This window comes from Sorex araneus, chromosome 2, assembly GCF_027595985.1.
Source record: "Sorex araneus isolate mSorAra2 chromosome 2, mSorAra2.pri, whole genome shotgun sequence".
NCBI classification, from domain to species: domain Eukaryota; kingdom Metazoa; phylum Chordata; class Mammalia; order Eulipotyphla; family Soricidae; genus Sorex; species Sorex araneus.
In genome coordinates, this window is record NC_073303.1 from 244,091,921 (window position 1) to 244,159,062 (window position 67,142).

General features: G+C 62.5%; 4 protein-coding genes across 4 annotated transcripts in view; all 4 read right to left on the bottom strand.

The window, feature by feature from the left end:
• Positions 1–1,550: 1,550 nt before the first annotated feature.
• ATP8B3 (ATPase phospholipid transporting 8B3) lies at positions 1,551–26,233 on the bottom strand. The gene is made up of 28 exons (XM_055124704.1): positions 26,145–26,233; positions 25,151–25,209; positions 24,198–24,289; positions 23,272–23,385; positions 22,150–22,248; positions 21,842–21,903; positions 21,171–21,243; positions 21,009–21,079; positions 20,244–20,326; positions 19,428–19,586; positions 19,236–19,247; positions 18,352–18,440; positions 16,492–16,682; positions 16,141–16,353; positions 13,681–13,868; positions 11,276–11,464; positions 11,076–11,188; positions 10,669–10,833; positions 10,467–10,578; positions 9,726–9,801; positions 9,367–9,493; positions 8,708–9,080; positions 7,933–8,156; positions 7,102–7,185; positions 5,539–5,772; positions 5,266–5,404; positions 4,735–4,862; positions 1,551–2,345 (listed from the first exon to the last, which is right to left on the bottom strand). The coding sequence occupies exons 1-28, from the start codon at positions 26,231–26,233 to the stop codon at positions 1,551–1,553; spliced, it is 4,353 nt and encodes a 1,450-aa protein (XP_054980679.1).
• Positions 26,234–28,279: 2,046 nt separating this feature from the next.
• REXO1 (RNA exonuclease 1 homolog) lies at positions 28,280–43,626 on the bottom strand. Its single transcript, XM_055127878.1, has 16 exons — positions 43,345–43,626; positions 35,449–37,121; positions 34,758–34,862; positions 34,007–34,235; positions 32,588–32,751; positions 31,933–32,064; positions 31,482–31,605; positions 30,966–31,079; positions 30,724–30,861; positions 30,528–30,641; positions 30,332–30,405; positions 30,005–30,115; positions 29,632–29,747; positions 29,397–29,535; positions 29,020–29,140; positions 28,280–28,943 (listed from the first exon to the last, which is right to left on the bottom strand). Exons 1-16 carry the CDS (start codon positions 43,499–43,501, stop codon positions 28,855–28,857), a joined length of 3,600 nt encoding a protein of 1,199 aa, XP_054983853.1. The 5' UTR covers positions 43,502–43,626; the 3' UTR covers positions 28,280–28,854.
• A 3,155-nt stretch (positions 43,627–46,781) lies between these two features.
• Positions 46,782–54,796, bottom strand: KLF16 (KLF transcription factor 16). Its single transcript, XM_055126255.1, has 2 exons — positions 54,104–54,796; positions 46,782–48,891 (listed from the first exon to the last, which is right to left on the bottom strand). Exons 1-2 carry the CDS (start codon positions 54,552–54,554, stop codon positions 48,590–48,592), a joined length of 753 nt encoding a protein of 250 aa, XP_054982230.1. The 5' UTR covers positions 54,555–54,796; the 3' UTR covers positions 46,782–48,589.
• An 11,867-nt stretch (positions 54,797–66,663) lies between these two features.
• The window catches only part of ABHD17A (abhydrolase domain containing 17A, depalmitoylase), a 6,196-nt gene continuing 5,717 nt past the window's right edge, over positions 66,664–67,142 (bottom strand). The window contains exon 5 of the mRNA XM_055126256.1: positions 66,664–67,142. This exon is cut by the window's right edge and continues 37 nt beyond it. Coding sequence (XP_054982231.1) covers positions 66,954–67,142 — 189 coding nt within the window. The 3' untranslated portion in view covers positions 66,664–66,953.

The window sequence follows — 67,142 nt, forward strand, 5'->3', positions numbered from 1 at the left end:
TGCTGAGCTTCTTTTATTTATTCTGATATTGTGCTCAGGGCTGACTCCTGGTTCTGTGCTCAGGGCTGACTCCTGGTGGGGCTGCGGGGTGGGGTGGGGAACACCCTACAGGGATTGAACCTGGGTCAGCCGCGTGCCAGGTTAGTGCCCTCCCTGCTGTCCTGTGGCTCCGGCCTGGGGTGCTGACCTTGTGGGACCCTGCGTCTGTTGGGGGCTTCCCCCGCCCAGTGCTTTATCCTAGAATCTAGAATGTGAGGTGCTTTATTTGAGGGGGGAAACAGGGCATGCCTGGAGGGGTGACAGCGGGGCCACCACTCATGGAAGCAGGGGGGACGTAGGGGCTGCTCAGTTTTTTCTCTCTGGAGCAATAAAGCTGCACCCACATTTTTTTTTTTTTGTCACTCCCCCTGTGATTCGAAGGAGAGAAAATAGGGGGAGGGAAAAACACAAATCCAAAACCTTTACTTGCAATTCCCAGATATGGCCACTAGAGTGCTCCCTCCCTCCCTCTCTCTGTCTCTCCCATCGCCCCTCCACCTTCAATGATCTTATTTTGGGCCACACACGGCTGTGCTCAGGGCTTACTCCTGGCTCTGTCCTCAGGGATCCCTCCTAGTGGCCTTGGGGGGGAGGAGGAGGAGGGGGGCCATATGGGGTGCCAGGGATTGAACTTGGGTGGGCCGCCTGCAAGGAAGTGCCCGCCCTCTCTCTTGGCTCTTGGGCAACACCCGGCGATGCTCAGAGCTGACTCCTGCCAGGGATCATTCTGGGCAGGGCTGCGGGAAACATACATCGTGTCGGGGATCAAACCCGGGTTGGCCGCATGCAAGGTCCCTGCGGGGACACCCCCTCCTTTTTAAAATTTTATTTATTTATTTATTTTTGCTTTTTGGGTCACACGCAGCGATGCTCAGGGGTTACTCCTGGATTTACACTCAGGAATTACTCCTGGCGGTGCTTGGGGGAACCATATGGGATGCCGAGGATCGAACCCGGGTCGGCCGCGTGCAAGGCAAATGCCCTACCCGCTGTGCTATCGCTCCGGCCCCCCTCCTTTTTTTTTTTTTTTTCTTTTTGGGTCACACCCAGCGATGCTCAGGGGTTACTCCTGGCTCTGCACTCAGGAATTACTCCTGGCAGTGCTTGGGGGACCATATGGGATGCCGAGGATCGAACCCGGGTCGGCCGCGTGCAAGGCAAATGCCCTACCCGCTGTGTTATCGCTCCGGCCCCCCTCCTTTTTTTTTTTTTTTCTTTTTGGGTCACACCCAGCGATGCTCAGGGGTTACTCCTGGCTTTGCACTCAGGAATTACTCCTGGCCCCCTCCTTTTTTTAAAAACTTAATTTCATGCGACTTTACAAAGAGAAATAAAGGCAGAGGGAGTCTCCGGGAGCGCTGGGGGCCAGGAAGAACCCTGCTTTATTAGAAAAAGAAAAAGGTCTGCAATACCTGCCTGGAGTGGCCAGAGGCCTGGGGCTTGCTGGTGGACACTGGCCAAACCTGGGCAGCCGCGTCCACTCTGCAGGCACGGGAGGCCCCTGGCGTTCCTCAGGTGGAAGGTGCCTGCACGGGTGACCTGGGTGAGGGCGGACCCTCGGCGGGGGCTGGCGCCAGCTCTTGCCCGATGCCTGCTGCCCCCGTCTCTGGTGGTAACGCGACGGGGACGACCAGCTCTTTCTTGGAGGGCTTCCGCGCCCCCAGGAAGGGCCAGTAGGACTTCCAAAGGGGCACCTTCCTCGTGGACACTGTCGGCTCACCAGACAGATGGGGCTGGCTCTGGAAGCGCCCCAGGCGGCTCTCGGGGACGGGGGCGGTGGCGGTGGGGCCCCGATCCTCCCAGGACGCTGCCCGCTCCCCCCTCTTGGAGGAGGACTGCGGCGGGTGCTCCCGCAGCCCCAGCTGGCTCTCCTGCGCGGCCGCCGGCGACTCCAGGAAGGAGCCGGAGGACGAGTACTCGGGGCTGGAGGTTGGCTTTCCCGTGGCCGTGGCCAGGGACGACGTGCCTTCCGGACGCGAGCCTGGTTGGGGGGTGGGCTGGGGGTCCTCGCAGGACCCCCGGCTCCGGTGCGTGCGGTGCCCGCTCGTCTCCTGGGGCGATGCCTCCCGGGGGCTCCCGTAGGAGCCCTGCAGGCTGAAGGACTGCTGGTCCTCGGACTTGAGATCGGTGAGGAGGTCGCTGTGGGTGCCCAGGGACCTGCGCAGAATCGTGCCCTGCGTGATGAGGTTGGCGAAGCCCTCCAGGTGGGAAAAGGCGTAGCTGGAGCGCCGGGTGTGCGAGTCCCGCTGCAGGTACGGCGTGGCGTTCACCGGCATCTTGGCCGGGGCCTCCGCGACGTCCTCCTCCTCCTGCGGAGTCAGGGGCCACAGAACAACCTGTCACCTGTTGCTACCTCGCAGTGGGGGCCAACGGGCAGGGTTGGGTGGGGTCTGGGTCGCAGAGAGGATGCTGGGGTGCTGGGCAGCACGCCATGGCCAGGACCAGCCTATCAGAGCCCTTCCCTGAGATCCCATTCTGGAACCAGCCAATCAAATTCCTTGCCTGGGAGTCCACTCTGGACCAGCCAATCAGAGTTCTTCTCTGAGATTCAATTCTAGAGCCAGCCAATCCCAGTCCTCTCCTTGGACTCAACTCTGAACCAACCAATCACAGTCCTTCCGTGGGGATCTTAGTAGAGTCCTTCCTTGAGACTCTAATGCCCTGTGCACCCATTGGTGGCTCATCCAGGAAGTGGGTCTGGGTAGCCATGTGTCCAGTTTTGGGTAGGAAATAGCAGATCTGTAGTCATATGTGGGTTCAGCTCAATTCCCCTGGGTTGTAGGGCACACTCCAGCTGCAACTCACCCACGGAGGTTCTGGCTATGCAGTCCATCAGGCCTGCTCTTTCTTTTACTACCATACTATCGTTGTTGGAAGACTACTCCTGGGCCAGTGCTCAAAGACCATGCAGCACCAGGAATCAAACCAGGGCTCAGACATGCTAAAAACTCCTTCCTGTTGAACCACCTCTGCTGCCCCCCCTTTTTTTTTTCTTTGTTTTATTTCTTTGTTTTGGAGACACACCCAGTGGTGCTCAGGGATCACACATAGTGATGCTTAACAGGACTATATACGGTGCTGTAGATTCAACCATGGTCGCCACATGCAAGGCCTTAACCCCTATACTATCCAGCCCACATCTCATTTTATTTGTTTTGTTTTGGGGTCGCACCCAACAATACTCAGGGATTGCCCCTAACTCTGCACTCAGGAACCACTCCTGGTGGTGCTTGGGGGACCAAATGGGATGTCAGGGATCGATCCCGGGTTGGTTGCATGCAAGGCAAACGCCTTACCCCTGCACTATCTCTCCGGGCCCCCATTTTACCATCTTAATCACAGCCAAGTACACTCCTGGGTCAGCGGCATGAAGCCTATTCTGTTCACAAAGTCCTGAGACCCTCCCCACCCTCATTCTCCTCGGGATGGAGCGACAATACCGTGGGGAGGGCACTTGCTTCGCCCACAGCAGACCCAGATTCAATCCCTGGCATCCCAAATGGTCCCCTGAACCCCACTAAGAGTAATTCCTAAGCACAGAGCACAAGAGTCATCCCTGAGTACTGCTGGGTATGGCCCAACCGCCTGCCCCCCCAAAGTAAAAACATTATTGACCCCACTTGAAGCACTGTCACCCCTACTCCCCCAGCCCACCCTCCATTTACTCAGTGTGTCTCTCTGCGGGGGCCACCTCTAGGGGCCTCCTAGGAGGAAGATGTCCCCAGGATGTGTCCCTGTGTAACAGACTCCCCTTTCCCCTCATTGTAGCTGGCGTCAGCGTGTCCCTCCTCCCTAGGCCTGCTGTGGGTCAGCACACGAGTCGGCTCACGTCCATTGGTGAATGAAAACTATCCCCTCCTATCCGGGGCCTCAGAGATGCGAAATATGCCCAGTCCCCAATTCCCCCTTTGATCATAAACCATCCTTAACCATCCCTAGGTTATTTGCCCGTTTGGGGGGGAGCGGGGATGGGGTGGGGGGGACATCAGCAGTGCTCAGGGCTTATTCCTGGCCTACTCAGGAATCATTCCTGGAAGTATCTGGGACGGGGAGAGGGGAGGGGGAGAAGGGCAGGCGGGCAGCATCTTATAGGGTGCAGGAAATTGAGCCCAGGTCATGCATGGCAAACGCCTGCTATACTAACGCTCTGGCCCTGTTTCTGCCTTAAATCATTTAAGGTGGAAGTGTAAAGGGCAGGAAACAGACACTGGTGTTTTGGGGGGGAGGCACTGGGGTGCATGTCTGGGTCACCACGGAGATTCCTGCTCCCCCCGTGGGCTGTGGCTGATTGGGGTCTCCAGGTCGTGTAGGGGTCAGGAGTGGGAGATGGCCTCACATTTCTTGATTTGGGGCCACAGCTGGCGGTGCCCGGGCCTTACTCCTGGCTCTGTGCTAGGGATCCCTCCTGGGGAAGCTCAGGGGAGCCTCTGGGGTGCTGGGGATCAAACCTGGGTTAGCCACATGCAAGGCCAGAGCCCACCCCGCTGGCCTACTGCTCCAGGCCTCTTTTTTTTTTTTTTGCTTTTTGGGTCACACCTGGTGGTGCACAGGGGTTACTCCTGGCTCATGCACTCAGGAATCACTCCTGGCGTTGCTCAGGGGACCATATGGGATGCTGGGAATCGAACCCGGGTCTGTCACGTGCAAGGCAAACGCCATACCCGCTGTGCTATCGCTCCAGCCCTCAGACCTCACCTTTTTGAGAGGCTTCTTGATTGTTTTGCAAAGAAAGCGGAAGGCCAGGACTGGAATCGTATTCAGCGACACGTTCATGAGAATGACCAGCAGGAGGAAGGGCTGGCTCAGCACGAGCTGGTCAGCATCTAAGGACACGCAGGGTCACGGCTCGTTAGCTGTGGGGCCTCTCCAGGGCCTACTGGGCACCCCTTTCCTCCCCACTTCTCTTGCAGGCCCCCCAATACCCAAGCATTCTCGGGTCCTCCCCCTCCACCATGCTCCGCCCTCCATCAAGCCCCGCCCAGCCAGGCTCATTCTCTATCAAGCACCGCCCCCAACCCAACCCTACCCTCATCAAGCCCCGCCCCAAGCAAGCCTCATCCTCCATCGAGCCCCGCCCCCGTGGCTGCTGAAAGGGTCAGCCAGATGCTTGGGGACCATCTGGGATGCTGGGAATCGAACCCGGGCCGGCTGCGTGCAAGGCAAATGCCCTTACCCGCTGTGCTATCGCTCCAGCCCCTCCCCATCCTTTTAGTTGGGGGTTCTCACCTAGAAACGGGAAGGTCTTGGGGGAGAGTTTGAAGTAGGCATAGCTCTGGTAGTTTTGTGTGATGACGAAGTAGGCTAACAGGCTGATGACGATGGCCAGCACGGCCAGGAAGGTCCAGTACGTAATGATAATGATGACCTGCATAGGAAAGAGACAGGTTTCAGTCACCCCAACCCCTCCCCGGACGCCCAGGGTAGGGTCTGGGCACGGGGCTCGGAAGGAGTGGGGGAGGGGAGGGCGGGCGGGGGGTGGCGGGGGAAGAGGGTGGCTACCTCCACCGTGATGGTCAGCAGGCAAGACAGCGCGACGACCACGGCGAATGACTGGTAGTCGTTGAGGCCCGGGAGCCCGTGACTGCTGGCCCAGAATGTCACAAAGAAATTGACCAGCGAGGTGACCGTGCCGTGCGCGACGGCTCGCAGGAACACCCAGTAGTTGAACAGTTGGTCCTTCTGGCCCAAGGTGTAGAGCTGGGGCAGCTGCAGACTCTCTTCTGCGCTCACGTCCTGGGGGCGGGGGCGGAGGCTCTTGGATGCCCGTGGGGGGTGGGGGGAGCGGCAGCCCCAGGGGTGGACCCAAAAGAAGCAGGGGGAGGTGAAGCATTTAGCGCAGGGAGAGGCCCAGGGCGCTCCTCGCCTTTTGCACTGGACCAATCGTACTTCAGCCAACCCCCTGCGGTCCTGCCGGGCACCGCTAGGGGTCACTTCTGAGCAGAGCGGCAGGAATAGCCCTTGAGCTCTAGAGGGTGTGTCCCCACCCACCGCAACCCCAACCAGAGAGAAAGGCGAGGGGAGGGGAAAGAAGGGGGGAAGAGAGAGAGCCAGAGTGCCATGCCAGGTGTTAAGTCCATACAAGACCCCAGCAGGGCTGGAGTGATAGCAGAGTGGGGAGGGAGTTTGCCTTGCACGCGACCGACCAGTGTTCGATTCCCAGCATCCCATACGGTCCCCGAGCACCGCCAGGAGTCATTCCTGAGTACATGAGCCAGGGGTAACCCCTGAGCATCGCCGGGTGTAACCCAAAAAGCCAAAAAAAAAAAAAAAAAGACCCCAGCAGAACCACATCCCAGTACTGCTGGCATTAAACCTCTGACCTTGGAGCCACAGTGATAGGACAGTGGCGACGGCCAGGAGGGCATTTGCCTCCCACGCCACCAACCCGGGTTCTATCTCCAGCATGAGGCCCCAAACCCCGTCTCATGCACTCAGGAGTTTCTCCTGGTGGTGCTCGGGGGACCCTATGGGATGCTGGGAATCAAACCCGGGTTGGCCGTGTGCAAGAGAAATGCCCTCCCCGCTGTGCTATGGCTCTAGCCCGCCCCCTCTTCTCTTTTTAAATAACGGGAAATGATAAAATTCTACTTCTCCGGCCATACCAGTCACACTGCACATGCTCCTGCCTTAGCCATACCTGGGGGGCTCACCAGTGCTGAACGTACCTGAGCTGCCAGCATGAGTCATGATCATCATCTGGAATATTCTAAGGACACCCTCCCCCGACACACACACACACACACACACACACACACACACACACATACGAGCAGTCCTGATTACTTAGTCAGGCTCCCCCGGGCACTGCTGGTGGGAGTTGGGGACTCTTCCGAATCAAGCTCCCCATCACTGCTCCCCGGGTTGTAGGCAAAGGAAGCAGCCTTGGGGTAGGGAATGGGGTATCCCACCAAGGCCAGAGGGCTGGCCCATGGACCCCAAGGATCAGGCTGGGCACTGGCAAGACGGGACTGAGAAAAAGTGATTTGCCGGAAGCCCATAAAAGAGCTTTCCCCCAGGACAGCGGGGCAGGGGCGGGGGGGTTGGGGGCCGTGGGGAGCGTACCTGCTCAAACAGCCCAATGTAGAGAACTGGGAGGGTGCTGTAAATCAGGTTGAAGAGCGCCAGGAACCAGCCCTCGTACAGCGGCTGAGGGGCACGAGAAGGGGACATCCCCTCAGACAGCGCCCTGCGGGCACACACCCACCCCAGCAAGCTTGAGCCTGAAACCTTCTTCAAAAGTGAACAGAGGGGGCTGGGGCAATAGCACAGCGGGTAGGGCGTTTGCCTTGCATGCGGCCAACCCGGGTCCGATTCCCAGCATCTCATAGGGTCTCCCAGCACTGCCAGGAGGAATTCCTGAGTGCGGAGCCTGGAGTAACCCCTGAGCATAGCTGGGTGTGACCCAAAAATCAAAAAATAAATAAAATAAAATAATAATAAAAATGATTAGGCAGAAGGCCAGAGAAATAGTATAGGGATTAAGATGCCTAGTTTGAGTGCCAGTGAGGTAGTCAGGAGGGTAGGGCGCTTGGCTTGCATCTGAGTCTATCCCTGGCATCCTCGCACCGCGGGGGGTGGTCTTCATCTACAAGACCACCGCCAGGAGTATGGGTACAGAGCCAGGATTAACCTCAGGGCATCGCCAGGTGTGGAAAAATTGAAAAAGATGCTTGCCTGGAGAGCCAGCGATGCACATGGACCCTCAAACACCGCCAGGGGTCACTCCTGAGCACAGAGCCAGGACTAGCTCCTGAGCATCTGCGCTGTGGGTTCCTGCGCAACCTCGCCCAGACTGCACGCGCCAGGTGATGACGGGTAAGACCCTCCCCTCACGGTCCTGGGCGCGGGGCCATGGACGGGAGGGACAGAGAGGGGCACGCCCCGGTCCCCCACCTGAGTGGTGAAGCCATTGTAGCAGGCAAACCAGATCTGGACCATCATGCTGGCCGTGGTCTTGTAGATGAAGTAGCGCAGGAACTTGCAAATGCGCATGTAGGACCAGCGGCCGTGCACCAGCAGCAGGCGCCGGAGGTAGGAGAACTGGGCCAGCGAGAAGTCACTACTGTGAACCGCCTGCAGGCCCTCAGGTCCTGCCAGCCCCACACCAATGTCCGCAGCTGCAGGGGCACACGCACAAGGCGTTCATCAGGGGTCCACCTCCGTCGCCCGCCCCCGGCCCCACTATTATTAATGACATCTTCCCAGCCCGGGCTGGAGTGACAGCACAGCGGGTAGGGCGCTTGCCTTGCAAGCGGCCGACTCGGGTTCGGTTCCTCCGCCCCTCTCGGAGAGCCCAGCAAGCTACCGAGAGTATCTTGCCCCCACGGCAGAGCCTGGCAAGCTCCCCGTGGCGTATCCAATAGGCCAAACACAGTAACAAGTCTCACAATGGAGACGTTACTGGTGCCCGCTCGAGCTAATAGATGACAGTGATTCAGTGATCTTCCAGCCCAGACCCGGCACATTTGAACACATCACCCAGTCCCCACCTCGTCACGCCCCGCCCACTTTCCAGGAGGTGGCCCCGCCCCTTCGGGTCACACAAACCCACCCCAGCAGCCGCACCCACTCATCATGTTGTTCCGCCCTTGGCCACGCCCCACCTCACCTCACCCTTCCTGGCCCCGCCCACTCGATCGCCCCGCCCAGGCCACGCCTCTACACCCACTCTTGATCATGTTGACGTCATTGGCACCGTCGCCCACGGCCAGGGTCACCACTTTCTGGTACTTCTTGACCAGCGACACGATCATAGCCTTCTGCTTGGGGGTCACGCGGCAGCAGATGACAGCCTGGCACTGGGAGGCCAGGTCCACGAAGGCCTGCTCATGCTGTACCTCCAGGTTCTGGATGGACTGGTTCCTGGCCATCAGCCCAGTGCTCCGCAGCGGGATCTCGAGGGCCTGCCAGAGCATGGACAGCCGCCACTGATGCATCAAGTTGTCCCTCCTGTGCTCCGACTCCTGCCAGCAATCCAGGCCATCCACCGTGCTGGGGGATGGGGCCCCCGGCTCCCTGCGCAAGGACGTGAGTAGCTGGTCCTGGCGGTGGTAAGCGAGGAGGTAGGTATCTACCCGTTTCTCTTTCCTCTGAACGACCCCCCTTCCCAAACCAAGCAATCTTCCCCCCTAGGCTGTGCCTGACCCATTGCCTCGCTTGCTCCTGCCCCGTTCGTGGCGGAGCACTGCAGGCCACTGGCCCCGGGTTTTTCCCACGCCCTGGGCACTACGCTTTGGGTATAAGGGCACCCGTCCATCCCACTGCCAGCCTAGGGCAACTCCCAGCTCCTGCCCACATACCGGTCACGCTGCCCGCTGACCCACTGACCAGAAAGTCCCCTGTGATAACCATGGCCACTTTGAAATGCTTGCTGAACATCTTGGGGAGGCGGCACCACGGTTTCTTCCTCAGAAAGTGGGTGCTGGAGTTTTCCCAGAAGGCCTCCAGGATGCGGCTGTGCAAAGGAAGTGGACGATCCCCGGCCCCCAGGCTAGGGGTCAGCCATGCCTTCCTCCCTCCGCCCACGCCTGCGAGGTCTTACTTCCTCGGAACCCTTGGGTCTTTAAGTGGAAAGGAACTGGGACAGCAGGAGTCTGGGTTTCTGGTACACGGCAAACGCCTCCCCTCCAGCATCAGGGTTCTGGGTGCCCACCCCATCCGCATCCCCACCCATGCACCCTTCTTACTTTATCTCCATCGGCTCCAGAATGAGCATGCTCTCCGAAAGCAGCCCGCAGGCAAAGGCGATGTTCACTGCTGTCTCTGCAAATGAGCCAGGGCTCACCACCTATGGCGGGTTCTGTCTGTGGGCCAGGTCCCACCCCCTAAATGCAGTGATTGGCTCTGAGGAGAGCACGTGGTCCAGGCTGGCCAATAAGATCCAGCCTTTGGGGCCAAAGTCATAACAGCGGGGAAGGCATTTTCCTTGCACGAGGCCGACCTGGGCTCAATCCCCAGCATCCCGTAGGGTCTCCCGAGCACTGCCAGGAGTAACTTCTGAGTGCAGAACCAGGAGTAATTCCTGAGCATCGCCGGGTGTTACCCAAAAAAGGTCCCTTCTGCTTTCCTGCTTATCCGCAAGGCTAAGAGGCTCTTGGGGCCGGTGTGACAAGTACAGCAGGTAAGGTGCTTGCCTTGCAAGTGGCCGACCCTGGTTCGATCCCTGGCATCCCAGAGGGACTCCCGGAGTGATCTCTGAGCACAGGTTGGCCCTGAGCAATGCTGACTCTGGGCCCCCCAAAAGCACTAACATTAAAAAAAAAAATCAAATAATACACAATCACTTCAGTGTCTTCTGCATCTGAGGACAAAAGTCCCAAACTGTCCCTGGGACCTTGAGGTAGACCTGAGTAGGGGCGGGAGCTCTGATACCTGTCAGGAACCCCTGCCCTCCTCTCCGTGCTGGGAGCAGCCGCCCTGGGACCCACCTTGCTTATCCCCCGTGAGTACCCACACTTTGATGTTCGCGTCCTTGAGACACTGGATGGTCTCGGGGACCTGGTCCTGGAGTCTGTCTTCGATCGCTGTGACTCCCAGAAGCTGGGTGAGGAGGAGCACAGTGAGCAAACCCCTGAGGTCCTCAGGGCTCAGGCCCCCAGGGCGCCATGCCCGCCCCTCCCCCAGGTCCACCTGAAGGTTCTGCTCCATCTCCTCGTAAACCTGTTGCAATGCCTGGATGCGGTTCTGTAGCAGGATGCTGGCTTCCTGGTGGCGCTGGTGCCACTGCTGGAAGCTATTCTCGTCCACTTTCTTGAAAGCCAGGCACAGCGTCCGCAGGGTCTGCCGGGCAAAGGACTGGGGCCCCGGCATCCCCGTCACCCCTCTGCTGCCTCCTCTCTGCCCTTTCCCTCCCCTCCACCACCAACACCTGGACATGCTCCCTGAACCGCTGGATTTGTGCCTAGATTTGCATAGTGCACAAACCTGCTCAACTGCACCTGGCCACTGGACCTGTGCCTCCAACCATTTCTCCTGAAACTCTCCCATCCGGTGCCCCTCTCCCCGTCCCTGAGCAATATTCTCCCGCAGCTACTCACCGCCAACACCTCCTCCGTGTTCCACTCTACAGTGCTCTTTATCTGCAACCGCTCAAATATGACGATGTCTGCGCCTTTGGTATAGAGGTAGATGTCGCCCTCGGGGTTTCGGACTGTGGGGGGCAGGGGAGAAAGGCTCAGCTTCCCACGCCTGTCTCTCCACCCAGGGCTGGGCACAGGGAGGGGGGATGGATGCTCACCCAGCACCGACATCCGCTTCCGTGCGCTATTGAAGTCCATCATGGCCAGGACCCGGTAGACCCGCTCTTTCCCCATCTCCAGCACCGTGATGCTGTCCTGGCTGCGCGCTTTGAACACGTAGCCGAAATTTCGGGCCGCCGTCACCAGCGCCTCCTCGTCAGGGGACGCTGCCTGATACACCAGCTGGTCTGCAGCAAGGACAGGTGGGGAGAGGGGCGCGACGGGCTGCAGAGCCCAAATCTAGCGCTAGGGGGCGCTCAGCCGATTTTACGAGGAGGACAGTGTGATGCAAGCTGGGCTCAGGGCTAAAGGAAGCGGGGAGCGGGAATGGCTCAAAAAGGGGTTCAACGCATACTCGAGGGACTGGCTTTGATCCCTAATACTGCTGTTTTGGGCCCCAACACCAAAAGTATAAAATAAAGGAAATTGGCGCTAGGATCCAGCTACAGGTTCCCCTGAATAGGTCTCCACAGTCAGGGCCAATAAAGATAGATGGGCGGGGCCAAAGAATTAGCCTGACCTAGACACGTCCCTAGCCAGAGCCAATAAACATTGGTAGGCGGGGCCATAAACTAATCCTATAGGGGGATATGTTCCCCTCCACCTTGGGGCCAATAAGAAATGGTGGGTGACAACAACTTGTGGCCAAGTTTACCAAGATTCAACCAAAAGTTAGGTATGTGGGGGGCTGGAGCCATAACAGCGGGTAGGGCATTTGCCTTGCACGCACCCGACCCCGGTTCGATTCCCAGCATCCCATATGGTCCCCCGAGCACCACCAGGGGTAATTCCTGAGTGTGTGAGCCAGGAGTCACAGTCACCTGTGCATCACCGGGTGTGACCCAAAAAGCGGAAAAAAAAAAAGTTAGGTATGTGGGAGACACACCCACAAACTACCTCCGGCTCAGCTATATAAGCTCATTTATTGGCCTTATTTCAGTGACCCATAAATCTCAAAAGAGATCCAAGGATGCAGTTAGGGCCTGTAGCGTAGAGGTAGATGGAAACCCATGACTGAGCGCCCCAGGCTTGCCTAGATCAGGACTTGGTGTCTTCCCCCAGGTCCCCAGTTTTCCAGTAGCTTGGCAGTCACACCCACAAACTGCCCCTGGCCCCATGTAATCTCATCAATAGCCCAAACCCAGAGACTATAAACTAAAGCTCCCAGAAGAGAGTGCCACAGAGTGCCCTGACCCCGAGCCAGGCTGTCTACACCAGCGCACCTTGGAGGGGGGCTGCTTGAGTTTCCCTCCCTGCCCCAAGCAGAACCCCGGCAGCAGAAAACCTTCAGAACCCAACCACCGCCATGCCCAAGGCCACTCTCCACATACTTGGAGGAGTCTCATCCAAGAGGCATAAATCTCACCCAAAATGGGATGAACTTCACCAGAGTGGACCGGCAGGAAAACCCAAATATGTGGGAACCCGTGACTGAGAATTCCAAGCCCACTTGGATGGGGACTGGGCCTCCTCCCCCCAGGTCCCCAGTTCTCCAGAAGCTTGGCAGTCACACCTACAAACTGCCCCTGGTGCCATGTAATCTCATCAATGGCCAAGACCCAGAGACTATCAACTAAAGCTCCCGGAAGAGAATGACACAGAATTTCCTGGACATTACATTCTATCCATAACAAGAAATACAAAGCAAATCGTCTAACATTGCCTTTTCAGCAGGTTTGAGTGGTGGTGAGACTGGTGTCAAAATATCAAATGTAACCAAAGTAGAGAGTATGGGGAATATTGTCTGCCACACAAGCAGGGGAAGAATTGGAAGGGGGGGAAATATTGGGGATTTTGGTTGTAGAAAGTGTGCACTGGTGAAGGGATGGGTGTTTGATGATTATATGACCAAAGTTCAAACATGAAAGCTTTTTAGCCATATCTCACGGTGAATCAAAAAAAGGGGAGGAAATAATAAAGTTAACATTCAGAATAGAATAAAATAAAAAGTAATGTGGCATTCATGCCCAATTTAATCAGCTTAATCAATAGTTGAATAAATAGCAGTACTCCTACATTATTTGAAAAAAAAAGAAATAGTGGGAGGGACTAGAGAGAATCTGACCTGAATGCAGTCTCTAGTCCGGGCCAATTAGGACAAATGGGCGGGGACTAGGCTGGTTTAGACACCCCCGTCATAGCCAGAGCCAAAAATAGAGGGGCGGGGTCATTAGCAAATCTGGCAGGGGCCAATAAGAAAAGTGGGCGGGACCAGAAGGGCCTGGTCACACCCCTAGCCAGGACCAATAAAAAATGTGGGCGGGGCCAGGGAGATACGCCTCAGGGCTGAATCCAGTCCCCGTGTTACAGGGTCCGGAATTACCTTCCAAGCATCAAATGGGACTTGGGGCCTCTGTGGTCGCGGTGTGGGGCTGGGGGTGGGGGCGTCCTAAGTGAAACTTACTGTTCTTTTCTTGAACCATCACCGTATGGCAGATGGCCAGGAGCCTCCAGAACTCCACCACCATGCTGTCCTCCTGACTGCGCACGATCCTTAGGAGCTCCGAGTTGTAGTAGCGCAGTTTCCCATCGGCATGCGTGTTCCAGCTGTAGGGGTTCTGAGGAGTAGTGGGGCGGTGGGGGGGAGGCTGCCTCTGGCTAGGCTGATGCCCACCCCCCGCCCATTCCTTCCTGCAGTGATAGGGTGGTGGATGGGGGGGAGGGGGGCACAAACCTGAAGCGAGGTGGTGTCCTCAGGGCCTGGAGAAAAGAATCTACCTTCAGAATTCAGCTCCTCAGGAAGCCCACTCGGGGGTCTGCGGACTGTGCTTGACTGCCCCCCACGCAAGCATCGCACTTTGCAGAGCATAGCTAGATACAACACCAGTGACACCCAGCCCGGGATCTCAGAGTCTCTGCACTAAGAAATGAAAGGCAGGGGCTGGAGCGATAGCATAGGGGGGAGGGCGTTTGCCTTGCACGCGGTGGACCTGGGTTCGATTCCCAGCATCCCATAGGGTCCCCAGAGCACAGTCAGGAGTAATTCCTGACAAAGCCAGGAGTAACCACTAAGCATCCCCGGGTGTGACCCCACCCCCCAAAAAAAAGGCTTGGAGCCTGGAGTGATAGCATACTGGGTAGGGCGTGTTTCTGGGTTCGATTCCCAGCATCCCATATGGTCCCCTGAGCACTGCCAGGAGTAATTTCCGAGTGTAGAGCCAGGAGTAAGCCCTGAACATCATTGGGTGATACCCAAAAAGAAAAAAAAAAAAGAAGGCTTCCCTGGTTCGATTCCCAGCATCCCATAGGGTCCCCTGAGCACCGCCAGGGGTAATTCCTGAGTGCAGAGCCAGGAGAAAAAAAAAAGGCTTGGTCACCTCTGGTGAGGGGTGGTCCAGAAGGGCAACAGGAATGAGACCCCAGGTGTGGGGACTGGGATAGGGATTTTGTGTGACCTCCTGTGCTTTTTTTTTCTTTTCTTTCTTTTTTTTTTTTTTTTTTTTTGCTTTTTAGGTCACACCCGACCATGCTCCAGCCTCTCCTGTGCTCTTTGAGGGACAGGGACACTTTTTTTGATTTTGGGACACACCCTGTGGTGTTCAGAGGCTCTTCCTGACTCAGGGCACAGGCGATCCTACAGGGTGTGGGAGATCAAGTCCGATCACTGAGTCAGGAGGAAGCCCTGAGCACCACCAGGTGTGGCCCCAAAACAAAACAAGACCCAACACAACACAAAACAAAACAAAACAGAAGAAGGCCCAAGAGAAAATACAGCGGGGAGGGACGGCCCTGGTCTTGCGTGCAGCTGCTCAGGTTGGATCCCTGAGCACAGAGCCAGGAGTTAGCTCTGAGCACTCCCAAGGTGTGGACCAAAATCAAAATATAAAAAAAACAAACAAACAGGCTCGCTTATGCGGCCCGAGCCCCTGTGCTGCTTGCGCCCACGTGGCCGAACACATGTGTCGCCTGCAGACGGTTCACCTGCCTGGCTTTTGTGAAGCAGACCCCAGTGATCACTGAGCACCACAGACTTCCCCTGAGCACTGCCAGAGGTACTATGGGCACAGAGCCAGAAGTACCTTCTGAGCTCCGTTGGGTCTGACCTACCCCCTCACCAAACGCTCTGAGCGCCAGAGAAAATTCAGTGGGTTAAAGCGTTTGCATGTGGGGCCAGAGTGACAGTCCAGCAGCGGGGAGGGCGTTTGCCTTGCACGCGGCAGATCCAGGTTCGATCCCCGGCATCCCATAGGGTCACTCCCTGAGCACTGCCAGGAGTGATTCCTGAATGCATGAGACAGGAGTAACCCTTGAGCATCGCTGGGTGGGACCCAAAAAAGCAATAAAATAAAATAAAGTGCTTGCCTGTGGCTGACCTAAGCTCAAACCCAACCCAAGTACCCCTTAAGGCCCAAGAGTGACCTCTGAGTGCAGAGCTAGAAATCAGCCCTGAGCACTGCTGATTGTCACCCCCAAACAAACCAACAAATGAACAAAAAAAGCCCTGAAATTCAAAGGCCAGCATGGAGGGCTAGAGCAAGAGCACTGCAGGAAGAGCTTTTGCCTTGCCCACGGCCGACCTGAGTTCCATCTCCAGCATCCCATAGGAGCCCCTGATCCCGGCCAGCAGTGACCCCTGAGTGCAGAGCCAGGAGGGGCCCCCCTCCCCCCCCCGAGCATTACCCAGTGTGGCTCAAAAACAAGCAAGCAAGTCAACATCCGTCAGCCAAAAGCAGGGTGCCCCCACGGGAGACCGTTTCCTGGGACAGCTTGCCAGAGACTGCCAGGAGGAGGCCCTGATGGTTCCTCCTAGAAATGGCTGAGCCCCCCTCCCCCCACAACCCCCGCCCCCTGCTCCCCAGTCCCTGAGTTTGGGTTCCGGTTTCAGGGCGAGGGAGGAGGAGCGGGTCGCAGGGTCCCGCGGCACCCACCATAGACGGTGCCCTGTATGCAGCAGCGGTTGAAGGTCATGATGTTCTGCGTGAGAGTGCCCGTCTTGTCGGAGAAGACATACTGCACTTGGCCCAGGTGGTCGCTGAGGCTGGTGCTGCGGGCATTGGCGGGCATGTCCCGGGGCTCGTAGTACATTTCCGAGTCCCAGTTGATGAAGATGCTGTTACCCAGGTAGATGAATTCGGCTCTGCCGAGGGTGCAGAGGTGGCTGGTCAACCCAGACGTTGTCGTTGTCACCCGGGGCCCCGGGGGAGGGGGTGGGGTGAGAGGGTGGGGAGGGCAGTGGAGGAGGGTGGGGGAGAAGAGGGGAGGGGCGGGCACCCACAAGGCAAACATGGCCATGGGCACCATGACACTCAGCAGGATCAGAAAGGCCCAGAAGAAGAGGAAGCACTCGGCCGCCACGCTGTAGGGGTGAAGGCGGGAGAGGTAGAGGTGCTTCTCCTTGAACTCGTGGACCATGCGGTAGAAGCCGAAAGTCAGCAGCCCCGAAATCAGCACCAGGAAGACAAAGATCTGGAGAGGAGGGGCGGGGAGGGGGGAGTGAGAGGGGGATGCCACGGAGTCAACAGAAACCTGCACCCCTCTCCCCTTCTCCCCCCACCTCGGATCCTGGCTCTCCCGTGCTGGGCTCGGGGAGAGCAGGCGGGGTGGGGGTGGGGGTCCGAGTGAGTGTTGGCCTGCTTTGGGGGTGCCACCCAGCATCCCACTGGGGGCACTGGGGGACCGGATGAGTCTTCGTGGGTCTGACGGACCGGAGCGATGGTCCAACAGTGAGGGCGCTGGCCTTGCACAGGGTCGACCTGGGTTCGATCCCCGGCACCCCATGTGGTTCCTGGAGCCCTGCCAGGAGTGATCCCTGAGCACCAAGGCATGAGTCAGCCCTGAGCATGGCTAGGTGTGGACCCCCTCCCCCCAATAAAATAATCACGATGGGGCCAGGGGGAGGTGGCCAGAGCCAACCAGGTGTGCTGGAGCCCCGGGTGCTGGCTCTTGCCTCACTCAGTGCCCCAAGCACTGCCAGTAGCGATGCCTGAGCACTGAACCAGGAGTAGCACCCAAGAGCACAGGATGTGGCTACAAAACGGAGAAGGTTGGTTGAGTCTAAAAACAAAATAAAAAAGTGACAGCCGGGGGGCTGGAGCGATAGCACAGCAGGGAGGGCGTTTGCCTTGCATGTGGTTGACCCGGGTTCGATCCCCGGCATCCCATAGGGTCCCCCGAGCACTGCCAGGAGTCATTCCTGAGTGCATGAGCCAGGAGTAACCCCTGTGCATCGCCGGGTGTGACCCAAAAAGAAAAAAGCAAAAAAAGAGACAGCTGGCAGGGAAGGCGTCTGGAAGGGAGAGTGCATGTGACAGTCCTGTGTCAGACCCTTACTTGGGTTCCTGGAGGCACCCCGACTCTCCACTGCCCTCTCCTGCCTAAATAAAAGCATTACAGTGTGTGACTCCCTCGACCCAAAAGGAAAGATTTGGACTGGAGACGAGATGGGGTTCGGTGGGTTTGTGAACACTTTGAACACTTTATGTCATCTGTACCTTTGGAAAGCATCAAAGTAGATTATAAGGGGGGCCGGAGCCATAGTACGGCGGGTAGGGCGTTTGCCTTGCACGCGGCCAACCCGGGTTTGATTCCCAACACCCCATATGGTTCCCTGGGCACCGCCAGGAATAATTCCAGAGTGCAGAGCCAGGAGTAACCCCTGTGCATTGACGGATGCGACCAAAAAAGCCAAAAAAAAAAAAAGTAGATTATAAATTCTTTTTTTTTTTCTAAAAACTTTAAAAAGGGGGTGGGGCTGGAGCCACAGTAAGGTGGGTTGGGTGTTTGCTTTGCTCAGAGCTGATCTGGGTTCAATTCCTGGTTCCCTGAGCACCGTTAGGAGGGATCCCTGAGCACAGAGCCAGGAGCCAGCCCTGAGCACTGCCAGGTGTGGTGCCAAACACACACACACCAAAAAAAAAAAGAAAGAAAGAAAGAAAGAAAGAAAGAAAGAAAGAAAGAAAGAAAGAAAGAAAGAAAGAAAGAAAGAAAGAAAGAAAGAAAAAGAAAACAACATTAAGGAGAGACTCCGGTGAAGGTGCCGGGTTCAAGTTTCCGGGATCTGAGGGATTTGCCCCGGCCTGCGCCTGTGGAGGGGCCCCAAGCCCCTCCCTGGTGGGGCTCTGGAAGCCTCACTCACCCAGCCCACCATCTGGTTCATGAGACGGTCGATCTTGGTTCTCTTCAGACAGACCTTGCCACAGTTCCGCATGATCTTTGTGTCAAAGCCTGCGGGGTGCGCGGGGAAGGATCCACCTCGCCAGCCTCGGCCCAGCCCCCCGTCCCCCACCCCCCACCCAGGGATCCCCTTACCCGTCAACCCACCAAGCACCCGCCAGCCGCCCTTCCGCCCACCTCTCTGCCGGCCAATATGCCTCCCCCCTCCCCCACCACGCAGACCCACCCTTCTGCTCATCCTCCTGACTGCCCACCCACCACGCCGCTTCAGAGCCACCCACCCACCCACTGACCCGTCCATCCACCCGCGATCAGCCCTGCCGTTCCACTCACCTACACGCACTCACCGGCTCATGCAGGGATCATTCACCCACCCACCAATCCCCTCCCCATCGGACTCACCCCTCCACCTGCCCAGCCTCCCCACCCCACCCACCCATCCTTCCGTCCCTTCATCTACCCATGAAACTAAGCACCCACCCACCTACTCACCCACCCACCCACCCACCTACTCATCCATCCACCCACCCACCCACCCACCCACCCACTCACCCACCTACTCATCCATCCACCCCCCCCACCCACCTACTCACTCATCCACCCACCCACCCATCCATCCACCTACTCACCCACCCACCCATCAACCCACCCATCCAACTACCACCTACCCATCCACCTACCCACTCATCCATCTACCTATCCATCCATCACCCATCCACCCACCCCACCCACCCATCCATCCATTCACCCACCTACTCATCCATCCATCCATCCACCCATCCATCCACCCACTCACCCACCCATTCACCCACCCATCCATCCACCCACCATCCACCCACCCAACACCCACCCACCCATCTGCTCACCTGCCCGTTCACACACAAGTACCCCCTCTTCCAGCCCAAAGGTTGCTGACCCGGTAGGTCCACTTCTACAGTCTTAGGACCCGGGCTTCAGAGAGCCCAAGCCAGCGGCCCTGTGTCTGCCCAGGCTGGCTTTGCAGCCTTGTCCAGGACCCCGGGGTGCCAGGGGCCGTACCCGCGTAGATGACCATTCCATAGCAGGTGTCGGTGTTCCGGATCCTGCTGCCCCGAAGCAGGATGTTACCACTGTCCAGGGGGTACTTCTTGCCCGTCCATTCCAGGCAGCCCACGAAGTGGTGCATGCGGCTATTGGGCTCCTGGCACACCACCTTGCCTGGGAGGAGCAACAAGCTCAGCAGGAACCAAGCTCAGACGGATGCCAACCCCCTCCGACACTCATGGGCCAGGCTGGCCCAGACTCCCTGCCCTCGGCACCAGCCCCCCCACCTGGTAGCCTTCTTTGAGTGGTTCCTTCCTGGGCCACTTCCAGCCTCAGGGCCTTTGCACGTGCTCTTCCTACAACACCACCTCAGGGAAGCCCATTCTGATGCTCCAGCTAGATTAGCCCTACCCAGCCCTTCCAAAGTCCCCTCCCTTTTGTTTTGTTTGCTGGTTTGCTTGAGGGGAGGTGGAGGGGCACACCCTGCAGTCAGGAGCTATTCCTGCTTCTGTGCTCAGGAGTGACCCGAGATGGTAATCACCACCAGGGCCCGAACCAAGGCCCACCACTGGCAAGACAAGTCCCTTCACTCTGAGCTGTCTCTCAAATACAAGGTTTGACCCGCGGCACTGCCTGGTCCCCTAAGCGCTGATGTCTGGGGGTGACGGCCCCCCCCCAAAAAAAAACACCTCTGCAGACCTGCAGCACCTTTTGTCGATGGCTAGAGCACAAAGCCCACTTAGCACCCTGCCTGAGGATGGGGGAGGGGTGCAGACGCCCTGCCTCACCCCTGCACTGCTGGCTCAGACCCGGAGGCCTGGGGGTTCTCACCTTGGAAAGCCGCCATCTTCCTGACGCAGGTGAGTTCATGGTGTGTGATCTTGGGCGCTTGCCGGAACTTCAGGTTGGTCTCCCTGAGGCAGAGAAGAAGGGTGGGGATCACCCTCCCGCCCCGTGCAGGGTCACTCAGACCTTGGCACCAGGGGGCGGGAGCCCCAGGACAGCGGGGAGGGCGCTGGTCTTGCACGCAGTGGACCAAGGTTCAACCCCCGGTACCCCATAGGGTTCTGAGCTCACCAATAGTGATCCCTAAACACAGGAGTGACACCCCCCACCCCCGACCCCCAGCATAGAACAAACAAACAGAACAAGAGAGCACGGAGCCCAGAATGCACGCCCACAGACTATCAGGGACTTGGACTCAGAGAGGGTAAGGAGCTTGTCCAAGGACACACAGCACTGGCAAAAGAAATTGAGACCAAACCCTTCACTTTTTGTGGAATGGAGAGGGAAGGAGCCTAACCCGGCGGTGGTCAGGGGCCGTAAGGGATGCTGGGGATCGAACCCAGGTTGGGGCAGGAAAGGGAAACGCCCTCCTCTCTGTTCTATGCTCAGGACCCCAAACCCTCCACTCTCTCTCTCTCTCTCTTTTTTTTTTTATTATGGGCCACACCGGGTGATGCTCAGGGCTGACTCGAGGCCCTGCGCTCAAAGACCAAAGCGCCTGCCCGCTGTCCTGTCCCGTGGCTCCGGGACAAAGGCCAGGAGCAGAGGCGTGGGGTGGGACCTGCCCTCGGGGCGGGGGTCCGTGCTCACCCGTCGATGTCTGCGGTCTCCACGTAGCACAAGCTGCTGGGCTCGGAGCTGGACAGGAGGAGCAGGTCGGCCTGGGCGGGGCGGGGCGAGGGGCGGGGACGGTCGCTGCGGGGGCCCGGCCCGGCCACGTGCTGCCCCCCGCCCCCAGGCCCGCTGACCCACCGGGACGATGCTATCTTTCTGCAGGCAGATCACGTCCCCCACACAAATGTCCTCCCACCTTCTCCAGAAGAACCTGCGGAGCCCGGGGAGAGAGCGCGGGAGCGGGGGGCTGCGGGGGGCTGCGGGGGGCCGCCCGCGCCTCGTCGCGTCCGAAACCCTTTTCGCACCGGGCAGTTACCCCGCAGCGCCGCCAGAGGTCGCTCCTGAGCACCGGGCGCCAGGACCCGCCGCGCCCCCCACCCCCCGTCCCACAACGGGGGTGGGGGCGGGGGGCGGGGCGGGAAAAGGGGTTCCCCTCCCGCAAGAGTGTGGATGTGATGTGAGAAACCGGGCTGGGGGCTCGGTCTTGGCGAGAAGTGGGGTGAGGGGGCCCATGCAGGGCGCCCTCCTACCCTCCAGACCCAGATCAGCGCGGCTCAGTATCATTTATCCATTTTTTTGGGGGGGTGCTGACTCCTGACTCTGAGCTCAGGGAGCACTCCCGATGGTGCTGGAGGGGGCTCTGTGGGCTACCGGGGAATCGAACCCGAGCCAACAGCCTGCAAAGCGAGCGCCCTCCCCGCTGCACCATCGCTCTGGCTTCCCCACCCTGCTAGACGGACCGTTAGAACGTACCGCCCCCCCCCCACACACACACACATCCCCTGCACCCCGGATGCTCCCGCCCTCACCTCTTCCCCATCAGGACCTTGCAGGGCCTTTTGTTGATGATCTTGTCGCTCTTGTGCCTCCTCTGGGTGGACAGGGGTCGAGTCAGAGAGGAGGCGCACCCCACCGTGAGCCCCCACCCCACCAAGCTGGGTGGGGGGCGTGGCTTGTGGGCGTGCACGTGCCCAGGGAGTGGTGGGGGGGACCATCTGGTGGGACTGGCTGAGAAAGGAGGGGCCCATGTGCCACCCGATGTGGCCCGCTACTCTCCTCCCTCTGCCGCGGGGTCTCTGAGGAATACCCCCACTCCCCCGCCCCCGACCCCACTTACGATGTCATCCACCAGGTCCCTGGCAGCTCGGAGGAGCAGGAGAAGAACAAGGGGGATGAAGAGTGCGAACCAAGGCAGTGTGGAAATTTCTGGAAAGGACTGGCGAGGGGTAGGGGGTGGGGGTGGGTTTCCCGGTCACTGCCCGTCACTCGCTGTCGGCACTCTGCGCCAGCTTCCTTGCCGCCACCTCCAGGGTGCCCTCCCTGCTACCCCCGTCTCTCCTCCACCACCCCTTCTTGTTTGCGGCCACACCCCCAGCACATGGTTTCCTGCCAGCCACCTCCACCAACCCGAGGGCCGTCGGGTCACGGCCTAAGTAGGTGCTCAATGAACACTGCCTGGCTCCCTGGATAAAAGCCCCACCTTTCCTGGGCTGGAGAGACAGGGCAGTTGGGAGGGCGCTGGCCTGGAGCGCCAACTGACCTGGGTTCGATGCCCTGACACACACCCCCGGGGGAGTGATCCCTGAGCACTGAGACAGGAGGAGGAAGCCCTGAGCACTGCTGGGTGTGTGTGGCCCAAAACAAAACAAAAAAAGTAGGGCTAGAGCGAAAGCATAGCGGGGAGGGCGTTTGCCTTGCACGCAGCCAACCCAGGTTTGATTCCCAGCATCCCACAGGGTCCCCTGAGCACCGCCAGGGGTAATTCCTGAGTTCATGAGCCAGGAGTAACCCCTGTGCATCACCGGGTGTGACCCAAACAGAAAAAAAAAAAAAAAGCAAAAAAAAAAAAAAAACGAAAAGCAAAAAAGTGAATTTCTCTCTCCTTGGGACTGAAATGGTGTGTGTGTGTGTGTGTGTGTGTGTGTGTGTGTGTGTGTGCGCGCGCGCACGTGCGCGCACGTGGGCGGGGGGGGGAATGTGTTTCTAGAAACCTGTTGAGAGAGCTTGGTCATGCAGGCTTTGGAGGGGGCACGCAGGTCCCCCCAAATCTGCTCTACACCCCGCTGTCTTCCTCCTTGGTTGGTGGGGTGAGCTGGGGGCCTTGACTGCCCCCCAAAATGGGCTGTGACCCCCTGGGCCCTTTGTCCCTTTCTCACTCAACACACTGGAGGGAGCTATCTGGATTGAGGGGGAGGCCGGGAAGCGGGGGGGGGGGCGCGGCTGGGGGAGGGGTCCCCACCTGGAGGATGATGACGAACAGGAAGTAGAGGTTGGACAGGCGCTGGAACTGCTCGAACAGGTTGAGGGGCAGGAAGGAGAAGGCGTTGTACTTGGCCGTGCGGATGACGTTGGTCTGCAAGGAGGGAGCCGGAGGGCTCGAGGGGGGCGCCCGCTGAATGCAGCCCTGTGGGGAGGGGGGCTGGGGCGACTCCCGGGCCCTGGACGTGACATGGTGGGACCCTGCTGGTGGGGGAGGGGACCCCGTGAGGAAAGACCGGGGGTGGACTGACTTTTGCTGACCGAGCCCATGCCCCAAAGGCAGGCCCTGACCGGAATGTCCAGGGGCCCTGCAGAACGCAAGGTCTTGGGGGGCACTGATGGAGCACCAGCAGAAGGCAGGCCCTCGGCAGCACGTCCCAAGGGCCTGCTGAATACAAGGCCGTACCAGCCGGTATGGAGCACCTGCTGAATACTGTATCGGCATCTATCGGGTGCTTGCTGAAGGCAAGACCTTACCACATCTACGTACACCTACAATAGGCGAGGACCCCCAGGACTGAGCTGTGAGCTCTGGTGCCAGGGAACTGGGCAGACTGAGTGGATAACGCTGCAGCCTAATTCATTTCACTGGGGACGGGGCTGGAGCAGGGGCCCTGGGGCAGGGCGTGAGCGGGCTGGCACGGGTGCCAATGGTATTCTGAGAAGCTGCAGGGGCGAGAGTTTGTGCCATGGCGGCGGGGGGTGGGCGGTCGGCCTACCTTGTTTTTTTTTTTTTTTTGGGTCCCACCTGGAGATGCACAGGGGTTACTCCCTGGCTCATGCACTCAGGAATGACTCCTGGCAGTGCTCGGGGGGGGGACCGTATGGGATGCTGGGAACTGAACCCGGGCCGGCGGCACACAAGGCAAACGCCCTGCCCGCCGTGCTATCGCTCCAGCCCCTTACCTTGTATTTCTGCCGCTGCCAGCACAGGAAGACTTTCTCCTTGAACTGGCAGTTGTAGGCGCGGCTGTTGGCCTTGACTTCCCAGGTGAACGCTGCAGCACAGGCAGCGTTGGGGCATCCGGCCCGAGAGCAGACGCAGACTAACAAGGCCCCCGGGGGCTGCCTCTCGGGGCCCCAGGCTCCCAGGCACAGGAGCCCTGTAAACAAACAGCAGCACCCCTCGGCCGCACACACAGTCGGCACGCAGGGGTCGCTCCCGAGCCCACCACCCTCGCCTGGCCCTTGCCTGTCTCACAGAGGGACAAGGTGGGCGCCCCCCACCCCCCCAAGGGCCAGCCTGGGAAGTGCCAGTATTTCAGAGCCCAAACCCCCAAATTCAGAGTCCAAGAGGCGGGTCAAGCTTTCCTAAAGGGCTATAGATAACCTGTCAGCACCCCCCCTTGCTGGAACTGTGGGACATTCTTGGGGACCCCAATCACCCCCGATCTCAGCAGCAGTTGCTTATTACTTTGGGAGGAGGTTATGTTGTGGGTTTGGGGGTTACTCAGGGCTGACTCCTGAAGGTACTCAAGGATGACTCCTGGCTTTGTGCTCAGGGCTGACTCCTGGCTCTGTGCTCAGGGCTGACTCCTGGCTCCTTGCCCGGGGCTGACTCCCGATTCCGTGCTCAGCTGACTCCTGGCTCCTTGCTCGGGGCTAACTCCTGACTCTGTGCTCAGGGCTGACTCTTGGCTCCTTGCTCGGGGCTGACTCCCAACTCTGTGCTCAGGGTTGACTCCTGACTCTGTGCTCAGGGTTCACTCCTGGCTGTGCTCAGGGGACTTTCAGGGGTCCTGGGGGTCAAACCTAGGCCGGCCACGTGCCTGGCAAGTGCCCTCTCCCCACTGGTCACTACAGATTCTGGAAGGCCCCTCTGCCCACCTCGCCCCCGGCGGGGCCCCTCGGGCTAGTACCTGAGTTCTTGTCCTCTTCAAACTCTTCTTGAAACGCCAAATTGCTCATGTTGACCGGGCTGAAGAGAGTGGGGCGAGGGACAGAGTGACCTTGGTTCTCCCCCATGAGGCCTCGGTCTCTCGGAAAAGTCACCTCGGGGTGGGCGTGGGGGGCCGGGGAGGGGGCTCCAAGGACCCGATGGGAAGATCTGCAGGCACGAGCCCCCGAGTTGAGTCCTGAGCACTGCTGGGCCCCGAGCATCGCTGGATGGAAGCCCTGAGCTCTGGGTCCGGGTCCGCCCGCGGGGCTCAGTGCCTTGAGGTTGGCCCCCGGGGGCCCCAGCCCTGCTGGAGAGACTCCCCCCGAAACTTAAACCAAACTTGGGGTTGGAGTGACGGGACGGCAGGCGGGACACTTGCTTTGCACGTGGCCGAGGCGGGGTGTGACTCCCAGCACCCACAGGGTTCTCTGAGCCCCGCCAGGAGTGAGCCCCGAGCGAGCACAGAGTCGGGGAGTCAGACTTGGGCACCGCCAGGTGTGGCCCCGAACCCGGACAAGAACAACAAAACCAAATCCATTGAAATCAGATGCTACTTCCGCCCTCCGCCTCTTGCTCCCGGCTGGCCCCCCAGTTCTCCCCAAGGCCCCCCCCATCGGTGCTGTGTCTCAGGTGCCGTCGCCCCTCTCGCTCAGCATCAGGGGACCCTCCCCCACTCCCCCCTAGGTTCCCCTACCTGGCGTGCGGGCCCCCAGCGAGACTCAGTCCAGGTCTGCCCCAGGCGCTGCTCTGACCCCAGGTCTGCAGTGAGGGCTTAGGTGGCCAGGGGAACCGCAAGCCGCTCCCCCCAGCAGGGGAGGGGAGATGGCACCCAGATACCGCACCTCCCGCTGAGTCGCAGCCCCAGGCCAGGCAGAGGCTGCCCCAAGCCCTGAAAACCTGCCTCCAGCCTACTCCCTCCAGCTCCAGCACCCCCCTGTGCCCCACCCCCCATCGCCTGGCCAGCCTTTCCTCACCGTTCCGGTCGCACCTTATACTTGTCAGAGCGCCCAGAATTCCTGGGGTGCCGCCTCCGAGCCTCCCCATTGCCAGGGGTACCCCCCATCTCGGTTTCCATCCCCCTGTCTCTCCCTCGCTCCTTTCCCTGGCCGGACTAGCTGCTCACTGGAAGCTGTTCTTCATCAGGCCTGAGGCGTCCGGGTCCCCCGGGGCGACCGCCTGGCTCCCCGCCAGCGCGTCAGCTCCCAGGAGCCTGAGCCGGGGCCTGTGCCCATTCGCCATATGGCAAAAGTGAGGCGGGAGGTTGCAGGAGTGATTCAGCGGGGCTCGAGGCGGGGGATGCACCGAGGGTCTAAGTGCATTCTACTTTTTCCAGTGGTGCAGGTGGGGACGCTCCTTATGCGAGCTCCCTCCTCTCTTACAAGCCCAGCTCACCACAGCCTCCGACACCCGGCAGGAGCCCCCGACACCCCAGTCGAGAACTTCCAAGGGCGGCCCCTCCACTAGCGCGGAGGAGACCTTCCGCCCACGGGCGCGGCCCAGAGAGTGTGCGCGGGTGCTCGGGGACACACAGCCCCGGCACGCAGCCGCTCACCTGCGCGGGGCCGGCGGAGCGGGGACAGGCTGTGTGCTGGTCGCCAAGGCGGCGGACCTGGTGGAAAAGCGGCAAGCCTGGTGCCAACGGGTCTAAAACGGGATCGAAACGGGCGGCACGGGCGCGGGGCTTGGGGCGGAGCCGAAGTCTGGGGGCGGGGCTAGAACCTGCCGGACGGGGGTCTGTGGGAGGGGTCTGGGAAAGAGGGCGGGGTTATGATAATGAACATAGGGAGCGACGAATCAGAGCAAAATGTAGACCGAGGGGCGGAGTGCAGAGGAGAGAAGGGGCCAGGCCAGGAAGGACGGCAGGGGGCGGGGCCAGAGCAGGAGGTGGACCTAGAGGAGGGGCGGGTCCATGATGATTGACAGCGGAAGGGGCGGGGATCAGGGTAGGACGTGAACAGAGAATCGGGGTCTAGGAGAGGTGCCGGGCAGAGGGGCGTGGCTAGGGGCGTGACCAGAATGGCAGAAGGGGCGGGGCCAGGTCAGAAGGTGGCCCGGGAGAGGGGGCGTGGCTAGAGGGCGGGGTACGAAGGAGCGAGCGGGAACAAGAAAGTGGACCGGGACACAGGGTCTAGCGCAGGGGCTGAAGCCGAAGAGCTGGACCGTGGGGCTGGGCCAGGGCGGGGGGATTGCCAAGGGGGCGGGACAGACACAGCGGAGTTGAGGGGTGGAGCAGGGTTGACGGGCCTGTTCACAGCACGATAGGGAAGAGCGCGGTGGTTGGGCAGGATAGTGTGTGGAGCGAGCGCTGTCCAGGCGAGTCCAGCCTTGCAGAGGCTCAGGCCTGCGGCTGGCCATTGGTCAGAAAGCGGAGCCCTGGGGCTGGGCTGTGGCTCAGCGGCAGAGCACGTGACTTCGCAAGTGTGAGGGTCTGGGTCCAACCCAGGCACCAAAGAGAGCGAGGTCCCGTTTGGTTTTCAGAGGGTCAGGGCCTTGGCTGTTCGGGGTGCGGGGCGGGGCCTGGACAGAGGTCTGATGAAAGAGCTGGAGGCGTGGCTTTGCAGACCAGAGACCAGGTAGAAGGGAGCGACTGGGCTTGCAGGAAAAGAGTGTCATGGGGCTAGTGCGGAGGCTGGACCAGAGGGACTTCACACTTCCTGTGTTTGGACTCTGGGTGCTGCTGCGGGGCAGGAGCCACGTATACACAGAAATATGTGTGTGTGTGTGTGTGTGTGTCTGGGCTTGCATTAGAGGCTCGCGGGCCCCATGTGCCACAGCAACCCCTGAGGCACTCCGGCCAGCCATGCAGGGACAAGCGCCCACTTCAAAGCTGCACAGGCTCTGGGCCCGCTTGGGAACACTGTGTCTCTGCGGGCTCCAGGTGAGCAGGCACTGGGGCAGCTGTCCCCCAGGTCCAGTCGGGGTGACCTCAAGAGGCGACCTGGACACATCACCAGAACCCGAAACTGAGGCCAAGAGCCACTGGAGTGGACGGCGCTCACCTCGTAGCGGCTGGCCTCTGTTCCACCCCCGGCACTGTGTGGGTCCCCTTAGCAGAGGCAGGAGTGAGCCCCCCCAAAACCGAAAAGAACCCAAAGCCAGGAGCCAGATGTAAAATTCATACAAACATTTATTCAGTCCCTGCCAGGGAGAGGGAAGGGGCCAGGGTGGGGGGCCTTGGCTCACCTGAGGAGCGGAGGCGGCCGGCTCCCACGGCCCACATCTAGGCGGGGCTAGAACTACTAAGGGGGGATTCTGGGCGATTCCCAGCCCCCACGGTCGTTTGTGGGAATGAGGGGCGGACACGACACAGAACTAGGGTCTGGTGCCACGGAGGAAGGGGAAGACAACTTAGCAAGTTATCAGGTTTAAATTAAAAATAATAAAAAGAACAATACAAAAGAATGAAAGAGGACCCCCGTTCCAAGCCCCCCACCTGTGATGCACGTCCCCCCCATACCACCACAGAGAGAAGCTGGCGGCCGCACTGCTGGGGGTCGGGGTGGGGTGGGGGGAGGCCAGCAGGAGTCTCGGGGTGGGGTGGGGGTGGTGCCTGCTCGTCCTGTGCTCTCGGCCCCGTGTCCTGCGGGGCGACGCGGACAGGGCTAGCTCTCGAGATTTATTGCACTGTTTTGGAGGCGGGCGGGCAGGGTGGCGGGGTAGGGGGGAGGGCGGCGCAGGGGGGGGTCACCGCTTGGTCTTGGCATCTTCGCGGATCTTCCAGACCACCAGGTGCATGCAGGCGCTGGCATCCTCGCTGGAACTGTGCCCGTCCACTGCTCGGGGAGGGACTCGGTCAGGCCGGGGCTCCCCTGTGGTCCCACCCTCCCCCTGCCGTGCCCCCAGACTCACCATTGTCCTGGATGATCTGTTTGAGGTAGTCAGCCATCAGATTCCGCAGGGAGCGCTTGTAGGGCAGGCCCAGGCGGTGTGGGAAGAGCACGGACGTGTCCACCACGGTGCTATGGATGACCTGCAAGGGCCATGGAGGGTCAGCCCACAGGGCAGGGCCAAGGCTCAGGCCCTCCAGGCTGTGGGATACTTTTTTTTTTTTTGGCTTTTTGGGTCACACCCGGCGATGCTCAGGGGTGACTCCTGGCTCTGCACTCAGGAATGACTCCTGGCGGTGCTCAGGGGACTCTCTGGGATGCTGGGAATCAAACCTGGGTCGGCTGCGTGCAAGGCAAACGCCCCCCCCACCCGCTGTGCTCCAGCCCCCAGAGACACACCTTTAAGGCCAGCAGGTCACTCTCCAGGCTGTGTCCGATGAGGATGGTGTCGGAGCTAAACATGCTCAGCAGGACGGCCTGCACGTCGCGGAGCGAGGTGCTCGTATCGGCGAGGTCGGCCTCCGTCACCCCTGAGAACCTGCAGGGTGGCGGGGGGGAGGGGCGCGGGCCTTAGCGGGGCAGGGCGGGGGGCGGGGCGGGTCGGGGCATGGGGCGCCTGCGCACGCGCACACACCGCGTGTTGTAGTCCACAATCTCGTTGTCAGGCCTGACGAAGGTGTCGTACACCACCTGCATGTCGGTGTCCACCACGGTGACGCGCGTCAGCTCCAGGCCGTAGGTCGTGTAGGACTGTGGGCACGGAACCCCCCCCCGGCGCCCCCGCCAGCGTGAGGCGGGCTGGGGAGGGCGAGGCCGCCAGGCAGCGGGAATGGGGGGATGCTGTCTGGGGTGCCCTCCCCGCTGTACGGCCGCTAGCCGGTTTCTACAGAACCCTGGGGGATGGAACTGGGGGCAGCCGTGCACACGGCAAGCGCCGACCCGGCCTGCATCTGCTCTCTCCTGCACCCCAGGCCCGCACCAGTTCAGGGGGTGGGGGGGGTGCGCACCATCTCACAGTCCAGGGCGTAGATCCCCGGGTGCGCCCCCTCGGCGAGCTCCTTGTCGAAGGTCTTCACGAACCCCTCCAGGTTTTCCTTCCTGCCGTCCTGCACGTGTTGCTGGGGGTGGGGGGGGCGGGAGGGGGGTGTCCCTGAGTCGGGGGGGGGGGGGGGGGGCCTGACTCAACCCCAACGCCAACACCCCGGGGGCAGCTCCGTCGGGCCCAGGGACCCCTCCCCCCTCCCGCAGGGCCCCAGCCCAGGATGCGGGGCTGCAGAGAGACAGGGATGCGACTCCCAGGGGGGTCAGTGCCGGAGGGGCAGGGCGGGCGCTACCTTGGCCACCTGACAGCCGGTGGAGCCCACGGCGCCCGAGCAGCACATGTACTGGTTCTCCCAGCCGCCGGCCACTGCAGGAGGGGGCGTGTCAGCCGGGACCTCACGCCCCCACCTTGCCGGGGCGGGAGTTGCAGCCACCCCCCATCCCCCACCCCCCCCTGCCCCGCCCCGCCCAGGAGCCAGCCCCGCCTACCCCGGTTCCGCCGCAGCCGCCCCCAGTGGTACACGCACTCCTCCTGGCGCACGCAGCGGCCCGACGGCAGCACCAGGTACTCGGCCCCGCAGCGGCAGCAGATCCTGCATGAGGCTGGGGGGGGGGGGCGCCGGGCTGCTGAGTGGCCGCCCCTACCCGGCCCACCGCCCCCCCACGCCCCGCGCCCCCCACTCACAGTCCTTGGGCTTCTTCTCCTCGGCCGTGAAGAGGACGGCGCCGCCGGGCCGCTCAGGGTGCGGGAAGGGGAAGCCGTTCTCCTGCAGCTGGCCCTCGCTCAGCAGGTAGTCCTTGAGGCGGCCGTACAGGGCGACGCCTGCGGGCGGGCGACAGGCCCCGGGTGGCTCAGGTCCCACCCCCCAATCCCCCCGGGACTCCCCGTGCCCCTGCCCCACGGCCCCCCTCTCCCCAGAGACTCACCTTTGAGGTCCCCCACGCGGGGGCTGCTGGGCCGGCTGAGCGAGAAGCTGGTCTTGGCAGCCAACTTGCCGCCCAACACCACCTCGTGGGACACCAACCTCCGGCTGCTGGGCTCTGCGGCGGGACGGTCTCGTGTGACCAGAAGTGCCCCCCCCACCCGCTCCCAGGCCTGGGGTGGTGGCCAAAAATCCTCCCCCCACCCCTTTCCTCAATACAGAGGTGCGAGGGGAGAGCCCAGCTTAATGCGTCTGGGGAGCGGGAGAAGGGGGCACCCCCAGACCTAATGCAGGCGGGCGGCGGGTGGCCACTCCGCAGTGGCCGGTTCATTAGCGGGCTGGCGCGGGAGGGGGGAGGAGCCGCTAAAAGCGAGAAGGGGCTGCGTGCCCAGAAGACTTGTCTGCGGTCCTCCAGCACCCATTGCTGCAAAAAGGCAGCAGCGGGATCTGCCTCCCGCCCCCCCGCCCCCCCCCCGCAACAGCCTCCCCCTGTCCCGGCCCCCCTCTCCCGCAAACTCACTGGTGATGCCGGGCCCGGCGCTGGGGACCAGGCCGCGCAGTTTCTTGAGTGTGTTCACGGCCACGTTCAGGTAGATGTTCTTGCTGGGGCTGCGGTCAAAGGCCGCCTTCTCCTCATTCAGCGCCTGCAGCCGGCACGGTTTCAGCCCTGCGGGGCCACCCCTCACACACACCCCCACCCTGCCTCCAAACACACACACACACACACACACACACACACACACACACACACACACACACTCTGCCTCCACACACACACACACACACACCCTGCCTCCTCCAAACACCCCCCACACATACCCCCACCCTACCTCCAAACACACCCCCCCACCATACCTACACACACACGCACCCAATCCTACCTACACCCCCCCACCCTACCTCCAAACACACCCCCCCACACACACACACCCATACTTCCAAACACACACACACAAACTACCCCCCCCCACCTTCTCGATGGCCTCCTGGCTGGAGGGGCAGAATTTGAGGCACTCCTCGATGAACAGGTTGAGGTATCGCTGGCGGATGACGGTGGGGACTTTGCCCCCGAATTCTTTGGGGATAACGGGCTTCTTTAGACTCTGCAGGGGAGGCAGACAGAGCCCGGGGTGGCCCATGGGCTGGGGAACGGGCACGGGCACCACAATGGGCAGCACGACGTAGATGGGCACGGGCAGCAGGGCCTGCATGGCTGCGGGCAGCTGTCAGCCGAAGCCTGGGAGGCCAAGTGAGCTGAAGCCGCTCCTCGGCCCCTTTCTTATCCCCCAGGCGGGCCAGGGAGGGGCAGGGTGGGACGCGGCTAGGGAGGGTCTGACAGGTTAGAGCTGGGGGCTGGCTGCACACAAGGCCGGGTGTGCCCTGGCCCGCAGGGCTCCGTGCCCGGGGGCTGTAAACAAAGCTCCCGGCACCGGGCATCCCCAAGTGGGCTGGACCTGCCCAGAGAGTTACCTGTGTCCGGCAGCTGGACAGTGGGGGGGGCTACCTTCACAAAGGTACCTGCGGAGGGGACAGCCTCGAGAGAGGGGCTCGCTGGGGGGGGAAGGACGAACCAGGATGCACGAGGCTCCCTGGCCGGAACAGTGGCAGCGGGGGGCAGCCGGGTACCTGAAGAGATGGGCTGTGAGCGACGCGTTTGGGGGTGACGGTGCTGGTCGTCTTGGATGCCATCCCCGACAGCGTGCGCGTCTTCAGGGGCTGCCCACCCAGCTCGGGCCCATTGGGGGGCTGGCTGCTGCTGGCCGCCAGGGTCCTCTTGGCACCTGCGGGGGCTGGCGGGGGGGCGTCGGGGGCGTGAGCGCAGGAGGAGAGCGCCCCCATGACGGAGCTGCAGAGCACCAGGCAGCCGCGGCCCTTGAGCAGGAGCAGGACGTGCATGTCCGAGCACAGGGGGAAGGGCCGGGGGCGGGAGCGCGGGCTGTGGAAGGACATTAGGTTCTATCCGCTTTGCCGCGAGGCCATGGAGGGGGCGCGAACACACGGGGCACCGGAGGCCGGCTCAGGCCACGTGGCCGCGGGGGTGGTCGGGCGAGTGGCGGAGCACGGGGGGAGCCTCTGCCGCATGTTCTGGCCCCCGACTCCGAGGCATTGGCGTCTGCGGGAGGTCAGGTCCTGGCTCCGGGGCTGAGGACCTGAGGTCTGGGGTGCCCCGGGTCTGGCCATTGTGACCAGCTGCCAGAGCGCCCGTGTGCGCGGCCCCTGTGTTCTGACACTCTCTTTGATGAGGTCACAACGGGCGGGGTGGGGGGCATCACTGCTGGCTCGTTTCTGGGGCAGGGGCAACGAGTGGGGGGGCTTCGGCCCAGAGAGCAGGTTAACTGGTTTCTTCAGGTGAGCAGGCAAGACATGGGGGGAGAGGGGGGGTTCCGCCTTGATTCTACAAGCATGTGTGTGCAGTGGGGGGCCGGCTTGGGGTGGGAACGTGCGTTCCCAAAGGAACCCGAAACCACTCCGGGGGCTCAGGACTCCACGTGACTCCAGTGTTCTGTTGTTTGTCTGTCTTGTGGCCACACCCTGCAGTGCTCAGGGCCGACTCCAGGCTCTGTGCTCAGGGATCACTCCTGGCAGTGCTGGGGCGGGTGGGGGGACCCTATGAGGTGCTGGGGATCAAACCTGGGGCAGCCTCATGCCAGGCAACTAGCCCGTGACTCAGATTTGCTCCCCCCTCCACCCCGACTTCCACTGACCCACACAGCATTGCCTGGGGTCTGGGGGGTGGACGTGCTGGCCTGCAAATGGCCCGAGGCACGGGTCAGACTGTGCTGGGCGATCGGGTGGGCAGGAAGCCCCCGGTGGTCCGTGGAAACCCTCCATGCTGCACCTCTGGTCTTCACCTGAAGGCAGGCTAGGAGCCACCCTCATGGGACAGCCCAGCCTGGCAGGGTCAGGGCTGACAGAGGCCCGTGAGGGACAGTTCTGAGACCCAGTGTGTGTGTTGGGGGGGAGGGGGGGCGGGGGAGAGACAGGCTGGACTCAGCAGCTGCAGAGGCAGCCGCCCCCTCCCCCCCAGCCCTCCCTTCTCCTCACCTGCAGCCAGGCGGGGGTTGGGCACGTGAGCTATTCTCCGCTTCTCGCCGGGTGCCGAGATGTGCACAGAGGAGGAAGAGGAGGAGGAGGAGGACGAGGACGAAGGCTTCTGGGCGGAAAGCAGCCACCGGGCCGAGTCCTGCTGGGCCTGCTGGGCTCGCCGGTAGCACACTTCCTGGGCGCTGGGGGGCCGGGCAGGAGGCGCCGGGACCCTCCTTGAGGGCTCCACCTGCAGCACGAGAAACACCAGGGCCCAAGGTGTCATCCTGAGGGCGTGGGGTGCAGTGGGGCACCCCGCCTCCCGCCTTCTTCCAGCTCGTGCGTGCTCCGCTGGCGGCCAGCGAGGTACAGAGACCCCCAAGCCCAGGCCCTGCCTCCAGCCAGGCCCCGGGGGGCCCCAGGCCGCTGCAGGCCCGTTCCCCATGGCCGGGCCCCTTCCCCTCTGCAGGGAAGCACCCCTTTGCTTCGCTCCCCCACCCCTGGGGCTCAAACAATGGACGCCCTGTCCAAGGTGCTCAGGCCGGCCAGCTATGCGCCCCGGGAGGACGCCCAGCTCAGAGAGGTGTGGTCGAGGCCAAGGCCACCCTGCCGGGGGGAGGGGCCACAGGCCCAGGGCTGCAGGGCTGCACCTCGGGGCGGCGACTGGCTGGACACTGGACACGGGGATGTGGGGAAGGAGGGGGGAGAAGGCGGGGGGGGGTTGGAGGGGGACAATGGGGGAGGTGTGACGGGCTGTCCGGCCGCCCCTTACCTCCTTCCCCTGCTTGGTCAGGTGCGAAACCCTTCTCTTCTGCCCCGGGAAGAGCGTGGTCAGGCCCGCCTGGCCCTTGTCCTCAGTCTTATCTTCCTTGGGGGGCTGAAAGACGGTGCAAACCCTCAGCCAGGCCCCCCCCCAGCCAACCCCCCAGCCCTGGCACTGGGTGCCCCAGCCTCCCTCCAGGGCCTGCCCGTGGTGAAGCCCGGGGCAGTGCCTGATCCCCGCCTCCCTCCCACGGGCAGGGCTGCTCGGAGGGAGGGGGACAACGGGAGCCGGACCCTGGCAAGGGCCCCGAGGCCAGCCAGGGTGGGGCTGGGGGGCACCCAGGAGCCCGTGACCCCCCACCAGAACTAAGGGTTGGGGTGGGGGGGCGCTGACGCACTTGCTCCCTCTGGTGGCTAGACGGGGAGGAGAACCCAGACGGCAGGTTTCGGGGTGAACTGGGAGGGAGGCAGAGAGAGAAAAGCAAGGGGGGCCAGGGAGGGGAGAGGGGGAAGAGGAGGCAGGGGAGCAGGGGGACGGCGGGCGCCCGGTACCCCTTAGCCAGTCGGTCAGAAGTTGCCAGAAGCTGCGCAGGGCCCCGCCGGGTCCTCTTTCTGGACGGGCAGCGGGTGGGCGGCCGCCCGCCGTGGGTTCCGGGGCGGCCGAGGCTGGGGCGCGGGGTGCGGCGGCCGGGCGCCCTCACCTGCCGGGCCAGCCGGCCCCTGTCCTGGGTCTTGACGCGAGTGGACTCGGTGAAGATGCGCAGACACTCCTCCATGGGGTCCGAGTCAAAGTCCACCTCCTTCTCCAGGGCGGCGTAGTCCACGGCCACGGAGGCCGCACCCGCCCCCGGGGAGGGGGAGGAGGAGGAGGAGGAGGAGGAGGGAGGGGGGGAGGCCAGACTGGAGGTGCAGGCGGGAGGCGGGGAGACCTTGAGGCGCTTGGGCGGCCCCCACTCCCTGCTGCTGTCCGAGTCTGAGTCGGAGCTGGAGCTGAGGCTGGGGAGGGCGGGCGCCCGAGGGGGGCGGGCAGGGGGCGCCTCGTCCTCACTCTCATCCCCGAAAAGCTCCGCGTGGCTCAGGGCGCGCCTCTTCAGCTTGGGGGCATTGCGGGCGGCCCCCTCGTCCAGGGAGCGGGTCTTGCGCTCTGCCAACTTCCCCACCCAGGCCTTCCCGCCACCGCCGCCGCCACTGGGCCGGTCCTGGGGGCCAGCCCGGGGACCCCCGTTGGTGGGGCTGGGCTGCGGCCTCTCAGGCTGGGCCTTCCCTGAGCCGGCCCCGGGGCTGGCCGCGGACGGCTTCCTCTTGGTGCCCGCTGCAGGCCGGGGTCCGCTGGCCTGCAGGCCTCTCTTGTCCGTGCGCACCTTCTCGGGGCGCCCTGCGGGTGGGGTGCCCTTGGCCCTGTCCTTTTTGGCGACGCCATCCTTGTCCTTGTGGCTCTTCTTCTTGGGCTTCCCCTCCTTGGGGTCACGGTGCTCCTGGGAGGCGGGGCCAGGGGGTGTGGGCTTGGTGCCGGGGGGCTGGCCCAGGTCCCCCCCGTCGCACTGCACGGCCGTCTCCCTGGTCAGCCGCAGCGCCCCCTCATCGGGCTCCTGGTGGCCCTCCTTGGAGGCTGGCCTCTGGGGACTCCGGCTCCCCGTGGTGGGGGCAGCAGCCTGGTCTCTGGGGGGACTGGCGGGGGCCCCAGGCGCCTCGCTCTCCTCGTCGTCGTCGGAGTCGGAGAAACGGGCCTCGCAGCCGGCAAAGGGGTCACAGGGCTTGCCCGGGGCGGGCGTGTAGGGCTCACTGGGTCGGGAGCCCCGGGGCCGCTTGGCCGAGGGCTCGTCACTGGCCCCGGCCCTGCTCCTGCTAAGCAGCCGGGCGGAGAAGTTGGACAGCGGGTCGTACTCCAGGTCCGTGGACGGCTTGGAGTCATCCAGCACGTACTTGCCGCTGGGCACCGGCCGGGCGCGCCGGGGCTGGCTCAGCGCCTTGGGGATGTACTCCAGGGCGCCGCCGCCGCTGGCCCCGGGGCCCAGCGAGTACTTGCTGCCACCGGCCTCGACGGGGGCCAGCGGGGTGGGCTGGTAGGTGGCGTCGGGGGGCCCTGCGCCGCAGCGGCCGGGGCTGTAGTCGAAAGCGAGCGAGAAGGTGCCGTCGTCCAGGCCGGCGGGGCCCGGGGCGTCAGGCGCAGCGCCCTGCTCGCGGGCCGTGTCCAGCAGCTCCTGGTAGCGCCGCTGCTCCAGCTCCACCTCAGAGCGCACGGCCTCGATAGCCTGGTTGACCAGCTCCAGCTCCAGCTCGCCGGCGCGCGGCTCGTCCCCGCGGCCCAGGGCGCCATTCTCCCGAGGCGTGGGGGGCTTGGGCAGCTCGGGGTTGTAGGGGTCGTAGCCCAGCCCTGCAAGGAAGAGGGGGGGGATGGCATGAGCCCGGGGCCTCTGCCCGGCATGGCTTCCGGGTGGGCAGCGGGCGCCCGGGCTGACGCTGCGGGGTGGTCTGTGGCTGAGTGGGGTTGGGGGCCACACGTCACACCCGGGCCACCTGCATGCCAACCTGAGCTCCAGGGCCTTCCCCACCCAGGCCCCTCACCACACCCCTCGAGGAAAAGGGCGTCGGGGCAGAAGGAGGCTGCAGGAGGGAGGGCACTTGCTCGGCATGTGGCCGACCTACACTCCAGGTCCCCCGATGCAGGCGTGGCCCCCAAACCCTAACAAGGGGTCTCCAGGTGGAGGGTCTGTGGAGGGTACTGGCTGGCGGGGCTGGTTTTATCTAGCAAGGAAGTGCTGGGGGTGCCCCAGGGGCTGGCCACAGCATCTCACCCACCCCCTGTCGGGGAACCCCAGTGTGGCGAGTGCCTACCTGGGTCAGCCCAGAGACCCCCAGCAGCAGGATGGAGCCCCCCAACCGCAAAGAGGGAGCATCTCAGCCCTGCCCAGACACGTCACCCTCAGGGCACCCGCAGAGCAGGTGTCCATGGGAGGGAGCGGGGTACGGGCCCCCTGCCCCCTGCCTGTGTGGGCTGCTCCTCAGGAAGCGGGGGATGGATGGACCAACGGGATCTCACCTCCCAGAGGTCTCGGGTCAGAGGTCAGGGGAAGGGATGTCCTGGAAGGCTGACTGACCCCTGCCTGGCGATCCAGCTGGCTGGCAGGAAGTGGGGGGCTCCTCAAGGTGGTGGGGCCTGCACTGAAGGGGCTCAGGTCCCCCAGCCTAACCCCCACCCACACCCGCCGGAGCTCGGCAGCCCCATGGGCCCCTGTCCTGGGGTTCAGGGCCTTTTGCAGGCAGGTCTGTGGGACCCGCAGGTGAGGGAAGGTGCTGGGCCCTGGAGGAGGGCCCCCCCAAACTACCCAGCAGCTGCTCAACAATGGCGGGGTGGGGGGCTGTCCCTGGGGGGTGTTCATCATATGTACCCCCAGTCCCAGGGATTAGTGGGGCCTGGGGCTGCACCAGGCCAGTGTGCATGTGGTAAACAAGTGAACCGAGCTTTTGTTTGGCTTCTTTAATCTTTCCCCTCGAGAGGGGCTGGTCTGTGCGGGAAGAGCCCTAACTGGCCCGGTGGAGACACCAGAGCAGTTCCCGAGCCCCGCACCGGGGCTACAGGGGGCCCCTCTCCCTCCTGACAAGGGGATGCAAGCCCCCCAGGGGCCCTAACTAGCGGGCGTCCTGCCCCACCCCCCAGGCTGCCCCCCTCAACACCCCATCACCCCTGCGTTCCCATGGACGGGTCTCGCCTGCCCCCACATGCTCTGCTCAAGGTCCCCAGCGATAAGCTCAGGCTACAGTGCTCCCCCCTCCCCACTGTGGCCTGATAAAGCCTCTGCTGGGCTGCGCTCACCGGTCACAGCCCACTGACCCCCGTGCTTGCCAGGCGTGGGCCGCGGGGACACCAGGTGCCAGTGTCCCTGCTGGCCCGATAAGCCGGAACACAAGCGGCTCGCCCCGGCCCTGGCCCGGAGTGGGGGGGCTGCAGGTGGGGAGTGCAAGAACATTGTGTCTTGTTCTGGGCTCTGGGGGAAGGGTCTGGGCCACAGCACAGTGCTCAGGGGGTGCCACGGGGTGCGGGGGGGGTCAGATCCCATTGGCCAAGGCAAGTGCCTCTCCCACCCGCCCACCGGTTCTGCCGGCTGGCAAGAACACTCTGACTCGGGGGTAGTGATGACCTCCTGGCACGGACTAACTCGAGGCCCGAGGGGGGTGCCCTGGCTGCCTGCGTCTCCCGTGCTGGGGGCTCTGCAGGAAGGGGCGTCTGGGCGGCACCCCAAACCCCACCCCAGAATCTAGAGGTCCCCTGTGCAGGGTAGGGGCCCTGGGGGAGACTGGGAGGGGGTTCAGGCAAGCCCCGCAGAGGCAGCCCAAGGCTCCAGAGGTGACAAAGGGCCCCCCCGGACTGCACCCACCCCCAATCAGCCTCGGCATCTGCTCCCTGCCCCTCCCTGCCTCTGTGCAGAAGGGGACAGTGGACACGAGCACTGAAGGCGGGTGGGTGGGGGCAGCAGAGGGGACACTGGCCACCAAACCTGAGTCCCACGGCTCTGCCGTCCCCCAGCAGGCCTGGGGAGGAGAGCACCCCTAAGAAAGAGCCATACAGCAGGGAGCGCGGAGCATTGGTGCTTTATTAGGGGCCAACAAGCGGTGACACAGAGTGGCCAGGGCCAAGTTCACGTGCGGGTTCTGTCCTCCGATGCCCACCAGCAGCGCCCCAGCCCCCGCCATCCCTGGGACACCCCTCCCAGTGCGGGGGCTCCTGGGGACTGCAGGGGACAAGGGACAGGACAGAGCCCTGCCCCGAAGAGCACAGTGCAGGGCGCTCTCATGCTCACCCACGGCCCGCTGGCAAGCACCTCCTAATCCCGCAGGGCCCCGGGTGCCCACCGGCCTGGGCAGCCTGGCACACAGTTGGGTGCCGGGTGTCTAGGACACACATGGCTGGGGCAGGGTGCACCGCACCCGTCTGCCCCCCAAGGTGTCACAGACAGAGCTGGGCAGAGCTGATCCCCAAGGCCAGACCAGGCCGCCCACTATGGCCAGGGTCACACGGGAAGAAATCCAGGCCCGGATGGGGGGCTCCATGGCGGGCACTCGGGCACCCCACTGAGCTCTTCTAGGCCACAACAGGGCGGCTGGCCTCCAGGCCAGAGGCCGAGAGGAGAAGGTCTGTCCGCTTACAGGAGGGCTCAGCCTCCCTATTCCAATGTACCAAGCCACAAGAGTCCAAGGGGGTGGGGACCCGGATATCGCCTAGTGTCCCCAGAGGGGAGGATGGCACAGGAGAGGTCCCTGCCGACCACCCAGGAAAGAAGCCCTTGCTGGTCTTGGGTCTCGCTCCTGGTGTGTAAGGGTCCGAGGGGGAGAGCGAGAGGAGAGAGAGAGAGAGAGAGAGAGAGAGAGAGAGAGAGAGAGAGAGAGAGAGAGAGAGAGAGAGGAGAACACAGAGAGGGAGGGAGGGAGGAGGAGAGAAGGAAGAGAGAGAGGGAGGAGAGCAGAGAGGAGGGAGGGGAACAGCGGGGAAGGTGCTGGCTTTGCACACAGCTGGCCAGGTCCGATCCCCAGCACTGTCTAGTCCCGAGCCCAGTCAGGAGTGCGCCCTGACCTTAGTAGGGTGTGACCCCTCCAAAAAAGACCACTGCCAGGGCTGGAGCAATAGCACAGCGGGTAGGGCATTTGCCTTGCACCGACCCGGGTTCGATTCCCAGCATCCCATAGGGTCCCCTGAGCACTGCCAGGAGTAATTCCTGAGTGCAGAGCCAGGAGTAACCCCTGAGCATCACCGGGTGTGACCCAAAAATAAAAAAAACCACTGCCCTAAACTACCCCAGGGGCCCCTAAGTGTGGGGACCACCAACCAGAGAACCCTATTAAGGTGGGGCTGGCTGCCCAGCCCGGAAACCAAGGGCAGAGGGCTCTGCTGTCGACTGGGAGCAGGGAGGGGCTCAAGAAGTGGAGCACAGGGGCTGGAGCGATAGCACAGCGGGTAGGGCGTTTGCCTTGCATGCGGCAGACCTGGGTTCGATCCCCAGCATCCCACATGGTTCCCCCCAGCACCGCCAGGAGTAATTCCTAGTGCAGAGCCAGGAATAAACCCTGAGCATTGCTGGGAGTGACCCAAAAAGCAAAAAAAAAAAAAAAAAAATTAAAAAGAAGTGGATCACACACCTGGCACGAGGAAGCCGGGGACTGGGCGGCCTGGGCAGCCTGGGATGGACCCCCAGGCCCAGGAGGAGCCGAGAGTGGGGGGCCTCTCCCCAGTGGAGCCCCAACTGGGAAAGCCGCAGACCCCGCCCCTCAGCAGCCTGGTGAACCTGAACAATGGAACAATAGGTCACCCGCAAGGGCGAGGGAGGGCTGAGGGAGACTTCCTGAGGAGCCCTGCAGAGCTGCAGGTCTGCCCCCGGGGAAGGGGGTGTGCAGGCTCAGGGGTCCAGCCAGTACCTGTGCTTGTGAGGGGGGCGGCACAGAAAAAGGTCAGGATGAGAGGCATCTCCCAGGAGGGCCCAGAGGGAGGACTTAAGGCTGTGAGACGCTGGAGGGGGATCCAGCCTGAAGCCCAGTGGAACCCCGCTCGCCAGACACGGCGAGGGGTTCGCATGGTGCAGGGGCCCCAGAGCTCCCTGAAGAACCCGGCTGGTGCCCACACGGCCTCCCCTGGGGACAGACCACCTGGATGCCCGCCTGCCTCCAGACCCCAGCCACCCAGATCTGCCCATGCAGGGTCTCTCTTGCCCCCCAGGGCCATGGACAAGGCCTGCGCTAGTGTGTGCTGCTACCTGGGCACCAGCACCTGTGCCTGGAGGTGGGGAGCCCTGCCCCCCAGCGGGACCCCCCCCCCCCCCGCAGCTTGGGACAAGTGGCCCGGCTTGAAGTGTGGCAGCCTCTGAGCCAGAGAGGAATCTAGGCTTGTCACGACCTCAAGTGGGGGGGAGGGGAGAGCTGAGGGATGGGGGTGCCTTGGCCTGGCGAGCTCCCCTGGAGGAAGATGGGAGTCAGGGCGAGCAGGTGGGGGACCCTCTCATTCTTCCCACCACAAAAAGAAAACGCACCCTGGGGGAGTGGTGCAGCCAATTCAGGGCCAGTCCTCGGCTCCCAAGGAATGAATCCTGAGCACTGAGCCTCGAGTCACCTGGAGGGCCACCGGGTGTGTCTAGACTCCCCATACCCCCCAGATATACCCCTCAAATAAAAAGCACTGACAGGAGAAGCTGGCAGGCACAGTCGCCCTTTCTTTGGAAAACAAAGCAGACAGGACCTTCCCACTAAACCTGGCCTGCCCCCCACAAAGAATCGGGGTATCAGCTGACTGCCAGTGAGACCTGACAACAGGTGAGAGGGGCTGGCAGAGCGGGGGTCCCTGCAGGCGCCCACGAGTCAGGTGGCACAACGTCCCCAGGAACCCAGAGCCCCCCGCCCCCAGGAGCTGCCCGCGGCTGCCCATCCGCGCAGAGCCCCGGGGTTATTAGAAGCCAGCCGCCGCCCTCTGGCTGGCTGCTCGCTCCCCCCAGTGGTCACGGCGCAGGGGTGCAGGTGGGGGCTGCCCCAGCAAAGGTCCCTCTTCCTCCTGTCCCAAGAAGTCCAGCGGGCAAGGACAGGCTGCTTTTGTTGTTGCGGGGCCACGCCCCGCTGTGCCCTGCGATTACTCAGGAGTCACTCCTGGCAGACTCCGGGGACCCTGCTGGGGGGCCAGGGATTGAACCTGGGAAACAGGGCGCAAGGCCTACTGCACCGTCCAGCCCTCCTCTTTTGTTTGAGGATGGGGGGGGGGGGGTGTTAGACTCACATCTGGTGATACACGGGGGTTCTGCGTGTTTCAGAACAGAACTGATTGTTGCTCCAGCTGTGCGTGGGCAAAGGGGGGGTGGGGCGGGTGCAGGTCTTCTGAAGGGGGGCATTTGGGACAAGCAGGCTAGGGAGGTGGCTCCGGGGCTGGGCACCTCCCGAGTAGAGGCCCGGCAAACAGTAACAAAAATAACCAGGGTTCTGAGAAATGTCTCCCCCCCGGGCCCCCGTGCACTGGGGGGCGGCGCGGAGAGGCTGGAGGAGCCCGGTGGCACGGGAGGGGCGGTCCTGCGGGCAGAGCCTCCCCCCCGGCGGTGACACCACCGCGAACGCCTTCCCCGCCCCGGTGCTCCACGTCCCGGCAGCCCACACCTCCTCCGGGCGGCCCGGCCTGACAGTCTCCGCAGCTCTCCCCGCCCTCGGCCGCCGGGAGGCCCCCAGGTGCCCACCCAGCGCCCGCAACGCACAAGCGGCGGCTCCCCGACCCCGCCCAGTTCCCTCGCCCACCCCACCAACAGAGAAGGGGTGCAGGGAGAAAGCGGGATGCGAGCGGAGGAGAATCGACCCTCCCCCCTCCCCCCCGAGGAACGCGGGCAGCCGGGGGGTGGGGGTGGGGTGGGGTTGCCCACGCGCGGGCGCCGCGGCCCCTCCTTGTTTACGGTTCCGCTCGCTCCGTGGAAACGGCGGCGCCCGGAGGCCCCGCGATCCGCCCCGCGGCCCCCGGCGTGGGCAGCCGGGAGGGAAGCGGGTGGGACCGACCCCTGCTCCGGGGAGGGGGGAGGGGGCGGGGCTGGGGCCGGGGCAGCCCCCGGCGCGGGGCCCGGCGCGGGCAGGCGAGCGGGCATTACCTGCTGCCGAGGGCGCCGCTCCGCCGCCGCCGGGCGCACCCGGGCCCCGGGCCCCGCGGTGCCGGAAGTGGCAGTAGGGCCGCCGGCAGGGCCCCCCGGGCGCCCCGGCCCAATAGGGGCAGTCGATGGCCCGGAAGAATCCGGTGGAGCGTAGCATGGTCCGTCCCGCGGCGGGGCCCCAGCCCGGAGCCGCGCGGGCCCCCGGGGCCCCTCAGTGGCGCCGCGGTGGCCGCCGCCCGCGCCTCACGGACCCCGCCGCCGCCGCCGCCATCTTCCTCCGAGGCCCCCGGAGGCCCCCGGGACGCCGCCGCAAGGGACCCCGGGAGCGGCTGTCCGCGGCGCGCCTGCTCAGAAAACGGCCGCTCCCCCGGGACCGAGGCGCGGCGCGGTGGCGGGGAATCGGGCCGAGCGGCCCGGGGACAAGGGGCGAAGAACACAGGAGGGCCGGACTGATGGACCCGGGAGCCTCGCCGGCGTCCGAGCTCGGTCCTCCAAGGCGGCAGGAGCGCCCCTTGGAGCCCCTGGCGCCGGCAGCGTCGGGGCTGTCCACCGCACGCCTGACTAAAAAAAAAAAAAGCCCTTGGGGCCCCAGTCGTGCATCTAATTTGTATTATTAGTAAGATTTTTCTGAAGCGCCCTCTGCTGGACATGGTGGGTTCCGCGGCTCCGGTTGTAAAACACCGGAGCCCTAGGAGATGAAATACATGGTCTATCACTGTTTCACTGTATCACTGTCATCCCGTTGTTCATCGATTTGCTCGAGCAGGCACCAGTAACGTCTCCATTGTGAGACTTGTTACTGTTTTTGGCATATTGAATACTTGTTCATTTTCTCCAACCTGCACTATTATCTGAGATGCAACGGCCCAAGTCCACGGGAGGAGGCCGGTTCTCATTTGCTCGTTCTCATGCTCACTATCGAGCGTCTTACTTTATTCTTTCCAAACTTGATGCTATTCTGGATGAAGGCACCAAGCAAGGGGCAAAGGGTCCACCCTGTCAGCCATTCCACTTCTGGATGTGTGCGCAAAAGAATGGAAAGGCGGGGCGGAGAGAGAGAGAGAGTACAGCAGGTGAGGCGCTTGCCTTACATGTGGCTGCCCTGGGGTTCGATCTGCATCATCCCAGAGGGTCCTCTGAGCTCAGAGCCCGAAGTAACCCGAGCATCGCCAGGTGTGGCCAAAAACAAAAACAAAAAAAAATTAAATGAAAAAAAAAGAAGGGGAGTCTTGAAGAGATCTGATTCATGCTACAAGATTGGAGCGGGTTGGGAAGGAGAGAAGACAGTGTTTGCCTTGCATGCTGCCTACCGAGTTCAGTCCCCAACATCCATGTGGTCCCTTGATCACCTCCAGGGATGATCCCTCAGTGCAGATCCAGGAGTAAGCCCTCAAAACTGTTGTGTGTCCCCCCCAAAAAAGGTTTTTAGGGGCCAGAGCAATGATACAGTTGGTAGGGCGTTTGCCTTGCATGCGGCTGACCCAGGTTCAATCCCTGGCATCCCATGTGGTCCCCCAAGCACTGCCAGGAGTAATTCTTGAGTGCAGAGCCAGGAATGACCCCTGAGCATTGCCGAGTGTGACCAAAAAAGCCAAAAAAAATAAAAGGCTTTCAGTAATAATTGTAAAAAAAGACCGTAGGGACCTCAAAGATAGTACAGCAGGTAAGGCACTTGCTTTGCATATGACTGATCTGGGTTTGATCTCCCGCATCCCATAAGGTCCCCTGAGCCCTGCCAGGAATGATCTTTGAGCACTGCCAGGAGTGGGAGGATAAAGAGGGGGATGACAACAAAAGACTGTGACATAAGTCACACACACAAGGACACATCCTAGCTGAACCCTCATGGAGTTCCCTAAAGGAGTCCCTTTCATAGAGACAGAAAGTGGAAGGCAGTGCCAGGCGGGCAGGGAGCACAACTATGTGCAAATGTCCTGGGGCAGAATCCAGTCTGACAGCCTGATGGGAAAAACAGCAAGGAGGCCCCGAGGAGCTGGAGTGGAGGGAGGAAGGGAGAAAAGAGAGCAGGGAGGGGACAGGGCAGGTGATGTAGAGCCCGGTGGGCGCTGGGAAGACCCGGGCTTTGTCTTCCAAGAAGCTGGGAGCATTTACTGACAGAGGAAGGACATTCTGCTCACGCGCGCCCTCTGGTGGCCGCCTCGGGAGGCTAGGCTTTGGGGAACAGGGGTCCCCTACAAGGCAGAGCTGGGCGGGGGTGGGGGTGGGAGGGGAGATGTGGCGAAATTCTGAGGTTAGAGCTCCAGGGAGGTTTCCAGGAAGCACTGGAGAGGGTGACAACGCAAGACAAAGAGGCCAGTCAGGGTGACCCCGAGGACTTGGGCCCGCCTTCTTGGAAAGATTGACTCCCCGGGACGGGGACGAGAGGGCCGGGGCGTCTTGGGGGGCAGGATGAGGACAACCGGGTCTACACGTTGGTGGCGGGGGTGCGAGGATGCTGGATCAAGCAGTTTCATCCGTAAACCGAAAAGGGGCCCTTCGAGATGGGGACCTGAGCCTGGGGAGGAAGGGGGTGACAGATCTCGTATCTGGGGCGCATGGACGTCAGAGGGACCCCCACTTCCTCCCCATTTCACCCATGGGGCAGCGAGATCGTCCAGCAGGTAGGGTCTTGCACTCGGCAGACCCGAGTTCTATCCCCTGCGTTGCACAGGATTCCCGGAGCCCACCCGGGAGGGACCCCTGAGTGCAGAGCTAGAAGCCCCCCGCCCTCCAGGAGGGCCCCTGTCCAAAAAAAATTTTTTTTTAATTTAAAAAAGAGGCAGATATGGAGTTCCCCTGGAGTGGACAAGGGGGTACTTTTAGGGTCAGCGAACGAAAGGAGGTATGGAATAAAGGGGCGCAATAGGGAGGGCCCCTCAGTAGACTAGTTGGCAAGAAGGGAACCCCCCACCCCGCCCCCCATCGGGGGGTGCATTTTTGCTAGGAAGGGGTTCTAAGTTCTCAGCAGTGAACCCTCCTCACCCCGGCCCGAGGGCCCCGCAGGCTGGCTCACAATTAAGCTGCTGGGGTGAGAAGACCCGCCCCCCCAGCCTCCCCCCCTACCCCCGCGGCCCCCCAGCCCCGCCGGAAGGGGGCGGGCGGTGGACGCCCCCAGGCGCCCTGTCGCTGCGCCTGGTTGCCCGGGAGACGGTGCGAGGCGGGCGGGGGGCGCAGCTGCGCCAAGCGTGGGGAGCTCTGGGCGGAGCGCGTTCCCACGGGCCGCCCCCTCCTCGGGCCCGCGGGGAACAGGGGGTGCGGGCAGCGCTGTTATTCTGCGTCCCGGCCACTCCCAAGGGGACTGACCCTAGCACACTCACCACCGGTCTCTCTCTCCCTTTGGGGAGGGGGTTCCTCTGGGTGATGCGGGGGCACATGGGGATTCCCCCGTGAATGTGGGGACCTTGGTGGTAGGGGGGGGAACCAGACAGAGGCTGAGATCTGGTTTACAAAAGGACGTTTTAATTAAATACAAGGGGGTGGGTGCCAGGCAGGGCGGGGGGGGGGGGGAGGGGGCGCCGCTGGAAAGCACAGGTCTCGGGGTCACCCCCCCTCTTCTCCAGGCCGCAGCAAAATGGACGGTGACCAGCAAGGGTCACCAGCCCCCCTGGGGTCGGCAGGGTACAGACAAGGGGCTGCCAGACACAAAGAAAAAAAAAAAAAAACGGGCCCCTGCCTGCTCCCCACCGCTCCCACCCCCCACTAAGGCGTTTCCGAGGCTCGGAGGCGGGATTGGAGGGCGCAGATGAACCAGTCCTGGGGCAGGGCTGGGACCCCAACATCCTCCGCGGCCCCCCTTTCCAAAGGACACTCGGTGCTCGATACCCATCCCTGGATCCTGCCAGGGGAGGGTGTCCGAGTCTGTGCCAGCCGCAGCCCATCCCCTCCCCCATTTAGGAGAGAGGAAGGTTCTGGAACAAATGTTATCTTGGGGAGGGGGGTGATGGGGGGATTGCCCTGGGACTGGGGCCCTTCCCAACCCAGGGCTGGGGTCCTCACACCCTCAGCCGGAGCCCCAGCCATCAGAGCCCCAGCCATCGCAAGCCACAGAGGGACGTGCCCCTCTCAATTCAGAGCACTGACACCCCCCCCTCACATCCCCTGAGGGTGTGGGGGGGCCCCCCACCCCCCACAGGGCCCGATCAGTAAAGGGATTGATTGGCCCTTGAAAAAATATTCTACCCGGTCCAAAAAACGAGCTATCCCAGGGAATTCGGGGGGAATCGCCCCCCAACCCCATTCCCGCTGGCTTAGTGCGGGACCCCCATTCAGTCTGGACAAACAGAAGTGGGGGGGCTTGGGGAAGAGGGGGGAGTATGGATCCAGGACACCCACCTTCAGGGCAGGTGGGACTGATTGTCACGAGATGCTGCCAAAGGCCAGAGTTGGGGAGCCCTCCCCCAAGTCTCTCACACACTCACACACCCGCCCACAGGGGGCAGCTGAGCATCCCACCCAGCCAGCAGAGACAATAAAATAAATAAACCCCTTTCACTCCCTTCCCGCGAGACCCACCCTGCCCCCCAAGTGAGTCAAAACACTCTTTGGAAGAACCCCAGTTTCTGTCCTCACCACCCCGAGTCTGTGCACTGGACACTGGGACCCTGGGACCACCCCTCCCCCATCCCGACGCACCCCCTCTCGGCAGGGGGCGGGGCAGCCCTCCCGGGGGGCACGGACACACCTGAGATTGAGTACCCGAGTGGGGGGGTGCGGCCAGGCCGCACCCCTTTTTCCCTGAACATCTCCAATGGCTTTCAGTGGGGTGCGGGGCCCCAAGCTGGGGTTGGGGGTTGTGCGGGGGTGTGTGTGTGGGGTGGGGACCCTCTGGTTTGTCGTCTATGGCTCTTCATACTTCATCCCAAACCAGAGAGAGCTCTGGGGGGCCGGTCCCAGCACCGGGAGGGTCACCTTAGCCCTGTGCCCCCCCCCTCGCCTCCCCCCCCCAAAAAAACAGGGCGTTGGTGCGGGTGGGGGGGAGCGGCAATGCAGCCCCCCCTTGCCCCGGTTTGAATGGAGGTGGGGGAGGAGAGTTAATGGTCATGGGTCATGGCTATTTACACGTAGCAGGGGGTCCCCTCCAGTCCCCTTTGTCCTGCCCCCCCCCACTGCGCTCTTGAGAAGGGCAAGGTCAGTTTGGGGTGGGGGGGTGGCATCCGCGCTGGGAGGGTGGGGGTGGTCAGTGCTCTGGAGCGCCTGTGGGGTGCAGACCCTGGGGGTTCGGGGTCGGTGGTGGGGGACACCGCCCTTACAGGCCGGCAGGGGCCGGGCTGGGCGCGGGGCTGGGCGCGGGGCTGCCCGCCAGGCTGCAGGGCAGCGAGTCGCAGGGGGAGGCGCTGCGGGCGCCGGGGCGGCGGAGCAGTTCGGGCCTGAAGTCGGGGTGCCGGCGCGCGTGCTTGGTGAGGTGGTCGCTGCGGGTGAAGCGCTTGGTGCACAGCGGGCAGGGGAAGCGCTTCTCGCCCGTGTGCGTCCGGTGGTGGCGCGCCAGCTCGTCCGAGCGCGCGAACTTCTTGTCGCAGCCCGGCCAGTCGCACGCGAAGGGGCGCTCGCCTGCAGAAGGGGGGGGGCAGAGATAGGGCAGAGGCTGGTAAGTCGCGGGGCGCCGGGCTGGGCCGCCATCCCCCCCTGCACACACCCCCAAAAGACGTCCATCTGCGGCCCCGTGGCTCGGACACCCCGACGTCCCGTCCCCGCGCTGCTTCTCCGCCCGGGATGTATTTTTTGGGCTTTTCTGGGTCACACCCAGGGCTCCCGGGACCAGGACGGGAGCCGGGCTTGAATGCTGGGCCAAGTTCAGCCCTTCGGGCGCCCCGGGATTATTTTTCATTTGTTTCTGGTTTCGGGGGCCACACCCGGCGATGCTCAGGGGTTACTCCTGGCTCTGCGCTCAGGCATCACTCCTAGCGGGGCTCAGGAGTGGGGGGGGGGACCATTCGGGGTGCTGGCGCTGGAACCTGGGTCTGTCTTGCGCCAGGCAAGTCCCGTCCCCGCTGCACCATCGCGTCGGGTCCCGCCCCCGGGATTTTGAAGGCACCTCCTGAACCAGAGGGTCCGCGCGTGCCCAGTCCCCCCAGACCAACACCCCTCTCGATCCCTCACCCCTGCTCACCGCCTCCCTTGGTTAAAAAAAAAAAAAAACACCCAGAGTACAAAGTGTGCAGAATTAGGGGGGTGGGAGGATGGCGGACGAAGGTGAATGCACCCGATTTCTCGACGCCCCCTGGTACGGGGACACGGGAAGGGCGCCCGCCCCACTCCCCGCCCGGCTGGGCCGAGGTCGGGGTGCACAGGGCCAGCCCACGGGCCCCCCGGGGCGCGGGGTCCCAGAGTCTGCAGAGCGCCCCGCCTGGCCCCGCCCCCGCAGCCAGATGGCGGGAGGGGAGGGCCGCCACCCTCTGACTTCCTCCCCTCACCCCGCCCACCGCGCCGGCCTCGCCCATCCTGCCCCCCCCCACAGCGCCAACAGCGCCATGGCCTCCCAGGGGCCCGACCCCAGAACCAGGCAACCAGGCGGGCCCAGGGGCTGGGTCACCCGGCCACAGGGCAAGCGTTGAGGTGTCCCCAGACCGCTGACCAGGGTTGAGGCAACCGCGTGGGGTGGGGGCAGGGGGCGCGCCACGCCCAGGCCAAGGGCCGTGCGCACCCGCCTTCCGATCTGCAGGCGCGCCAGGGCCAGAGGTGGGGGCGGCTGGTGGGGCGCCCCCGGTTACGGGAGGGGACCCATCGCAAGGTCCGGGGGTGCAGAGAGGCACAGAAGGTGACCCACCGGGCCCTCCCAAAGCTAGACGGGGGAGAAAAGGGGTGCAGGGGAGGGGAGGTGGGACAAGAAAACCCGACCCCCTTCCCTTCCTCCCAATCACACGCCCCCCAGTACGTTTAAGGGGCTCGAGAGAGCAGCAGCAAGCCCCTCCCCAGGTTTCTCAGGGTGTGGGGGGGCTGCAGTCTCTCAGGCAGGGGGAAGGACAGGTCCCCAAACGGTGTGGGTGTGGGTATGTATGTGTGGGGGAGGCGGGATGCTGGGGGTCACCTTCCCGGGTCACGGCCACAACTGCTACGGGCAGAAACCACCCTCTCCCCACTCCCCGAGGCCGCCCCCCACCCTCTTCCCCCAAAAAAGATCTAGAACGCTGCAGGGCGGGGGGGGGGGTTTGCAAGAAGCACCCGAAGGAACCCCTATCCCCAGGCAGTAAACCGTGAGCACTGCAAGGGGGGCCTGGGGGAAAGGGGCTGGTTTTGGGGGGAGCGGGATCAGCTTTGCAAAGGGAGGTGAGGAAAGGGCCGCCTTGACCCTGCAAGGGGCACCCTGTCCTGCGGGAGGGGGGGCCGGGGAGTACCATCAGGGGCAAGGAAGGCAAGAGGGGGGGCGCGGGGCCCCTCGGAACAGCTCACTTCCCCATTCGGGCTGAGGGGCTGCCCCCCCCCATACACACACCTCAGCTTCCAGGAAGCCGGGGCAGGGCCACTCCGACTGCCCACCTCCCCCCAAAGGCTAGCGCTGGGGGCTCATCACGCTGCACCCTCGCGGGCCGAGCGCTGGCTGGACCCTAGCGGCTCCCCCATTTGGAGACCTGCTCCCCCTAGGGGTGGGGGGCTGTCGCGGACACCAATGAAGACCACCAGGAGAACTGCGAGGGCACGGAGGGGCACCCAGGACAGCTGGCGGAGGAGGGTGCGGGGACGGCAGGTGGGTGGGGTCCTCCATCCTGAGGACTGCTGTCCCCAACGCTTTCTAAGGACATCGGCTGGTGAGGTGTGACCCTACACCCGCCAGACACCCAAGGTACCCCCCTCTACTCCCAGAACAAGCCCCACCCTCTGCCCAGTCCCTCCCCCAAGAGCTGCTCTCCAAAACTCCTGCCCGACTCCCCCCGCTGCCCACCCAGGCTCCAAGAGCTTGTGAGCACCACGCCTTAGAGACAACCCCCCCCACACTGCTCCCCAGGAACCAGACGCCCCACACTGCTACTATCTGCCACCTCCCGGCCATCTGTACCACCTTTATCAGGAAGCTGGGTGGGGGGTGGTTATCACCCAGCAATGTTAGGGGGGGCCCCAAGTCCCCACCAGTGGGCACCCCGCAGAGAGGCTCACAGCCCCTCCGGACCCCCCCACAAGACTTCCCCCTCTTCCAGAGCCCCAACCTGGGGAGAATGTCCACCAGGAGAGGTCCTCCTGCCTCAGTTTCCTTACTGATCTCTCTCCCACAGGGCCTTCCCTCTAAAGCGAGGGTCCGCCTTGCTGCCTCCCGCCACTGAAAGGGGCGTCCTCCTGCTGCACCGGGGCTGGACCCCTTACCCCCAGAAGCGTGCCCCCCCCATCTAATCCCTTCAAAGTAAAAGGATTTTCCTGACCAGCCTACTCCCCGCGCGCCCCCACCCCGCAGCCTACCCAGTGGATTAGAGGGAGCCCGGGGGAGGAGAGGGGGTGGCTCCCCTCCCTCCAATCTCATCCCAGAGGCGCCCAGAGCCTGGAGCCCTGCGCCCACGAGCTGGAGACCCGGCTCACTGCAGCGTGGAAATTGGAGGGGGGGGGATGTCTGGCGGGGAAGGGGGCGGCCGGAGCTGCCACCCTGGGGGCATGGAGCCACATCTGGGGCCCTACTCTCCACAAGACAGAGGCGCCCTGGCATAAAGGCGGGGAGGGGGGTGCTAGGGCAGCTGCTCTGCGCCCCCCACCCCAGTGCCCGGGGCAGCTCCTCCAAAGCCCTTGGCATAGCGCGCCGATTAAGGGGGGGGCACGGCGGGAAGGAGCCAGCAGCCTCTCCGCCCCCGCCCCCGCGCCCCTTTCTCGTCTCCACAGCAACCGCGTCAGCGGCACCCTGGCTCCTGCGCCCCGCCCCCCGTCCCCCCCCAGCCGGCCTCCCCACAGCCCTGAGCCCCCCTGCACCCTGGGGCCAGTCCGGGCATCCTCCCCGGCCGTCCTGGGTCTGCCCCCCAACCCTGGAAAGCGCCAGGGAAGCCCCCCCAACCTCCCCAGCACCCCAACAGAGCGCGCTTGGTGGGAGGGGGATGGAAGAGCCTGCAGAAAACCTCAAAAGCTTTTCCGTACCCCCCAAAGGCAAGGCCTGGGTGATTGATCCTGGGGGTCCCTCGGATGCCAAACCAGGAATCGTTACTAAACACAGGTGTGCCAAACCAAAGGGGACGGACCCCCCAGTTCCCGTTCTATGATAATAAAGGGGGGCTTCGGAGTAATATTGGAGCAGCCCCCTGGGGGCAAAGGATCCTTACCCTACCCGCGCCCCCCCACTTCCTGCACCCACACAGGCACAATCTCCAGGGCATCGGTGTCCCAATAAATAGTGGGGGTGAAAGTTTGCCAGTGACCTCAGGGCCTCGAGGCTTCCTAGAGGCCCCAAAGACCACCCAGGGCACCAACGGCCCCGGGCAGGAAAGGGCAACCCCACCCCGAGTCAGGTCCGGCAGTTTTGGGTTTTTTTTTGGGGGGTGCTAAGGAGGGTTCTGGGTTCCCGCATGGGAGGGGAGGGGCGGGTGGAGAGGTGGGGAAGGGGGTGCCGGCACCCGGACACCCGCTCTCATACTCCGCCGCTGCCTCCCCCGGGGCTGGGGCCGCGCCCACGCCGCCCCCGTGGGCTCCCCACGTGCTCCCACAAGCACCCTCGCACGAGGGCGGGGTTTCGCGCTGCCCTTTCCACGGAGGAGCACGAGACCCCCGCTGGGTAAGTCCTGGGTCAAGCGGCAGCGGGGCCAGGGGCACCAAAGTCAGTGCACCCCACCAAACGAAGGCGCCCCCCGGCAGCCCGGCCTCCCACGGCAGCCCGGCCTCCCACGCTCCGGCCCTTCGGGTCGTCTCCCCCGCCCCCCACGCCCCGCCCCACGCGCCGCCCCAATCCCAGCCCATTCCCAGCGTGGGCAGCGGGGCCCCAGGGGAGCAGGGCGCAGGTACGCGAGGGAAGGGGTGACCGCGGAAGGGTGATGCGCGCCCCCCAGCCCTGGCAGCCGGGATCCCCCAAACGTCCCCACTGAGACAAGTGTAGCCCAGAGACACTGGGGTGCCGCTCCCCCACCCCAACCGGTTGCCACAGCAGGTGGTAGGGGGAGGAATAAGAGGCGGACACACGGTGGGGCATCGACGCCTCCCAAATCAGGCCCCAACCCCCAGAGCCAAGCCAGGGCTCCCCCCCTCTTGCCCCCAGCCTTGTGAAAACGCAGCGAACGATGGAAACGTGCCGGGCACCCCCCACCCTGGCCGCGCGCCAGGCCGCTCTGCCGCCCTCTGGGACCAATTCGCGCGGCCACCCCGGAGGCGGAGCGCAGCCGCCGCTCCGGATCGGGGGCGGGGGGAGGCAGACAGAAAGGGGAAACTGAGGCTGGGGCCGAGCGAGAAGGTGCTGTTTCCCAGTCCACGGCGGCGCCCCCCCCCCGCCCCGAGCCCTAAAGTCACGCCCCGGCGGAAAAGAAAAGAGAAAGTCAGCCGGAGGGGGGGGAAGCGGGGGCTGGGTAGGGAGGAGAAGAGAAGGGCCGGGAGGGAGCCCACGATTGCGCCCGCCGACCCCACCAGCCCCCCAGAGCTGCCGCCGCTGCGCCCGCCAACCGCGCGCCGCCGGACCGCGTGGCCGCCACGCCCCCCGCGCGCGCCCCACCCACCGGGGCTCCGCCCTCCCGGCCGGCGCGGCGGCGGCGGCCCGGGCGCGCCCCCCTCCCCGCCCCCCACGCGCCACGCACTTTCGGGGTCCCGGCGGGGGAGGGGGCGCCCCCTCGAGGGCCGCCCCCGCGCGGGCCGGCCGGGCAGCCCGCCTCACCTGTGTGTGTCCGCAGGTGGGACTTCAGATGCGAGGACTTGTAATAGGCTTTGGCGCAGCCCGGGAAGGGACAGCGGTGGCTCTTGGCGGCGGCGGGCGCGGCCCCGGGGGCGCGGCCCGAGGACGGAGACGAAGCGGCCGAGGAGGATGAAGCTGGGGAAGCGCCCCCCGGGGCGGCGCCGGGCCCGCCGCGCAGGTCGGCCAGGATGCTGGCGGCCAGCAGGTGGAGCGCAGGGGCGCCGCCCGGGCCCGGGGAGGCGGGGGACGGCGGCGGCGGCCCCGGGGGGCCTGTGGGGGCGGCCTCGCGGAGGGGCGCGCGCACCTCCAGGCCGGCGGCGGCGGGGCCCGCGCCCTCGGGGCCCGGCCGTCCGCGGTGCACCACGGCGCCCGCCGCGATGGCCATGAGCACGTCGGCGGCGAAGTAATCCACGCACGCCACGGCCGCCGACATACCGGGCAAGGGCGCGCGGGGCGGCTGGAACGGGCGGAGCAGAGGCAGCGGGAGCGGCGCCCGTTCGGCCGGCGGCGGCAGCTCGAGTGCAGGAGGCGGAGGAAGAGGAGGAGGAGGAGGAGGAGGAGGAGGCCCGGCGCGCGCCGCCGCCGCCGCCGCCACCCGCGCTCCGCCCGCCCCGCCCCGCCTGACGCGCCCTGACGCACCGGAGCCCGCGGGGGCGGCCGGGCCCGCCCCGCCCGGAGGACGCCCCCTCGGGGCGCCGCGGCCACGCCCCCCGCCCGCCGAGCCCTCCCGGGCCTGGGCCGGCGCGCGCGGCCGCGGGGGGGCGGGGTTGGGCTGCAGGAGCCGCCCTCCGACGCGCCCACTCCGGTGCCCCGCGCTCCCTCCCCGCCGCCGCGGGGCGCACGGTCTGGAACCCCGCCTCCCGCCGGCGCGCCCCCCTTTCAGTGCCGCGCGGCTCTCTCTCCAGCCCTCCTGCCCAACCCGGGCTCCCGGGGTCCAGCGTACCCCTCCCCAAGTCCCGGAGCTCCAACCCCGCCCTCCTTCTCTCCCCAGCGCCCCCTCCACCCCCGATCGCGCCCCGCCCCGCCGCGCCCCTCCCTCGCCGGCGCGCGCCCCGCCTCCTAGCGGGCGCGCCCACCCCAGGCTGGGGCGCGCGGCCGGCGGGAGCCCGCCCCTTCGCTGGCGTTTGCGGCCTGGCTCGGGGCGCGCCCCCGATCGCCAGGGGGGAGGGCACCCCACGTGGCCGGGAGGGGGCGGAAGCGGCCAGCCCCGCCCCCCGGCCACGTGCGCGACCCTTCCCCCTGTCTTAGGCCGTCCTAAGTGCTGCCTGGCTCGCGCGACCCTGCGCCTCTGCTCTTCGTTCGCCGCCAGGCCCCTTGGCTGCTCCTGGACCCCAGCGGGGGCCTCCCTGGCCTAGGCATCCGCGGCCCCCACGATTGAACACGGCAGGGGAGGAGCGATCGCCCCGCAGGCTCAGCAGAGCCTGCGATCGTTCCTCTTTTTGCGCCCCGGGCCGGACTGGTGCGGGCCCGGCGGAGGGTGGGGAGGGCCGGGGTGCGGAGGGGTGCCGGGGCTGGGCGGGGACATCGCCTCCCGGCGCCGGGCTGGGGTTCCGAGGGCTGGCACGGGGACGGCGCCAACCTCCTGCCCCCGGGGCGGCCCTGGGCACGGGCCTTCCGCGCCGCCCAGAGGCCGCAGGCTTGGGGTCGGCGGAACCCGCAGGCCCCGGCGTCCGGTGCGGAAGTGAGGCGGCGGGGTGGCCCCCCTCCCCGGCGACCACGCCCCCGCCCCTTCCTGAGCCGCCGGCGGCTGCGGTTGTGCAGTGCCCCGAGCGGCCTCCAGGGGGCGGCGCTGCCGGGTGGGGCGGGCCTCCGCGGCGAACCTGTCACGGGAGCCCGCTCTGGGGGCGGGGAGGGGACCGCGGGCGGGCCGCGGCCGGGACCCTCATTCTCCGCCTGGGCGCATGCAACTCCTGCTGACCTATCCGTCTCCGCTGCCCCCGGGCTGCCCACTGTCCCCGGCGCCCCCGCGCCCCCGCGCCCCGTAGTCCTGGCTGGGCACCCCACGGTGGGGTTGCGGCTTCTTTGGACGTCCTGAGTCTTCCTGGACCTCCACAGTCCCGAGGGCCGCCCAGACCTTTGAAAGTTCAGGAAGCTGAACGATCCCCCGTAGATGCCCGCCCTCACCCACGTATGTGGCAGGGTGCCCCCCCACCTTCCCTGCCCGGGTACCGCTCAGGAAGGGAATCCGGACTCACCCTTAGCACCCGTAAGCCCACTCCAAAATACTTCCCCGACCCCAAGGGCCTTCTGTCCCCCATCAACCCTGCCCGGGAGGGGCCCACAGGCTGCGGTGGCAGAGGGGCAGAGCAGGACACGTGGGATCCCCTCTGGGCAGGGTGGGGCCTCCTGCTCGGGCTCACCCAGGCTCAAAGGGGTCCGTTTCTTCTGCAATTGAACTCTATTTGGGGGGTACGGGAGGATTGAACCGGGGCCCTCGCACGTGCCAGACCAAGTTTAATGCCACTAAACTATAAGCCCCACCGCCTTTGCCTTCTGTGGTTTTCATTTTATTTGGTTTGGGGGCCACACCCAGCAGGGGTGAGGTCTGGCCAGGCCAGAGATTGAGCCTGGGACCTCCCGTGCCAGCCTCTCCTAGGTTCCATTCTTCTGTTTCTTTGAATGTCAACTACTGGGTCTATAGTACAAGCAGGGAGGGCGTTTGCCTTGCACGTGGCCAACCAGGGTTCCTTACCCGGCATCCCATAGGGTGTCCCAAGTACCACTACCCTGAGCCAGGAGAAACTTATCCTTGAGCCTCACAGGGTGTGACCCCAAAAGAAAAAAAAATCTCTGGGGTTGGAACAATAGCACAGCGGGTAGGGCATTTGCCTTGCATGCAGCTGAATTCCAGGCATCCTATATGGTCCCCTGAGCACCACCAGGAGTAATTCCTGAGTGCAGAGCCAGGAGTAACCCCTGTGAATCTCCAGGTGTGACCCAAAAAGGAAAAAAAAAAAATCTCTGTCTCTCTCTATATATACCTATACTTATTTACATCAGGCCAGAACTTTGAACGCAGCTGGACCTGGGTTCAATCCCCGGATCCTATATGACCATCCCCTGAGTTCACCAGGAGTGATCCCTGAGCACAGAGCCCGTCCTGAGCTCTGCTGGGTGTGACCCAAAAATGAACAAAAAAGATAAATAATTTTAATGGGAGCTGGGGATGGGGCATGAGTGACAAGATTATATGCTTAACAGGCACAATTTGCTTAACGGGCCTGGATTTGATCCCTGGCACTGGGATGGGCCCACCATCATGTGCTTTATTTATTTAAAATAAATGGGATCATACCCACCAGCACCCCGAAACACTGCCAGGTGTGATTCCTATAAAAGTTAATTTGAGGGCCAGAGCGATCATACAGCAGGGAGGGAGCTTGCCTTGCACGTGGCCAGCCTTGCTTTAATCCCAGCATCCCATATGGTCCCTGGGGGAGCACCACAAGGAGTGATCCCTGAGCACAGCACAGATCCAGGAGTAAGTCCTGAGCACTGCCAGGTGTGACCCCAAAATTAAAAAGAAATATATTAATTTGCAGCTGGAGAGTTCATACAGTGACTATGATCCAGGTTTTATTCTCCAGAACCCCAGAAGTTTCCCTTAGCCTGCCTGGAGTAATCCCTTAACACCAGTAAGAAGCCCTGGACGTCAGCGGGTATGCCCCTCCCAAAAAACAATTTAAGGGCTGGAGCGATAGCACAGCGGGGAGGGCATTTGCCTTTCACGCAGCCTACCCGGGTTCGATCCCCAGCATCCCATAGGGTCCCCCGAGCACCGCCAGGAGTTATTCCTGAGTGCATGAGCCAGAAGTAACCCCTGTGCATGGCTGGGTGTGACTCAAAAAGCAAAAAAAAAAACAAAAAACAAAAAAAGAACGTCAAAAAAAAATTTAATTCCTTCCCCTTTCCAGAGCATGTGGGATTCAGAATGGCAGAAAAGGTTAAGGAGACCAGAGTGATAGTCCAGTGGGCAGAGTGTTTGCTTGCATGCGGCTGACCCGGGTTCGATCCCGAGCACTCTATACCATCCCTGAGCACTGCCAGGAGTAATCCTGAGTGCAGAGCCAGGAGGACCCCCTAAGCATCGCTGGGTGTGACCCGAAAAAACAAAACAAAACAAAGAACCCTGGGCATATGAGCAGCACAGCCCCCCCACTCCTGAGTCTCCCCAAAATCCACAATCACAGCCTGATGACGGGCAAGAGCAGAGGATGGGACCCCTCACCAGGCTCGGGGCTGGTCCTCCCAGCTGTCAATCAAGGCCACTGGTCCCCAGGGAGCACAGAAGTCATGGGGATTTGACGAAACAGAAGGGGAGGGTATGATGACCTGAGGCACAGGGGCTAGAGGGGGAAACTGAGGCACTGGCTTTGATTCTGGGGTCCCGGGACTGAAAACAGGCCACAGGGGTTCCACAGGGCAGCAGGAACCAACAGCCACTCCGGTTCCTTCTCTTCTTCCTTGTTTTTTAGTTTTGGTTTTGGGGCCACGCTCAGGGCTTACTTCTGGTTATGCACTCAGGAATCACTGCTGAGGCACCCTATGGGATGCCGGGAATCGAACTCAGGTCGGCCACCAGCAAAGCCAGCGCCCTCCCTGCTGTACTCCAGCCCTCATTCCCTCATTCTTTCTTCTTTTCTTTCTTTCTTTCTTTCTTTCTTTCTTTCTTTCTTTCTTTCTTTCTTTCTTTCTTTCTTTCTTTCTTTCTTTCTTTCTTTCTTTCTTTCTTTCTTTCTTTCTTTCTTTCTTTCTTTCTTTCTTTCTGCTTTTTGGGTCACACCTGGCGATGCACAGGGGTTACTCCTGGCTCTGCACTCAGGAATTACCCCTGGCCATGCTCAGGGGACCATATGGGATGCTGGGATTTGAACGTCAGCCACGTGCAAGGCAAACGCCCTACCCGCTGTGCTATCTCTCCAGCCCCTCTTTCTTTCCTTCCTTCTTTCCTTCCTTCCTTCTTTCTTTCTTTCTTTCTTTCTTTCTTTCTTTCTTTCTTTCTTTCTTTCTTTCTTTCTTTCTTTCTCTCCTTTCTTTCTTTCTTTCTTTCTTTCTTTCTTTCTTTCTTTCTTTCTTTCTTTCTTTCTTTCTTTCTTTCTTTCTTTCTTTTTTAATTTTTGGGGCCACCTGCAGCTGTGCTCAAGGCTTCTTCCTGCCTCTGGGCCCAGGGGTCACTCCTGGCAGGGTTAGGGGTCTCCCTGGGCTGCCGGAGATCAAACCCAGGTCAGCTGTGTGCCAGGCAAACACCCTCCCCACCATCCTGCAGCTCGAGGCCATTGGCAGCTCTGCTGAGAATCAAACTCATTTAGGACACGGGCCCTTGCAACACCCCCTCGGGGAACTGAGAGCCCCCCCCCCCCACACACCCTCTGCACCCCAGCAGTTGCGCTATCAGGACCTCCTCACAGCTTTCACTCTGTGCCCTTTGGCCCTGCTAGGGCCGCTCCTAAAACGGTGCCCAGAGAAGGCGGGAGAGGAAGCAGGGGGGAGGGGGTCGGAACCCCAGCTGTCCCGGGGCAGGTGGGCACCTCCCCCTGAGACTTTCAGTTCTCAGGGTCCCTTTGGTGTCTGTGGGTCACATCCAGCTGTGCTTGTGGTGGCGGGGCTGAAGCCCGGGGTTCCTGCATGCAAAGCGTGGAGCCTGCCCCGCACCCTGCCCGGAACTCTCCATTTTATCTGGTCTGGGGAGGGACTCGGGGCTGGGGGGGGGGTGGGGGTGAGGGGGAACACGGGGACCAAGGGGCAGTGGGCAGGCCTGTTTCTGCATTGCTGTGTATGTGCGCGCATGCGTGTGTAGGTGTGTCTTTGTGTGTCTGACCCTCTTTGGCGGGGCTGAGGGAGCGTCCTGCTGGCTGCCCTTCAGCGAGATCCCGATGTCCCTCCAAATCCCCCTCCCCCCGCCCCCCCCCAGCATCTTACTTTGAAGTAGAGCCCCCAAAGGTTGTTTGTTTGTTTGTTTGGGGAAGGTCACACCTGACAGTGATCAGGGCTGACTCCTGGCGCTGTGCTCAGGAATCACTCCTAGTGGTGTTCACGGGACCCGGTGGAGTGCCGGGGATTGAATCCCAGCCAGCTGCATGCAAGGCAGGTGCCCTCCCCAATGTCCTGTGGCTCCAGCCGGGGCAGCGGTGATGGTAGCTTTAGTTCTGGGGCACAGGCACGCCTGGCCATTCTCTTGTGGCCACGGAGGTGGGGATCCAACTCACAGCCTCGGGCTTGTAGGGCTGCCCTGAGTGGGGGAGGGGGGAAGGGTGGGGGGAGGTGCCTGTGAGGAAAGTAGAGCTTGGACCTGGCAGAGTCTTGCATCTGTTAAGACATTTCCCCTGATAGGGGCTGCACCGATAGCACAGCGGGTAGGGTGTTTGCTTTGCACGCGGCCAACCTGGGTTCGAGTCCCAGCATCCCATATGGTCCCCTGAGCACCGCCAGGAGTAATTCCTGAGTGCAGAGCCAGGAGCAACCCCTGTGCATTGCCCAGTGTGACCCAAAAAGGAAAAAAAAGAAAAAGAAAAAAGAAATTTCCCCTGATAGGTGCAGAGCCCCAGGGGAGTCCGAACCCCCACTGTTACCCCCGGCCCTGGGGGTTAACCCATCTCCTGCCCCCAGATTAGAGGAGCTAGAACTCTCCATCCTACTGGGGTGGGAGATCGCAGTTCAGGGGGAGACGAAAAGGGATGGCGGGGTGCGGCCTTCACCATCTGCAGTCATCAGGGGCGTCTCCAGGTGGGGCCCTCCTGGATGGGGTGCTGAGTGCTCCCAGTGACATGCGATGTGGACGCCAAGGGTGCCAGATTCCTGACCAGGTGCCCTGGAGTAACGGGGCATCCGCACACCCAGCTCCACGGGGCGAAAAGTGCAGTGAGAGACTTGGGGGGTGGCTCAGGGTTGGGGTTCAGGTCTCGCTGTGTGTTGTATCCCCAGCCCGCCCCCAGGGGCCAGAGCGATAGGACAGAGGAGAGGGAACCAGCCTTGCATGTAGCAGACCTGGGGGGTCCCCCGAGAACCACCAGGAGGGACTCCTGAGCGCAGAGCCAGGAGTAACCCCTGAGCATTGCTGGGTGTAACCCCCAAAATGAAATGAAACCAAATAAAGATGCAAAAAAAAAAAAAACCCACCATCAGATGCCAGAGCAATGAGACAGCAGGGAGGACAGTTGCCGTGCATGCAGCCAACTGGGGTTCGATCCCCGACATCCCAAAGGGTCCCCTGGAACCCCACCAGGAGTGATTCTGAAGTAAGCTTCGAGTACTGTGGCCTAAAAACAAAAACAGAACCACCCATCTGATGTGACTGGGTGGCGTGGCTCAGGGCTGTGGGGGGCGCTGTGAGGAAGGGGACGCAGGGAGGTAGGCCCTGATCCAGGGTGCCTGGGCCTGTTTAGCCAGAAAGTTGCCGGGTGCTGGGGTGGAGAGACAGTACAGCAGGTAGGGCACTTGCCTTGAACGTCCAATTCAATTCCCGTTATCTGATATGGTTCCCCAAACCTGCCAGGAATAGTTCCTGACTACAGACTCAGGAGTCAGCCCTGAGCAAGACTGGGAATGGCCCCAAAACACAAAACCAAACAAGCAGGAAAAAAAAAAAAAAACGGCTGCAGCGATAGTACAGCGGGTAGGGCATGTGCCCTGCACGCGCAGCCAACCTAGGTTCCAATTCCCAGCATCCCCGAGCACTGCCGGGAGTAATTCCTGAGTGCAAAAGCCAGGAGTAACCCCTGTGCATGGCTGGGCGTGACCCAAAAAGCAAAAATAAATAAATAAAACTAAAATAACAGTATCAAAAAAAGAGAGTTTCCAGGTGCAAAGGTGCAGCCCGGTGGCCAAATGATAGTGTCGGGGAGAGCGCTTCCCTTGAATGTGGGTTTTTTTTTTTTCTCTTTGGGTCACACCCAGCGATGCTCAGGGGTTACTCCTGGCTTTGCACTCAGGAATCACTCCTGGCGGTGCTTGGGGGACCATATGGGATGCCGGGGATTGAACCCGGGTCGGCCGCGTGCAAGGCAAACGCCCTACCCGCTGTGCTATCGCTCCGGCCCCATGAATGTGGGGTTTGATCACCCCATATGCTCCCCTGAGCTTGCCAGGAGTGAGCCCTGAGCACTGTGGGCTGTGCCCCCCCTGCCCTCCTCAAAAAAAAAAATATATATATATATATATATCTACACGGACTTCCCCGCTCACCCGGGATCCAGAGAGGGAGAAGGGCAAGTCCCTGCAGCTGCCAACAGGTCAGTCCCAGGAGCCTGGCCTCAGTTTCTCCCTTATGCACATTGGGGGCCAGGGGAAGCCTAATGGCCTAACGATCCTGTCAATTGTGCCTTGTGCATAGTCCCAAATTGTGCTGTTGTGAGGACACACCCAGTGGTGCCTGGGGGTGTCCTACGCGGTGCTGGGGATCAGACCTGCACAAGGCCAGCATTTTCCCCGCTGTCGTAGCTGTCCTGCCTTCCCAGCTGGCCTCAGCTGATTTTTTTTTTTTAATCCATGTGTTTAGTTTTCTTAGGCCACACCCAGCTGTGCTCAGGGCTGGCTCCTGGCAGGTTCAGGAGACCCTACGGGGTGGGGTGCTGGAATTGAACCCGGGTCAGTCACAGACAAAGCCGGTGCCCTCCCCGCTGACTGTCGCTAAGGCCCCTGCCCCACGTCTTTCTTTTTGGTTGGTTTTGGTTTTGTCTATGGGCCACACCTGGCGATGTTCAGGGCTGACCCCTGGCTCTGCGTTCAGGGATGACTCTTCGTGGTGCTCCAAGGACTCTATGGGATGCCCGGGATGGAACCCAGGTCGGCCGTATGTGCAAGGCCAGCGCCCTCCCCACTATACTATCTCCCCCCCCCCGCGCCCCCCAGTTCCTAAATGTTCAGAGTCCTTCCCGTTGGCGGTCGCTGGAACCACGGAATGCACTCAAATCATCAATTCTGATGATAACTGATTTGTGGTGGAGAGGAGGGGTTAGGCTGGGCTGAGAGGCTATTTCTGACTCTGCGCTCGGGAGTGCCCCCTGGTGGTGCTCAGGGGAACCCACTGCCGCCCTGCCAGGGATCAAACTGCACTTTGCCCTTGTACTCTGCCCCTACAGCTGGAATTGTTTGTTTCTGGTCCACACACTGCGATGCTCAGGGGTGACTCCTGGCTCCACACCCAGAAATCACTCTCGGCGGGGCTCAGAGGAACCTATGGGATGCTGAGGATTGAATTCGGGTCAGCTATGCGCAAGGCATGCGTCCTCCCCACTGTCCTATGGCTCCGGACAGACCCTGGAATTCTAAGCGACCCAAATTTCAGCAAGGATGAAGGGGGCTGACAGAGAAGAGGCCCTGGAGAGCATTCAGCTGACCTCACCTGCGGGAGACCTGGGGACCCCCGCAGCTCACGAGCACTGCTGAAAATGAGGTCTGAGCTGGGAAGCAGCCCCCTGAATAGCGGGGGATGCAACCCCAATCTGCCCATAGGAAAAGGAAAAAGAGGCAGTAACAATGGGGTAATCCCTCCACGATGGAGACAGTGAAGGCTGCCAGTGGCCTAGAAAACAGACTCACAGGTGGGGCCTCCCTCACCCCCCCAGAGTGGGACAACAGCTGAGGGTGGAAGCAGGGCCGGCTTTTTGGGAGACCCTTTAGGGAGAATTAAAACAATTTTTTTTTATCACACCCAGCAATGCACAGGTTATTCCTGGCTTTGGACTCAGGAATGACTCCTGGTAGTGCCCAGGGGACCCTATGGGATCCTGGGAATCAAACCCAGGTCGGCTGCATGCAAGGCAAATGCCCTGCCCACTGTGCTATTGCTCCAGCCGTAAAACAATTTTTTTTTTCCGAAGAAAATAACAGGTCATGGGTTGGAGACAGTACAGCAGGTGGGGCACTTGCCTGGAATGCATCTGACCTGGATTCAGTTCCCCAATGTCACAGAAGGTCCCTGGTCGGTCCCTGAGTGCACAGCAAGGAGTCACTGCTTGGTGTGGCTCCCAAACCAAAATACAACGGTCACTGGGAGAGAAGCACAGGAAGACAGGGTTCAGGTTCTAACCTGGCACGAGTGACCCCGGGTCCACCCTGGGTTCTGTACAGGGTCTCTCGAGCCCTACCAGGGGTGATTCCCTGAGCACAGAGCCAGGAGTAAGCCCTGAGCACCACGGGGTGTGTCCCCAGAACACCTCAATACCAATGAACAGATCCAGGCAGAACAGAAGCATTTTCCACAGCCCAACACACCCTACCCGGTCTGGGAAATGGCTTCTAAAGGTCTTGCTTGCAGCTGAAGGTCTCCCAAATTTCGATCCCCTCAACCATAACGTTCCCCAAGCACCACTGGGAACGACCCCCAAGCAACATGCCCAAGGGAAACCTGAGCTCCATCAGGTGTGACCCCAAAACAAAAATCAAAGAAACTTAAAAGGATTGGTCCAGGTAAAACCTTTGCATTGGCCTCCTAAGATACAAAGCAAATGGCAGAGAGATATTTCCTTTATAGTTTCATGTGGTCAACATGGCCAGGCAGAGGGACGTGCCCTTTTTGAGGGGTGTCTTCAATTTGGTGGGGGGAGGGAGCAGCTTGATACGACCCCATAGACTTCACTTACACCTGTAGTAACGTCTAGAATGTTGGGGACCTTATATGGGGATATACATGGTACTATCTACCATGTATAGATAGTATACATGGTAGGGTTGCTTGCCTTGCATGCGGCCAACCTGGGTTCAAACTGTGGCATCCCATAGGGTTCCCCCAAGCTGGCCAGGAGTAATTCCTGTGTGCAGAGCCAGGAGGCACTCCTGAGCATCACCAGGAGTGGTCCATAAACCAAAAAGAAAAAAGAAAGGAAAGGAAAAGAAACTTCTAGAATGTCTTTGTTTATTAGGGGTTTTGGTGGCACTGGGAGTCAATAGAATCCAGGGACACACACAGTAGGCTGCAGGACAGAATTGATATCATAGACTCTCAACACACACACACACACACACACACACACACACACACACACACAGGACAGAATTGATATCATAGACTCTCAACACACACACACACACACACACACACACACACACACACACACACACACACACACACACACACAGAGAGCACTTTGCCAGGACAGAATTGATACCATAGACTCTCAACTCGGGATGCAGACCTAAATGCCAGGACAGTCGCCCAAAAGATGGCACAGGACCTAAGTTTCCACCAGCAGGAAGGAAGCAGATATAGCAGATAACAAAGATAAAAGCGCTCTCCGTCAGCCAGGGAGGCAGCGCGGGGAGCCACCGGCTTGGACCTCTCCTGCTTTCTCTGCTGGCCTCCGTGAGGCTCAGTGCTCTGTCCCAGCTGGGCACGAGCATGGCAGGGACAGTGCATTCGCCTCATACCCTTTCTGTGTCTCTACAGCCACGCTGGGCTCCGGCTCTGGAACTGTGTGGTACAGGGCCAGCTGAGATGCAGAGCAAACGGGAGGGGGCCTCTGGGCATGAAATGCTGTAGAAAGAGGCCTCGGTGCCCCCACGGCCCCCGGCAGCTACCTGCGCTCCAGCGAGATGCATCTCACCGGCAGTCCTGCTTGGACACGTCCTCTGGGCGGCTCAAAGGGCTCAGACTGCATGAAGGAGTCCCGGGTTCCGCTCTCCAGCACCTCGGGGTGTCACCTCAGGGAGCACCAGGAATAGCAACTGAGCACCGCAGGGTGTGGCCCCCAAACATATAAGACCCGTCGGGCTGGGGGCCCTTCCCAGGCCGGGGCAGTCCCCGGGTCACAGACGGCGGGTGGGCTCCGCATTTGCTCCGGGCTGGGTCAACCGAGGTAGTGAAGAGCAGGTGCGAGCACCCCTCCTCCGCGTGGACCCTCGCTCCCGGCACTGGGTCTGCTTCCGGGGCCCGGGTCTCCCCGGACGACGACAGATCGCGGCGGGGCGAGGTGGGCAGCCCAGCGCCCCAGCTGCCCACTTAGCCCTCGGCCTCCGCGTCCGCGCGCACCGCCCACTTCCGCTTCCGTAGCACCGTACCCTGGGCGGCCCCACCCCCGGATCTAAGCACCGCCTCCTCTTAAAGGGACCGCGCACCGCCTGGTGGTCTTGAAGTAGGACTGAGAGCAAGGTGGGTGGGTCTAAGCTTCTCGCCGCCTGATCCAGGGGTGGACACAAGATGCGCGCTTGGCACCTCCTCCGGCTTTGAGAACTTCCCTTGAGGGTCACAGAGGCCACCCCCAAAAGATGGGGGTCCCTTAGCTTTCAATAGACAAAGGGAACAAGTGACAATGCTCACCTGCTCCATTTCATTGTCCTCATGGGTCACTGTGAGGGAGGGGGCAGCCGGGGTCCTGAAGACCAGGGTCCAGCCCAGCTCAGGGCCGGACCCTAGCAGGGCCCTCGGCTCAATGCTGCCCACTCCTGGACCACCCCGGTCCCCAGCAGCTTCAGGGGTGCCCTGGTCCGTCCTCACCTCTCCTCTACCAGCGATATGGCTTGTGTGTGATGGGAAGGTGGGGGCGAGGCCTGGGCCCCTCCCCAAACTGCTGAGTCTGTTACACATGAGCAGTTAAAGGAAGCAGAGGAACCCTAAAATTTTAAATCTTTAATCTGTGTTCATGTTTGTCTTTTTTTTGCTTCTCAAAAGGGTGAGCAGGGCGCTGTCGCCTGGACATCGTCCACAGCCCCTGGACAGGCGTTAAGTCCTGGCCCACCTGCCTGGTGGGGCTGCCTGAGGGGCCTGGGGGCATCCGAGGGGTTCACATGCAGCCGCCCCCCCCCGGATATTGGGGGGTGGCAGGACAAGGTCCAAGGGCCGCCTTATTGCTGAGGTCCGGGCTCCGCGGCTGGGCGCGATCCTCGTGCCGCTGGCCACCTAGGCACGCCGGCTGGGCAGCTCCTGGGAGATGAAGCGGCGCAGACGATCCAGGTACTGGCTGTAGAGCTCGATATCGTTGTGCCCCGCACCCTCCACCCACAGCGGCTCTACGGCCTTGGGGCAGCGTTCGTAGAGGGCCAGCCCGTGCGAGAAGTCGATCACCTCATCCTCCGTGCCATGGATGAT

What these genes read in the sequence shown, in the direction of transcription:
- ATP8B3 (XM_055124704.1), bottom strand. Translation starts at nt 26,233, where the DNA reads ATGGGGGGTACCCCTGGCAATGGGGAGGCTCGGAGGCGGCACCCCAGG. An exon ending in TGAACCAGATGGTGGGCTGG is followed by an intron (nt 16,683 to 18,351) that starts GTGAGTGAGGCT and finishes CCTCCTCTCCAG; the next exon opens with ATCTTTGTCTTCCTGGTGCT. An exon ending in TGCTGACCATCACGGTGGAG is followed by an intron (nt 5,405 to 5,538) that starts GTAGCCACCCTC and finishes TTTCCTATGCAG; the next exon opens with GTCATCATTATCATTACGTA.
- REXO1 (XM_055127878.1), bottom strand. Translation starts at nt 43,501, where the DNA reads ATGCTACGCTCCACCGGATTCTTCCGGGCCATCGACTGCCCCTATTGG. An exon ending in AGCGGCGCCCTCGGCAGCAG is followed by an intron (nt 37,122 to 43,344) that starts GTAATGCCCGCT and finishes TCTTCCTTGCAG; the next exon opens with GGCTGGGCTACGACCCCTAC. An exon ending in ACAGATCATCCAGGACAATG is followed by an intron (nt 28,944 to 29,019) that starts GTGAGTCTGGGG and finishes CTCCCCGAGCAG; the next exon opens with TGGACGGGCACAGTTCCAGC.
- KLF16 (XM_055126255.1), bottom strand. Translation starts at nt 54,554, where the DNA reads ATGTCGGCGGCCGTGGCGTGCGTGGATTACTTCGCCGCCGACGTGCTC. An exon ending in CCACCTGCGGACACACACAG is followed by an intron (nt 48,892 to 54,103) that starts GTGAGGCGGGCT and finishes CCCCTTCTGCAG; the next exon opens with GCGAGCGCCCCTTCGCGTGC.